Source organism: Punica granatum, chromosome 5, assembly GCF_007655135.1.
Source record: "Punica granatum isolate Tunisia-2019 chromosome 5, ASM765513v2, whole genome shotgun sequence".
Classification (NCBI taxonomy): domain Eukaryota; kingdom Viridiplantae; phylum Streptophyta; class Magnoliopsida; order Myrtales; family Lythraceae; genus Punica; species Punica granatum.
In genome coordinates this window covers 91352-152299 of record NC_045131.1, presented here as the reverse complement: position 1 = coordinate 152299, position 60948 = coordinate 91352, and the positions used below count along the sequence as shown (strand labels likewise).

Sequence of the window (60948 nt, the reverse complement as noted above, 5' to 3'; positions counted from 1 at the left end):
CACTAGCTCGCTCACCTTTTCCGGTAAAAGGGGCCTTAGTCATTTTCCCCATTAAGCAAGGTTCGCATGTCTCGATCGATTCTAAATCAAACGAGTCCAGTAATCCATCCTTATGGAGTCTAGAGATGCGATTCTCGCTAATATGGCCTAAACGACAATGCCAGAGGTAAGTCGGGTTCGAATCATTAGATTTGAGCCGTTTGGTTTCCACATTATAAATAGGCGTATCTAGATCAAGAACATACAGACCATTACTTAAATGTGCACTGCCATAATATACATCATTCATGTACATAGAACAACACTTGTTCTTGATAGTGAAACAAAATCCCTTCTTGTCCAAACAAGAAACAGATATTATGTTTCTACTAATAGCAGGTACATAATAACAGTCGTTAAGATCTAATACAAGCCCAGTAGGCAAAACTAGGTGATAAGTCCCTACAGTTAATGTAGCAACTCTTGCTCCATTTCCAACTCGTAGGTCCACCTCGCCCTTTGTCAACGATCTACTGTCCTTTAGGTCCTGCATATTTCCACAAATATGAGCACCACATCCGGTATCTAATACCCAAGATGTAGAAGTAGTAGATACATTAATCTCTATAACATGGATACCTGAAGTGGAAGTCTCACTTCCCTTCTTCTTCTTCAACTCTTCTAGGTATATCTTACAATTCCGCTTCCAATGTCCAGTGTTGCCACAATGGAAGCAGTAATCATTCTTCGCCACCTTGGCTTTAGGCTTCAACGCACCCAAGTCAAAATTGGATGCACCTTTAGCCTTCTTGCCTTTACTCTTGCTCTTGCCCTTTCTTTTGGTCCCTTGGACCATTAGAACGGACGTCCCCTTGCTGATATCATGCTCAGCTGTTCTCAACATGCTAAGCAGTTCAGGCAATGGTTTATTGTAGTCATTCATATTATAGCTCATAATGAACTGACTATAACTGCTGGGCAGCGACTGTAGGACTAAATCTGTGGCCAACTCTTGACCAAGAGGAAATCCCAGTCTTCCCAGAGTCTCAACGTACCCAATCATCTTGAGTACATGAAGACCCACCGGGCTACCCTCAATCAACCTTGCCTGAAAAAGTGCTTTAGAGATCTCGAATCTCTCATGTCGGGCCTGCTCTTGATAGAGCTGCCTGAGATGCACGATCATATCGTACGCCTTCATGTTCTCGTGTTGCTTCTGAAGCTCCGAGTCCATGGTGACTAACATGAGACATCCAACGTTTACGGCATCATCATGATGCTTACTATAAGCATCTTTCTCAGCTTGGGGGGCATCGTCAGGCGGTGGCGCAAGAAGAGATTGCTCTAAGACATATAGTTTCTTTTCTTGGGTGAGAACAATTCTCAAGTTTTGATACCAACCAAGGAAATTATTCCCTGACAGTTTGTCCTTATCAAGGACGGATCGCAAACAGAAAGTACTAGAAGTGCTCCCTGCCATGGTAACTACCATAGAAATATACAAAATAAGTATTATGACACAACAACATTTAATGAGGACTTTATAAATATTGCTCCCACTATTTATATCAAATCAATGACCCTCAACATTGATTCAGAGAATATCATTCTCATAGTAGCTCAAGATCCATATCTCACCAAGCTCTGAGTCAGCAAGGGCTGATTCACCCAGAACTGGCTATTTAGGTAGGGAACTCACTTTCCCAATTGCATCACATGCAACTCTTGATTAGTTGGGTGAATAACTCCTTATTCAAATCTATCTTATAGATCGATGCCCAACTACATGCCTCTGAACTCCTAATCCTATTAGGCTTGCTCAGTTAAGTCCGACCCACTGGTAAACACAACGTCTTACTAGGATAGATAAGGGCATCCTGCGAAGGCAAGGTCTACACACTCATCGATCTTGGTCTTGACGAGCGTTACACGGTGGAAGGATATGGACTTAATATTTTGAGGGATTTGATTAACATTTAATCGATCTCACTATACACTATTATGTAACTATTACATAATAGTCCACACGTATAACTATTATACTAACACAACTAGGACATAGTCCATGTCTAACAGTCATGCACCGCAAATATCAAACATAATCATACCAGTACCAAGCATAAAATCATATTTTATGCTATTATCTACTCAGATTCTAACTAGCTAGGCTCTGATACCAATTGCTAGTTCCACGGGGCGCAACGGAAGCGAAAAGGAACAGAAATTCAAAATTTCATACCCGTGAAACTAATTCCAAGACCTACTAGAAGAGTAAGAGTAAATAAAAGCGTACCTGGAATATTTAAAGTTGTCGACCGAGCGTCCCACGCGTGACGCCTCTACTGGTATCCACACCGACTTTGTCGACGAGTTTTCGAGATCGGCGGTGCTAGCGACCAACACTCGAAAGAAACACCCCGATGCGACACCCGAAATTTATTAGACTAGTAGGATTAATTCAAATTGAACAATTCAACTTGAATTTCCTTACACTTATACACGTACACCCATATACATGTATATATATCTCTTATATCTAAACATGCATGCTGCCCCTTTTATAAGCAATATGGGGAAGACAAATTCAAAGCCCCACCGATGTGGGATTAAGAAGAATCAAGGCTCCAAGTGACATGTGTAAGTCTAGGTGACATCATTTAATTAGTCCATGTGTATAGCTAAGTGTTATCATACAATTGGCCCATGTTTCTTTCTATAATTGGCTCCAAGTGGTTCCATAAAAATAACCACTTAGCACACCATTAAATCTAATAAATCGGGTCTAATTAATCGGCAAATTTAATCTCATTAAATATCCGATTAATCGGTCGCACCATAAATCATCTAATCTTTATTAGACAATTTTGTTGTTTCAAAATATCTCGTCAAGTTAGTCGTAGTGTGTGACCCTGTAGGTTCCCAATTACGTTGATAGTAATATCGAAATCTCTATTTTAATATTACAAACAGTGAGCGGCATCTAGCAATGCATCACTGTTACTCAAGTAATCGGAAAGTCAATTTCTCGACGAACCTCGTGACCTATATTACCGTGTAATATAATCCATTGTCCCCTATATCTCTATTGAGCCCAAGGCATGGTCGATGACATCCTTGTATGGCTCAATATTTCTCTTTCTTGGTTTACCGGTTAAGTTTATCAGAACAAATGAGCTCGATATCGTTATATCGACTCATTTGGGTATGCATACACTTTTAGACTTAACCACCAAGTGGCCGTGAGATATCGCTCCCGTTTTGTAGGAGGGACAAATCCTATCTTGGTCACTCACATTCTTTTCCATGCTTTGTGGCATACCCAATAACTATCTTTATAACCAGCCAGTTACGGTGGCGTTTGACAGTATCAAAATATACGACATTACACGTAGGAATCCATGGTGACCTCAAGTCAAAGGACCATTACACTATAGTCACTTTGAGATATACTAATGACAGTCACGTAACAACCCATGTAGCAATCTCATGGCGGGTCAGTCCAATACACATTACTCTTAATGTATACATGTGGTGTGATTTGATATCTCCATATCCATGACCTATGAGATTTGGTCATCAATCAACACTCACACTAGTCTAACCGTATTACCGTTGTCCTAATTAACGATAATACTTTGACTATGGACATTTAGGAATAATGTTCAGTAATTATAGGATCTCACAATCAAGTCACACTTGATGCCTATTGAACCTACTATTCCAAGGACATTATTGTGTAAAATCATATTTAGCGCAATCTACACAATAACAGATATGCCTCGTAATATAATGAAATAGATATCATATTACAGAATTGATTATAGATTGCCTCTAGGGCATACACCAATTCCCAACACCATTGTGGTCAGTGGATCCTCACATATCATAGTTTGAGATAACATGCCCACTATACTCTAAGTGTGCTGTTGATATGAGGGTGCATACTTGTTCTTGTAGACTGTAGGACTTGATTGGCATACCATACAAGCATGCCATTGCTGTCATGCTGTACAACAGCCAGAGGTCAGAGGAGTTTGTCAATCATCTCTCAAGGAAAGATGTCACGTAGAAAGCTTATGAACCATTCATACATCCTATCAATGGCCAAAGTTACTGAGAGATGACTCCTCATGACCCTGTCCTTCCTCCAAATATGAAGAGACAACCATGAAGACCTAAGAAGCAAAAGAAGAAGGCTCTGGAGGATAAGGCTGACCCTCACAAGTTAAAGAGGCAGTTGAATGATCCAAGGTGTGACAGGTGTGGAGAAATGCGAAACACCAAGAGAAAATGTACTGGACAACCAACTGCTAAGGGGAAAAATGACAGGCATGATGCTTCTACTTCAGGTGATGCTTCAAGTGGTTCTGGATTAGCTGAAGCAAAGAATGTGAATGGTCAAGAGGAAAAGAATGAGAGTATGGAAGCTACACTAGAAGAAATGAATATATCACAAGAATCTGCTCTACCCTAACCATCACTGCTATCTCAGTATGGTATATATGATGCACAGCCATCACAGGTACTTTTGCTTTCATTTGTACATTTGAATTTTTGTAAATGCTGCCAACTAATGAACTCTCCTTAATATCATGTATAGGTTATTCAGAAGGTCACATTTGCTAAGGTCTTCTTTTTCCAACCAATGACAGCTCTAGTAAGGCCCCTTCACACGCCCATCACAGGACACACCATGGAAACTGCAAGTTTTGGAACTGCTGCTAGGTTTGCAGTATATTTCCAACAAATGGGACCTCTACCTAATTGAACTGCAAATTGCATGAGCTCATCTATCATATTTTGGGAACAATCAGTCGAAACAAAGCTTGGTTTAGTGATGTTTGTTCCAGAATGATACTGACTGGCACCATTTTGGGTTGGATATATGGTAGATTGCCAAAGATATTGCCTCAGATATTTCCTTTGTCTGTACCTTTTGTATAGCTATTTTTGTCAAAATAATATGTACAATCTCTTGTAAAAACTTGTCTATAATATTAATATAATCATTTTTGTAATTCAATTTCATTTTGGCAAGTTTTTTCCTTCATTCCATCTGCTTTAATCCATCAAGTAGGCCAAGATGGTTTTGTTCCGTTGGGAGAAGGAGGAAGGAAAGCGGGAGTTAAGTTCACTTTGTTAAAAAATGGTGTATGAACTAAATTGATATAGCAAATGGGAGGGAGTTTAGTTAGATTTGTTTACAAATAGCGCATGGACTAATTTGATGTAGCACGATGACCAAATTGAGGTAACAATTTGCACCATTTAACCCCGTCAACATTACTACTTAACGGCAGGACCAAATTGATGTGGTAGGGGACCAAATTGATATTGTATTGGAACCTGATCAATGCAACCACCCCACAAAATGACCAAATTGATGCAATTGTAGCACTAACTGATGTAACTGTGCAAAGTCAGGGACTTAATTGATGTAACCGTGCAAAGTCGAGGATAAATTTGATGTAACCGAAAAGTTAGGGACTAAATTGATGCAAAAGTGCAAAGTCGGGAACAAAATTGATGCAAAGATAAAGTGAGGACGAAATTGATACAACTTGCGAAAGTTAAGGACGGAATTACCTATTTACTCTAATTAATATGAACCGAACCGAACCGAACATAACCCATGCATGCATCTGGTAATGGAATGGAATAGGGTATAATGATTGTACTATCGTATACGAGAGAGCTCTCCCCAGGCCCCGGCCCAGGCCCAGGTTTATGTTTGCTCTAAGCCGGTAGATTATACATCTCCTTCTCCGCTCGGAGAGAGCAAGCAAAAGCAAGGCCAGCGGGAACCTCCTACTTTCCCCCTCCTCTTGCCTCTCCTGCCTGCCCACCTCCTCCCCCACCCCCACTTCGTTCAACCCATATTATATATCATCATACTTACATACATAGATACATACAAAGAGTTGGGCGATATAGGATGGGACACTTTAGCGGTGCGGATGATGGTGGAGATGTCATAATTGCTTGGTAGGCGAGCTTTTTGTTCTTTGCCCTCTTCCTTCAAGCTGCCTTCACTTGCCTACAGTACATGATTTTCACAAATAGTTGCTGCTGCCCTGCTGCATAGATCAAATTTCGCAGCTGCTCCTGCTTTTGCTCTACTCTAATCTGTAGTGTGGATTAGAAACCATAAGAAAATCAGAGTAGACTAGGAGTCGGAGTAGCTAGCTTACATGAATAAGATCATCCTCAGGAACTCATTTCCTGCTGCTATGACTGACTGCATTCTACTTTATGAGGTGGGATGGAATGATTTCTTTTGTTTATAATTCAAATTCGAGTTCAGTGCTTCACACACTGCAGAGAACGAATTACCGCGAAGGTCCATAGTGTTCTATATTAATATCAGCAAGAAAGAAAATTAAGAGAGAAAAAATAAAAAGAGAGTGGATCAGTTCTACTATTTGAGAGATACACGCAGATGCTAAATTCGACGAACATGTCTCCTTTTTTACATTCTGATATAATATATATATAATTTGCCATTACTATGATTTTTAAAATTATTAATTATGCATTCGTGTTTATAGATTCCAAACTTGGTGGCAGTAAGTTTGTCAGATACAAGATGTTCGAGTTTATTTTTCAACTGTTTTGTATCTGTGGAGTGTTTATCCGTTCGCCTTTCTTAGATTAGATGGATGTAATTTCTCCTCGTTTCCTTGGTTTTTCAATGTATTCATAATTTAATGTTTTATGTTTTTGCTTTCCACGGAAATATGCTTGGATCTGCATCTGATTGCCTTTTTTTTTTTTGGCTAATGAGATATCTACGCTATGTTATTCTGTAGAATCGTATCTTGGAAAAGGGGGGGAACCCAGGAAAGCAAGAACTAGAAGGGTAGAGTAAGGGCATGAAAGAAGAAGAAGAAGAGAGAAGGATGGGGGAGACTTTGCAGGGCATGTTGAGGTGGGGGGCAGCCCTCGGAATATCAGACTCGTCTGCTCCGATGACAACATTAACACCACCACCTCATAATCTGTGTATTGGCCAAACTCTTGCTGTCGCTTATTTTCCTGAAGCAGGCGGGTGGGTACCATCACTTCCTTTAATCAACCTACAAATACCAGTGCAACAAATTCTCTCTGATTATGACAACTTTAAGTACTTTGCAGAAGGGGTTTGGCTTCTGCTCGTGATATTATAAAAGGAGAATCGATTCTCAGAGTCCCTAAATCAGCCCTGCTCACCACTCAACATCTTCTGCAGACTGATCACTCTCTCTCTCTTGCTGTCCATAAGCATCCTTATCTCTCCTCCTCTCAGGTATTAAGGACTCGTTTATAAACTTGTGCCGTTAAGTGCTTAAAGTTTATTAGCATTTTATTATCAGTTTGCTGCTGAAAAAGAATGAGCAAGAGCAGGGGAGGAAGAGAGTGATGAGGAGATAGTTTAGGAGATCTTGGAACACTAATTGAGTAAAATATAATTTATTCTATTGAGTCAATTTTCAGTTTACTTAATCGTTAACAGTGTTTTCACATTATTGCATTTGTAGATTTTCCCTCATCGTCTTTCTTCCCATTTTTCCCCTCCATTAACTAATTTCTAACTGTATTATGGCACTTAATGTTTAATCCAATGCAACTGTTTCATACAGTGCTTTAGCTTAAAGTCCTCAACTAATAGTTCGCAGTTGATGCCAAAATGCTAGCTACTATGTGTCTGCTTGCTCTATGAAATGGGAAAAAGGCAGGATTCATTGTGGCACCCGTACTTGAGTAACTTGCCTCGCTACTATGACACCCTTGCTACCTTCAATCAGTTTGAGATGCAGGCTTTCCAGGTTTGTTTTGTAGCTCGATCTTGTTATCTCTGCTTTGAAGTAGCTGTATTCTTTAGTGAAATCTCTACAAATGAATCACAGGTGGATGATGCAATTTGGGCAGCCGAAAGGGCCAAATCTTGCGCTGAATCTGAGTGGCAACAGGCTCAACTGCTCATGCAAGAACTTAAGTTCAAGTCAGTCCTCCTGACTTTCAAGGCTTGGCTTTGGGCTTCTGCAACTGTAAGATTGCCACTCTTTCTGATTTTTTGCTTAAGCAGCTCTGCAACCTTTATTGGTAGAATATATATATTTCTACCCTTTGCTGGTTTGCCTAACTTTCACAGTCAGGACCATTTTCTTTCTGATTCTGCTTTCATTAGCTCTAAGAGATGCCTCTGTTCTGAGGTGACTTTCGTGTTGGATAATTTGCCTCGTTTCGCTAACTCCATTTTAAGTCCTTGTCTCAGTATTCTTCTCTTCTCCCTTTTAATACATTTTAATGCCTCAAGACCTTTCAAATATGTTCTAGATATCCTCGAGGACGTTGCATGCGCCATGGGATGAAGCTGGGTGTTTATGTCCTGTGGGGGATTTATTCAACTATTCTGCACCTGGAGTAGAATTGCAAGATGGAGAGAACGCCACATCTGTAAGGTCCATGCAGTCTACCTCTTTGTGCAACTCAAGAACAGCAGATGAGGCGGGAGCTGAGCAATCAGCTACTTCTCTCCAGAGGCTAACTGATGGCGGATTCGAGGAAAATCTAAAAGCGTATTGCTTCTATGCTAGGAAAAACTATGAAAAAGGTGAACAGGTAATTAAATTTCTGTGGAACCACCTTTATCTTTATGGGTAATTGTGACACCGTATGCAGTATATCTGGATTTTGATCTGGTAGCTTCCTGCTGGACACCTTCATTAGCTTTTGTTGAAGGCGGCTAATTATCGCCTTTTCGTTTTCTATACAAATAACCTGCAAAATTTTGCCACTAATCTTCAGGGTTTGGATCCAGAATCTGTACTTTCTTCTTGCCAATTCACTATTTACTGACAATCTATCATCATGCTATTATTCAATAATCATTAAAGCGGTGTGCTATTTATGCTGACTTTTCGATTTGCCAAAGTTCAGATGCAGTATTTAGATTTCTCCTCTGTTTCATTTTCTTGTCTGCTATATTCTTGTTTTCCTTCTTATAAGGACATAATTATTCCTTGAATATGATGTTTACGCAATTTTGTTGCATTAGGCTTTTGGTCCCAGCTTTCATTGCTTTATTTCTAGCTCTCTACTGTCCGATGAGAAATGAGGGAAATACTGGATTTCAAATGTATTTCTTTGATTGCAGGTTCTTTTAAGCTATGGAACTTACACAAATCTGGAGCTCCTTGAGTATTATGGATTTCTTCTTAATGAAAATCCTAATGATAAAGTATACATTCCATTGGAAACTAGCATATATTCATCTAGTTCGTTTCCTAAAGAGTTAATGTACATTCATCAAAATGGGAAGCCTTCATTTGCTCTACTTTGCACATTGCGGCTATGGGCAACCCCTCCAAACGAGCGGAGGTCTATTGGACACCTTGCCTACGCAGGAGCTCAACTCTCTGCCAAAAATGAGATGAGTGTGATGGGTTTGATCCTAGAGAAGTCTAATGCTATTTTGAGGAAACTCCCCACATCCATCGAAGAAGACAACCATATTCTCTGCGGCATTGACAAAATTCATGACTTTCACACTCTCATGGAAGTCCACAAGTTGCTATCAGAACTTGGAGGTGATTCATGTGCTTTTCTTGAGAGCACTGGTCTACGAGAGAGTTTGGCCAATAATCAATTTTTGCCCTGCAAGATTAGGAGGTCCTGGTACAGGTGGAAACTTGCTGTTCAATGGAGGGTTAGGTACAAGAAAACCCTCCTAGATTGCATTTCTTACTGCACGAGAACAATCTACTTTCTCCAATCTAAAGGGACCAATTGAGTTGAAGGTTGCAGGCGTGCACTGAGGATTTTTGGCCCAACTGTTAGAAGTCTTTCAAATTCTATATGCAGATAATTGGTACAAAAGGAGAACAATCAACTTTCTCCAATTAATTTTTCATGCTGCTCTGCTGAAAGGACACGGTGATCTATGTTGGTAAACTAACATAATATATGCAGGTAGTTGGTGCAAAAAGGTACGAAAGAAATGTTTGTCTTTGAATTAATCCCGATTTAACCTAATTCATATTTCTAGTGGCTTCAGTCAAACTTGATTTATTTGTAAATAGCTCAAAGAGTAGAGACATATTTCACTTGCTGAGCACAAAAAATATGGTGTCCAAAACAAAGAGGGAAAAGAGAAAAGCTTTGCAATTTCTTGGCAACTTAAATGTGTGCTGTGACATTCTATGCTATTTATAACTCCTGCATTTACATCTATTCATTCATGTTTACTATATAATTCATGTTTTCTGGGATTCCATGGTAGCTAACTCTGGTGGGGCTTGTTAGATAGATTGGATAGTTCAACCATGCATATATTCAGCCAGAGATGTTATTAGGTTTCAGTCAGGAAATGAAATGCTTCAAGAAGTTGAGAAGAATTATTCATTTCATAAGAAAATCCCAGCAATAGCTGGAATAATCGTACTTATGTTCAAAATGTCAGCAGACTAAATGAATCAATTTCAGGAAATCAACCTAGTTAAAATAACTAGAATCAGAACCCCTTTCTGATAAAGCATCAATTAATTATTCACAAGGTATGATTGTCGGCTGCATCGCTGTAGAACTGTCCCTGTCACACATCTCAGGGTTAATGCGCACAACTCCTTCTTCCTGCAAGTTGAGTTAAGGTTCCCTCAATTAGCTAGGAAGTAGACCAGAGGCTTAATATTATAATTCATAATGAAGAGTTGGTCTTACCTTGGAGAGATTTCTCAAGTATGTCGTCGTGTAATTTCCAGTTGGAAATAGAGCTTCAATAAGATCAGCAAGGACCAATTGCGGTTGGGAGATTGCTCCATCCGACCAATCTGCTTCCCATGAAAAATGAATTATATATACAAATATTTATATGGTGAATATGTTATATATAAGGTATTTAAGTGAGTGACAGCGGTCAGGATTAACTGTGTATGAGTTGTGTAAAGGAACTCATACATTATATGTAGGAAGTCTAGTCTCTAGCAGCTTAGAAAGAGGGAGATGGTTGGTTGCATGCAATTCTTACCAAGAGCAAGAGCAGTGGTGTTTGCCAGCCTTTTGTCATATCTCCACAGGCTCTTATTTGTGAGGAAGGCAAAACAAGAGTTGTCCTCAACAGCTACATTTTTTATGAATGTTGATGCTGTATAGTTTATGGGATCTGATGCCTGAGTTTCGTCTATAACCACATCCACCGTCTGAATTGTTTTGGTGAAACAACAATTAAAGTTAAAGACCGACCTCAGAACTTTCTGTGGAAAGAAGAAAATATATGGCGTAATGATCATTCACTTACACATAAAATGGCATGCAACTCATCCAAATCATCTGAATTTGAGGTGTTGTAGGTGTTTTTGTTGATTGAATTATCTATATTCTCTCCACCTGCATCTTCAACGTACTGTTTCCAAACAATCAAATGCATTAACCGTGTTATATGATGGAAACTCTGCCTGGCATGGATGAGATAAAGATTTTTTAGAAATCAATGAAGCAGGCGCAGACATTGATGGATGTGGGTGGTATACCTCGCTAGTTCCCAAAAGATTGTGGAAGGGATAACTTACAGAAAATTCACTTAATTATCAGTTGTTATTTGATAACTAATCACTGTAAACTTACGGAAGATCAGGTTGTAAAGCTAATACTCCATACCTTAAGTTTGAATGCTTCTTTAGTGAAGGACCATATGCCCTGCCAACACAAATCAGGAGGCTCAGCTAGTCACCCATGGCATCTGTATTCTCTAGTTGTTCACCCTCCCCTCTTTATTACTCAGTTTTAGGGGAATACTGAAGATGGGAGATTTAGTATGATTCCTTTATATCTTGTCAGGCACGCGGTGATAACAGCGGATAAATAAGATGCAGTATAATCTTCTTTTCTTAGTGACCCGAATCCGCAGAGTTGGAAGGGTTTATATGTGCTTAAAACCCAGCTGATGTTTGAGTTGAATAGGGTTGTCTAGGACTGCAAATGCATTAATTAGTTACACGCATGATTGCAGGAGAGTTGGAAGGTTCGACATTGGCATACATTATTATACTCCATCCAAGCCACGGTTGGTTTCACTGGTGTAGCCTTGCTTACTGCTATCCTCGTCAGGCACATATAATTTTCTTTGATCTGCAAAGAAACAACAACAGGTATTAGTCCACCCTTCCGGTTGCCCCTCTACAAATGATGGTCTACGAGGCTTCAGACATACTTAGATTTGACTTAAAGCTCACAAAATACGAATCCTGGGAACTGTTCATGACATTACTTACTGCAGTGTACACTTGATTTGCTCTAGCTTCAAGATTAGTGAAGACTCCCAAGTACTTGATCCATTCTGCTCGCTGTCAATTTAATAGTCCACGCCACATAGAAGGGAAGCAGAGGGTTATGGAAGAAGGTGCTGCTCCAAACTTGTGAATGGAGGGGCAAGTGCGTGCATGATTGCTCACCTGCAGAGGGGCGCCTTCTCCCGAAGGAAGGAAAGCGGCAAAATTACAAGCCCATGCTTCATCAGTGGAGCTAATAAAATTGGCCGCAAACTGCTGAAATTGCTGGGGCTCAGTCCTGTTGATCATCTCAATTTCTCCTTCTTCACACAACTTGAGTACACATTGAGAAACTATGGAGCCATTGGTTGTGATGCCCTTGAAGCTTCCTAGCAAGCCCAGAAGCTGCAATAAAGGGAAGCAGTAACAAGAGTTTGCAATTACGAACGACATCAGTTTATTTGTGCTGGATGGTCCAATGGGTGTCCAAGGGCAAAAGCCTGCGTGCTAAAAGGGGTGGGTGTTGAGGAGAGAGCCAAGCCAGTGATCCTCACCTCGAAGAAGGAAACTGCAGTATTAAGTAGTGGGGTTGAGCAGATAGAAATGAAAACGAAAATGAAAGATAATCAGACGGAGGGATCGAAATAAGTTGCGAAATAGCTGTATATGTGGATAAGTTTTTGTAGTTTGCGGATCATATTACATTACAGACCCTTTCCTTACCTGGAAAGGAGTCTGTAGCCACTGAGTAGTTGGATAAGGGGATGATGAAGGATTTGATCCTGGACGTGCAGTATTTCGTCCGTGCAGCCATCCTCGAATTACTCTATATATCAAAGGAAACATGAGAAAAACGGCCATATATATATGTATATGTATATATTCCCGAGCTTCCCAAGCGTAAATGTGATATGGGAGTAGGTGCTGTGATGTGGCATAAATAAAATGATGCAAAGCCTATGAAGAGCAAAGAGAGAGGGGCAAGTGTTTGGAGAGGGGAGGACTGGGGAGAGAACCTGGATGAGAAGATAGCTCATGCTGTCCAAGGCATTCTTGATGACTTTGAAGGACTGCCCGTAGTAGATATGGAAGTTGAGTGCATCCTCGACCTTGGAGATGGCTGTGTTTGCTGGGGCGGCTGGAGAGGGTGATTTCGCGGTTACACCCTGACCCTGACCCTGAAGAGTGCAGAACAGTAGGCATGCCCAGGCTGCCACTCCCAGGAACTGCAACAGAGGATTGGAATATGAATTGGAATGCAGTGGTTGAGTAGTGGTCATCATCATCATAGACTGACTCTGATCCGAGAGAAGGTGCTGCTGCGGCTGTGGGGCAAAAAATAGACACCGGTCTTCTTAGTTATTTGTTGTGTATTGGGTACTCCTTTGTTTTCCTCGTGAACGTAGAGGTATTGAAGGAGGAGGAGGAGGAGGAGGAAGAGAAATGGGCATCTCTCTTATGGCCTCTTCCGTTGTTGCTGTTTGTAGTAAGTGGCGTGGTAATGGCTAAAGCACAATGGGAAAGGGCCGAGGACGGACCGGGCAGGGGATGTTAATGTTGTTTCTAAGGAAAAGCAAGACACAGTTGTTGTTTGGGTGCCGTGAGGTCCGTGACTGACTGATTGATTCGCCCATCCATGTTTCTTTTTGTCTTCTTCTTTTCACCTCTTTCTGCTAATCCCATCTATCTATCCATCAAACAAATCTGTTCTCTCTCTCCTCCTCCTCCCCTCTCTCTCTCTCTCTCTCATTCACGCGACTCTTCACTAATCATCAATCTATCTTATCAATCAAATGCCTTTGCCCTTTCCTCTCCACTTTCACCACAACGACAATTACACCATCACCATGTGCTGCCATGCTGTTGCCTGTTGCCTGTTGCCTGTTACATTACATATCTAGTCTACAGATGATGGGCTTATATAAATAGAAAGACTTGTTTTTTTGTTTTTTTTTTTTTGGTGTTGTGTGGACCACCTTGATTAGCTTGTTATTAATCACATAACTCGAGCATTTGCATTATGTTATAGATATTTGAAAAAGAAAAAATTTGAAACAAGTCTAAGTATATATTTATTTTTAGTTGATATTTTTAAATTTTTACTAATTTCATAATTTACAATACAAAAAGATAAGAAATAAAAAAAAATAGGAACGGTTTCATTAATTAATATTTCTTATAAATAAATAGTAAAAACCTTCTTTAAAGCATCCAATAAAATTTTAGATACATTATGCAAATATTTAAAAAATGAAAAAAAAATGTGTAAGTATATATTAACTGGGAGACTCGAAAAAACGGCATACCAAGAGTTGCAGATTATTGTTATTATTGTTATTGTTATTATTATTATTTCTTAATTAAAAATATTCTGATTTAAGGTGGACTTCGTTGGTCCACGGTGATAAGGTTTTAGAAAGCTGAACCATTTTGTTTACGAGCCCAATCTCTGGTTGATGGCCTCAATTCAAGGCCGGGCCAGAGCATAGCTCTTGTTGAGATCAAAGAAGAGAGGGTGGGGGTGTTCTTGCCAGCCACCCACTCCCCGAGGGAGGTCGCCAGTTGGGTCAAACTATGCCAGCGACCTCCGTCGGGAGTGGGTAGCCGGCGAGTATGCCTTTACTTCGATTCAATCCAAATAAGTTTACAAATAAAAAGAACAGAGCAGAAGAGGAAGAAAGAGGTCCCGACAAGCTTCCAATGGCCACAATTTTTCGACAATCGGCAAATACCTCCACAGTCCGACCATGGGGAGAGAGGGTTTGGACTGAGGAGACGGGAGAGGTCGGGACAAAGGGGAGAGGGAGAATTTTTTCAGTTTCATTTCAATTTCATTTTATTTATTATTTTATCGTAATTAAAATTTAAAAAATGAACTTTTTATCGTATTGCTTTTTTCATATCAGATGCCGTTATGACAAGTCGTCTGTCACGTCAGCGTTTAGTTGACAAAATGCAATTAATTACAACAAATTGAACACTCTAATTGATTTGTGAGTTATGTTTTTAAAATTTTAATTTTTAACTTTATTCACTATACAATAAAAATCAACAACACAATTATTATTATTTTTTTTCAATTTTTTTAATCATTCAATTTAATTTTTAATACTAAATTTTCTCAACTATTCATTACTTTTTTGACAATTTAACTACACAATCATTACTTTCTATCAATTATTTATTAATTTTTCATATTTTTTTCATAATTTAATAATACAACCATTACAAACCAATTAAAATTAAAACTCAACTCTACTTAACTCTAAAATCAAATACACCTGAAAGGTTTTGTAACAAACTATTTCACTTCAAAAAGGTTTTGTATGGTGGTGCAATTTTTCCCCTAGTAAACTTTCTACTAATATTTATAAAAGGAAAAAGTACAAAAATTTCCTTGTGTTTTGAGCTTTAGACAAATTGGATCTTGTGATTCTTTTAGGGACAAATAACACTATGTGGTTCATTTCGTAAGACATAATGGATCTTACCATTAATCTTTTCCATCACTTTTGGTCATCAAACTTTTCTTTTTACCATTATTACCCTAAAACTTTTAACTTTTTTTTTCAATTTGATCCTAAAATTCGAAAAAATAAAAAAAGGAAGGGGAAGGGGCTGGGGCCAGGCCCGTCGGTCGGCAACCGTGACCTCACCATCGAGGTCGCATGCACCCACAGAGGATGCCAGCTACCATGGAGGTGGGGGTCGGTATCACAAATTGGCGGCCCCCACTCCCGGATCGATCAGGATCTCAAACTCGAGATTCCAATCGATTCTGGGGCTAGGGTCCCTAATCGGCGACCCCAACTAGACCCTTGTGATTTCTGGCGTCCTCTGTGGGTGTCAGCGACCTCAGTGGTGGAGTCAGGGTCGCCGACCGGCGGCCCAAGCCCCTTCCTCCATTTTTTTTTTCGAATTTTAGGATCAAATTGCAAAAAAGTTGAAAGTTTGAGGGTAATAATGACAAAAAGAAAAGTTTTATGATCAAAAGTGATGAAAAAACTAATGTTGAGGTCCATTATATCTCACGAAGTGAAACACATGGTGTTATTTATCCTTAGAAAAATCGCATGGTCCAATTTATCTCAAACTCAAACCACAATGAGGTTTTTGTACTTTTTCCTATAAATAATCAATATATATTAAAAATTATGAATGGTTATATTTTTACAAAATATTTAGAATAACAAAAAAATAAAGTTATGTTAGGCCACGCGTAGTGCGGATCTGTCTCTTATATATTGTATGTATCTTGTTTTGCAAATAAGAATTATTACTGAATAGTTTTTTCTCCCATTTTTGTTCTTTTTCTTTTTTCTCTTGATATCAACCAATATGTGATAGCAGTGTTATCAGAACCGGACCGGATCGGCCGGTTCGACCGGTCGAACCGGAAACCGGACCTATGGCCGGTCCGGTTCTCTTAAAAACCGAAAATGCATAAAAAATCGGTGGATTTAAAAAACCGGCCGGTTTTTCTATAAACCCATAGAACCCATTCGAACCGACCGGTTGGATGGGTTCTGGATTTTAAAAGAAAACCCGACCCGAACCTCTTGACCCGAATTGGAAATCAGCCTAATTTTGGATCTGCAAAGTAGAAACCCTAGTTCAGTCTTCACCTTCGACTTCGAGGCTTCGACTTCCAGCTCGGTGACTCAGTCAATCTTCATCTTCGAGCTCCTTCCCACCCCTTCGAGGCTTCGATTTCCAGCTTGGTGACTCGCAATCGGACGACCGGTGCTCCACCCACAAGGTCGTGAAGTCGCAGTGCAAGACCGCGGAGGTCGAGCCCGGGAAATTCATCAGGAAGTGCGAGAGGACGGAGGAGATCTTCCAGAGCTGCATCGGAAAGTAATTCCTCCCTCCTTCTCACTCTGACAGCTCCAATTCCATTGCTATTATTTCAAAATTAGCTTTTTTTTTCCCAGCTCTTGCATAATGATGGGCATATCAGAAAGATGTTGATTCCATTCGTTTGGATGAAAAGTTTAGTTCTTTAGGTGCTGCGAGGCTATCTGTGTATCAGTTCTATGAGCTCCAGCTATCCGTGTATCAGTTCCGAGTGGAGATGCAGTGTGGCTGTGGGGAATGTCTGTGGTGTGCGAGGTGTGGTTCGCGTTCTCGTGGATCCTGGATCAGGTCCCAGAGATCTGCCCAGTTAATCGAGCAACTGACCTTCAGGCCCTCCATGACAAGTTTTACTGTATAGCCTTGACTATGTTTATTCGAGACATACTGGGTGGTACATGATATTTAATTTTGAGTACTCAGGAGGCAGTTCAGCTTCTTAAGGATGGGATTGACCTAATAACGGATTCAGATAAAGCGCTCACAAACTTTACTGTCATATCCATTGCATGCCACGCTGACCAAGTAATTCCAGAAGCTTAAGATAAATCCTCTCACTTAAGATGCTGAGGCATACCAGCCAATGAAAAAAAGATGTCCCAAGCCCTGCCCCCCCTCTATTTTTTCTGGATTGTGGAGCATATGGTCTTTTGCTTTCTTGACTGCCTCCTTTTTCTTGATAGTCGCTCAAATGGTCCAATAGGAGGTGGTGGCTATTGTAAGAGAAGACTTCGTAACACAATGTTTAGACCCTCTTCAGTGTCTTGTTAGTTCTAACCAATTTTACCTTTGTTATATCAATTCTTTGTTGTCATCAGCTTTGAAGGTAAAAGTATGTTAGAAGACAAGTTTTCTGAGGTTTCAGCTAGCCTCTTATCTGCATACGACAGTGGTGAGCTACTCGGTGCACTTGATGAAGGCCACTCTGGGTGGCAGAAGTGGGTGAAGGGCTTTAGCAAATCGCTTAAACGCAAGGTGAACCTAAACATGACCAGTGCCAATAGACAGTTGGATTTTCTTTCCCTCGTGCGGAAGGATCTATAAATTTCGCTTCTGTGCACCACACAAACAAAAGACAAATCGCAAAGTTCATCAGTTCCCAAAGGAGTCTCTCTGCGTTTTCATTGGGACTGTTAATGTTCAATAGTTTTCTTAACTTCCACTGCAGGGAAAATCGCTTTTCATGCCTTTGCGGGTGTTGCTAATGGGAAAGCTTCACGGTCCAGGCATGGGGCCGAGCATTCTTCTGCTCTATAAAGCAGGAAAATCCGGTGTAGCTGCTGCTGAAGTCGGGTTTATTACCCTAGATGAACGATTCAACATGCTGAGACAACTCGACTGGGACTCTTTAAACCAAGACCAGCCTCAGCCGGAGCCCGCTGCTTCCTTATCGAGCTGAGATTTTTAACAGTTTTGATCGGCTACTCCTTAGCGAACCATTTCCATTCATAGCGGTTTTATTATTTTGATTGTGCAATGAGTTCTGTTTGTTAATCGAGTTTTATCAGATGTAAATAACTTTTTCTTATATTTTTTTGGACACATATTAATTATTATCTAATATATATTACCATTTTTTTGTATTTTATATTATTTTATTAAAATAATATTTATTTATTTATTTTAAAAATAAACAAGCGGTCCGACCCATCGAACCCCCGGTTGAACTCATGAACCCATGAACCCATGCCTCGGCTGGTTCGATGTCCGATCCGGTTCTGATAACACTGTGTGATAGTTCATTATAATATGATTTTTATTGTCAGAATTAAAGAGAAGCGTAACAATATTCTTCGAGATCCTCTTCTCCTTCTTTTTCTTTTTTCTTTTTGGTGTATGCACATTTATGGGCTCCTGATAAATTTAGTCCAAGTCGGGTCAGCCTATTAAGGGGTGAAATTCTCTCAATGTGAATTTTTTTCATTTACAATACTCGAAACGGAAATTTTGCTTAAAAAAACTAGTATCAAACCACCAGAACCAATTCAGTTTGGTAGAAATCCCACGTTTTACTGTTAGTAATAATGAATAAAAGATAGCTCACTAAAAAAAAAGAATAAACATACATATATAAATGAAAGAGGGTGTAGCGTAGCATGCTTTCGTCTGATAATTGAGAGATTTCAAATTCGATACTGATAATAGAACTACTCGTACTCATTTATTAATTATTAAAAATTTATTTTATTATATTAGATTTGTGATTTTTTTTATATTTGAAAAAATTCTTTTCATGTATTATTACAAAGAAAAGGCCACTCCCAACATTTCCCTCCTTCCCTCTCGCAAGCATTGGAGAGCCCTCTCTGTTTCCATCCAAACATGATGCACGTTAAGGTTAATTAATATTCATTAGCTACTAATAATAATAATAATAATATATTTATAGAGATGATGATGCTTAAAACAGAAGCATGGGCAGTAGTTTGAATGACATTGGAGGATGGGGAGATGGATTAATCACGTAGCCACTGTCATTTACATTTCGACAAAAGATGGCATATACATAATATATGCCTGCCTTTGGTTATCGATGATAAACATATTAACCCATGCAAAGCCAGAGTTATTAATTAATTAATTAAATTAGTGGCGCCATAGTGAAGTGAACTGATTATTTTTCCGTGTATATATATATATACACATACATACTATAATCTGGAAGTCTAATGGATCCCGACTAATTCGGTCAAGCCGGGTCGATTCAGTAAGAGGTGAAACTCTAAAATATTATGAATTTTTTCCATCCACAAGACTCGAACTCGAGACCTTGAAGGAATAAACGTCAAATCACTTGAATCAATCTAGATTGGTAAATGAAATGATTGATATTTTGTGGGTTAAATATCACATTCCCATATTGGTATCGGTTAGATAACGGCTTCCGCAAGGAATTCATATATATATTGGAAATGAAGATAGAAAAAGAAAGAAAGAACTAAAACAAAACAAAACATGGAAAGCTTAACTACCACACCCCACAAAATAAAGAAAAGGACCTCAATTCACTTCACTTCACTTCACTAATTCACTTCCCTTCAATGTAACACCACCAATCTAATCTTCTTTTCTTTTCTTTACAGTTTCGTCGTGTCCTTCCATGACATATATAGGTCGGGCTTGGGATATATCCCAATCGTCATATATGAATTGCCTTCCCGATCAACTACTTTTTTCTGGTTAACGCATGCACAAATGCTCGAGCATATATGTAATAGCTGCAACGGGGGCTGCAAAATATAATGTTCTGACAAAGTTTTAATATCCTATAGAATGCAACAAATTTACTCAAAAGTTTCTAATTAGTTAATAAGTCTGCCTGTGTCTGAGTGAAAGAAAAATGTTGACAAAACGACTAACCAGAGAGGGAGATCTAATCAGAAAGTTTGGTATGAGTATTACCTCAGGGACAGCATTTGCAGGGTAGCTGTTTTCCGCCTGCCTGCCTGCAACAATGTCAAATGCTGCTGATGTGGTAACAGACATGATGAACCCTCTCAAGATGGTTACCAGTCTCCAAACTTTTCCATGACACCTCTCTGCCTTTGATGATGCCTCCCTCCAGTAGTTTGTATGCCTCTCTAATTAATTCCATTCTACAACTGCTGCTGCATGCATGCGCTCAACCCCCAACGTGTATATATATATACACCACGCATGCTTCCAATTCTCCTCACTTCTCTCCTGACCATCATCAGACTTTAATAAAGACATGGAGAAGCCACTTGCAAAATCTGCTCTAAAGGTGGCCTAGCTAGCTTGCTACTTCTAGAAACTTCTTATATTTATATGCGCGTGTGTGTTTCTTTTTGTTGGATAATACACACACACACACACACATTAGTCAAAGAGGTGGCGCGAAGTTATTGATGGATCGTTTTTTTTTTGCTTTTTTGTGCCTTATTATTAGAAGGTTGTCAAAGCCAGTCCACAGCCTGCTATGTCGTGGGGCTCCACATCTTCCGGCAGTGCCAGAGGAATGGTGAGTTGAGGGATCAGCTTGCTGATCTCTTTCCTTTTGGCGTCGTATCTGGAACGATTCATCCCTTTTGCCCCTAGTTTTGTACGTGCCAGGACTAGGGGAAAAAGGGGCAAAACTGAGAACCCTGGAGAAAGTTATGGTCCGGCGGAGGATAAATAATTTGGGTGAAACCATACACATATATTATCACATATGAATATGTGTGTGTGCGCGTGTGCGTGTGTGTTATGTGTCAGCATCCCCTTCAAATTAATTATGAGATAGCCAGAATTGGAGCCCCCGCACAAGAAGTGGGATTGATATATAATTTCTCTTAGGCTTGGGATATATATTGATCAGATAGCTCTGTGGTTTCTCCTGTTCTGGAATTTTGGTATATAATTAACATGCAATATAGTACTCAAAATGACTCGGATATTTAAAGAATCAACTCTATCACTTGATATATATATATATATATATACTGTTGCTTGGACAGGCGGCCTCCCAAAAGCCTCAAACCAGAGAAAGTACCAAGCCCCTGGATATCAAACTCCATACTCAACAAAGGGCCATCAGACGGGCCATGTTCAATTACACTGTGAGTTGATACGTATATAATTAAAAGCTTTAATTCAACCAAGCTACATTTTCTAACAATCTGCCTTATATGAGAAAATATTCATTAAGTATTACTTATTCACTTTGAATGTGTAAAAACCAATCAAAATACTTGTAAGTGAGAATCTGTGTGCCATTGTGGGGCCAATTTTTCACTTTCAAGTATTTTTATTGGGTGTTACACATTCAAGTGAATGAATAATACTCACCCAATATTTACACGTCTTATATATCTTATTGTCCTGGCGTACCCCTTTCCATTAACGGTTTTCTATATATTATTTGTCTTCTGTTTACATATATATATATATACAGGTTGCCACAAAGCTTTACATGATGGAGCAACAGCGAAAACAGCAAGAGAAACTACAAAAGGTAAATAAATAAATAAATATATATATATATAGCTCGCTGTATGCATGCATATGTTGATTATATGTAAGAAAAGGCACAGTAATAAACAAGAAGGGAATCCTCTCTCTCTCTCTCTCTCTCTCTCTCTCTCTCTCTCTCTCTCTCTCTCTCTCGGCTTAAAATTGCAGATGGTGGAGGAGGAAGAGATAAGGCTGCTGAGGAAGGAGATGATTCCTAGAGCCCAGCTTATGCCTCTCTTTGACAGGCCCTTCTATCCCCAGAGGTAACTTGAAACTTACTATATATATATATATATATATATATTATATTATATAGATAGATAGATAGAGAGATGGATAGTTCATTCATCACGAGTTTCTTATAACTTTTTTTTAATCATAAAGGAGGCTTAATATCTAATACAATGAAAGAAAATTCTTAAATAATTAATAAAAGGACACGTGTAATTCTACTAGATATCGAACCTGTGACTTCTAAATCATTAGACGACACTGCGCCACATCCTTTTTGATGAGTTTCTTATAACTTAATTCCTCCGCTCCCCTTGGTGTCTCTCTTATTATTATAATATATGTACTACTGGCACAGATCGAGCAGGCCATTGACAGTTCCAAGAGAGCCAAGCTTCAACATATTAAACAGCGGCAAGTGTTGGACGTGCAGTCAACTCTACAGTTTCCCACACTGCCGCACCATGAACACAATCAAATAATAGAGAGAGATGTAGCGTCATCATTGCGTGATATGTGTGTGTGTGTGTGTGTGCCGCTACTTCTACTACTAGTAGGAGTAGTATGTACTTATACGTAGGAGAAGCACTGTAACAATAAGAGAGAATAATGGCGGACCGACGACAATTAATTGATGGTTTTGTCATACGGGTAAAGAGTGTGTGTGGTATGCTGCTCAGTGTCGTATCATAGCCTATTAATTAGAAGATCCTATCCCTTACCCAATATATATATATATATATATCAGAAGATCCTATCTTCAGTCCAACAGGAGCATCTTTGCTCACCCCTTCTTTGGTTTTCTCTTGCTGTTAATCAGAGAGAGAGCCTTTCTTCTTCTTCTTCTTCTTCTTCTTCTTCTTTTTCCTGTCTTTCTTTCTTTCTTTCTTGTTCGTTTTTCATTTCATTTGGTCCTGACGATGTCTAGTTACCATCTCAATCTGTTAGTCAAAAAGAAGTAAGAATGTAGAATGTACTCTCATGACCTTGTCCAATGAAAATATTGTTGTCTCACCGTTTTTTTTGGGGCTTCCTTTTGTCTTTTACCTGTTGATCAATTAGTTGGTCCGTGTAATTTCTACTCAATCATGAGTTTATAAGGCCGTTAACAGTTCAAAGAAAGGATATAAGAAGCACCGGATGAAATGACCTATACATACTCTTTAATTATAACAAAAAAAAAAAAGGAAAACAAAAGGGAATCGGTGTGCATCTTCGTGTTCGAAAGTCCAGAAAGTCCTAACTAATTCAGTTCGGGTAAAACTCTTAAAATCATGGATTTTCAATTCAAAATTTTGTTTATGGGGATATGAGTATCAAATTGCTCGAAGTAAAAGAATCACTGCACTAAACTTCTCATTAGTTGCATATATAATATAAGGCGCCCTGAGAAGCCTGCAGCAAGCTGCGCATGCATGCATGACAAAGGAAAAAAAAAAATTGCTCTGAATTGTCCGCTGATAAAAAGAAGGAAAAAGATTTTTTTTTAATAAGAGAGGTTCATGAACCTAATATAATGAAAATAGAAGTATTAATAGCTAATAAATGGGTATGAGTAGTTAGTCCCACAAAGAGTATCGAATTTGAAATATCTTGATTATCAGGTGAAGGCGTGCATTATTACGATATATTCTCTCTGATTTTTTTTTTTAAAAGAGAGAGAGAGATTTTTTTTTTGCAATGATAAAAGCATGGCAAATGTGGATACAATACTCAGATTGGCTTGGGAGGTGGGCCGGAATATGAGGCTTTTGATTAATAAAATTTAGTCTATGATCGATATAAGATGAGTATATAGCAGTCAGAAACACAAAACAATATACATAGAGAGAGGCATAATATATATAAAATGATAAAAATCAATGCGATGCATTGGAATGTGTCACGTATAAGTATACATATCTCTAGTTACGAAACCTTTCGAGTCACTACAACAAGGACGTGATAATTCGTGTAGTATGACGTTGTCATGTTAACCCTAAAAGCAGAAAGGACTTGGACTCAGGGAAGGTTATATAATTATGATTGCATTTATAATAGATTGAATTTGATTATTTAATGGAGTGTCATGTTCGAGAGAAAGAATCCATTTCTCGACTCTACGGTCTTTGACATAGGAAAATTTGAGTAGGAAGGTTCTTCATGAATTGTCTTTAATAGAAACTGCGTAAGTATGGTGTTGGAATCATAAGGCTTCTCCTCATATTGAGATAAGTAAATTATATTATATAAGGATTGGATTAAAGGTAGATGATTTTATATTAATTAGAGACCAAAATTTTTGTTCAGACAATTCATAAACTATCTCTATTTTTTTAGAGAAGATGCAATTATGTAATATATGCAATTTGGTATACTTTGTCATTGTTTTGTTGGATGAATGAAATAAAATAAATTCAATGAGGATTTTTTAAATCAGGGAGAATTGATATATCTTCTTGTTTTTACAGTGAATTGCTTGTTGGAATCGCTCGATATCCCAAGGGAAGAGATTGCATACATAATATGCTATTAGATAAGTAAGAGAGTAAACAAAAATTATTTTTATAGAGGTCATAATGAAAAACTTATAATAATAATTTACTAATTATCGCCACAATTCTAATCCACATATATCATATATTTGAGCAGCCCAACCCGCAGTTATAATTTCGATTACATGGGATGCCTCTGGGCCTAGCCCACAGTTATAATTATGTGACAATTATAATACTTTTTCTTTTTTTTTTCTTCGATTACAGAGGAGGTTATAAGCCTAGTACAATGAAATGAAAATGCTAAATATATAATAAAAGGGCACGAGTAGTGTCGAACATGTGACCTATTGATTATCAGGCGATGGTATGTAATCAAAAGTAGGAAATCAACGGAAAGGAAGAAATAAAAAAGGAAAGGAAAGAACCATAAATAATTGATTTAATCGATTTGACACTTGTTAATAAAGTCTCAAATTCTAGTCTTGTGAATGGAGAATTTTTTTCGATGTGCACCTTAGTGTCCAGAAGCCCAATAGGCTCCGATTGGTCCAATGTTCATGTAGGCATTTCGTATAGAAGTTATTATGTCAGTAATGGTGTCCCTACCCATAATAAACTAAAATTATCCTTTCCTCCCATTTTTGATATAATCAGCATGCTTTAATTTAAATTTATTTAAATAGTATTTAAAAATTATTTAATTATGTTAAAATAAAGATATATGCTTGAGATACAATCTAATTTCACGCAAATACTATGTATAATATAATAAGAGTCGGATCGACCCACTAACAGATAAACCTCTCTCAACATGGATTTTCTCCATTCATAATACTTGAACTCGAGACATTATTTAAGGGGAATAAATGCCGAACCGCTTGAACTAACTCACGTTGGTGAATGAAAAATGTTTTTGATTAGGAGAGTTTTATCTCTTCCTAAGTCAACTCGACTTGAACTGAATTAATCGAGACTCGTTGAACTTTCAAATACCAAGATACATACTAAAAAAGGTAGTGATCAATTTATATATAAAGTAAGTAAATAGGTAGCATTTGGTATCGGAATATAATTCTACTCCGCTCTATTTCATTACATTCTTCCCTCAATTCAATTATATAATCACTATTTTTTTTAATCTTTCTCTTCAATTTAATAAAAGTTCCCATATTTACATTTTCATAATCATTATCACAATCAATTTTTAATAATAAATTATCAATATACTTTTACATCTATATATACAAACATTTTGTCTTTTTCTTCAATTTAAAAATAAATTTTCACATCAAATTTTTCTTAACTATTATTACAATCAATTTTTTAATAACAAATTCTCTCATATGCTATTACCTATTTTTGTCTTTAGCGGCTGAAGTAGAGTGAAATTGAATTCCAACTCCAAAATCAAAAGTCACACCGATCGATCATTTCTCTCATTTAATTCCTCATGGGTCATCCACAATTAATTTTGATTTACATCCACATCCACCAGTGGATTGCTCAACAATACACCCACCCATGAGCTGTTGCCCTGAGCATGAGGAATGTCTATGGTGGAATCACTTTAAAGTAGTGACATCATACAATCGAAGTAAATTACTTTAAAATTAAACTAAATTACTTAGGTTTTTAGTAAAGTACTAACAAATAAAGTAAATTACACTTATTTCAAAGTAAATTACACATATTTTAAGGCAAATTACACAAATTTTAAAGTCATTTACATAATTTTCAAAGAGTTTTAATTAACCTTTTAATAAAGTATCTACTTTTTACTTAGCTTTTTGATAATTTTCTCGAGTATATAGTGCAACCAATTTGATTGATCCCCCATTGAATAGCAATATATATAGCCTAACCAAGCCAGTGGTTTTAGTAAATATACAAAATTAATCAAAAATATTGTTGGCGGTTTAATTAGTCACTATAGAAAATTTAATTTTTGTCGACGTTTTAGTTCCAACGCAATTACAAATGTCAGGAAAAATTAGCCGAAATTGTTTTATCCCGACGTTTTGAAAAACGTCGAGATTGACCACCTTCTAGTCAACACTTTGGAAAACTCTGGGTTTTGTTAACCATATGCCGACGTTTTTAAGTTTAGCCAACACAAAAATAAAAAGGGCAAATTACAAAAAAAAACCCAAGTTTTGTAAAATATCTCAGTTTTGTCCTAAATTTTGTTTTGTAACAAAAAAAACCATAAGTTTTCTAAAATGTCTCAAAAATGACCTCCGTTATAACTTCCGTCAATTTTTGCCTACGTGTGACCTACGTGGACTGTTAAAGGGACCCACTAGCCTACGTTTGACCTACGTTGACTATTAAAGGGACCCACCATCAGCAGCAAAAATTGATGGAAGTTATAACGGAGGTCATTTTTGAGACATTTTAGAAAACTTATGGTTTTTTTGTTACAAAACAAAATTTAGGACAAAATTGAGACATTTTACAAAACTTGGGTTTTTTTATAATTTACCCAAATAAAAAACAAGTTGCCTTTTGTTTAGTCTACTTTGACGCTTGTAGAACTTCTCCTAATGTTTCAAACGTCGACCTTTATCATGGATGTTATATTCTATCAACAAATTGTCATTTCAGCTCTGGATGTTGTCAAAGTGTAAAGGTGTAAGAAGAAACGCATTGTCACCTTATTATGCAATCTATTGTCAATGGTATTCATGACTAATAATTGAAAGGGTAATGTGCTATTTTCTTATAAAAACACTAGGTTATTGAACCCGTGAGTTACACTAATTTTGTTAAAAAAATTTCATAAATCAGAGAGTTTGAATATGATAAATTTTATATCACAATGAAAAGTTGGTACTTGTCTTCTTTGACCGAAATAATTCAAGACATAACTCAACACCTTGATGCTCTTTCATGTTTAATTACATAAAAGAATATCATTAATTCACATGAATTTGGAAATTATGAAGTTAATTAAAACTCAATTGTCAATGATGAAATTGAGCTGTAAGAGACTTCTTTCTTCCAAACTTGACCATATCACACCCAAAGTTAAAACACACTAAGGTGATTGGCCGTATTCCGATTATACAACACTTTTGAATTCCTCATTGTATAAATTCCCAAAAAATCAAAAAGAAAAACATACCCGAGAAGCATGATCACATATTACAGAGCTTAGACAATCTTTATTGTAGTCTCCATAGCCTTTAATAAGGGCTGGTCAAAATTTGGATTGAGAGCAATGCTTTGCCGTGTGTCGAAGCAATCACTAACCCCCAAAATTAAAGTCTCCTTGGGAAGTTAGATCTCTTGTTTTGGATAATTCTCGTTTTCTTTCTCATTTTTCGAATTGTAATTGTTCTTGGATTTTAAGAAAATATAATCTTCATGCCCACGACTTGAGCCACTTTATTTCATGTCAAATTTTGATGCCCTCTGCATGTATCGAGGTTATCCATGTACTTCGAACTCTTAGTTGCTTATTAAGGCATGAACTTTTGTTTACTTATAAAAAAATAGAAACGCATAACTATAGGTTTATAAAAGCGACTAAAACCTATCGAACTTATTACTTTTAAGTAGCACAAATCCAAAAAAATATTAGTTAATGTTATGTTAATAAATTTAAACTTCAACGATAACCTCAAGAAAAATAAGTTGATATTAAATTTATGAGGTGTAATAGTGTGTTATAATGGTATTGAGCAATACGTTGTCACCTCACGCAATCTGTTACCATTGTTATTCGTGCATCATAGTAGATGAGGCAACATGTTGTCCCCTTAGAAGACAACACATTGTCACTTGAGATCGACAAGGGCTGACATTTAAAGCGTCAACCCAAGGCTATTTGGGCCGACATTTTTTGAGATGTCGACTAAAACTGTTAAATCTGACATTTCATAAACATTGAATATTGTATTTAAAAAAAAATCAAAGGTTAAGCAGGAAAGTTCCCACCCAACTCTTGAAATTTGATCACCTCATTCCCTCACTTCCTCTCCATCTTTATGTAAAGCTTCTCTCCATCCCATCTCACCCCCAATTACCCGTCTGATCTCCCTCCCTCCCTTTCTCCCCTTTCCTTCAATCTTCTCCTCAACATCATAGCCTGACTAGACCTTTACCTCCTGAAACCCTCGAAGCTGTTGCTTGTGGTGATGGCTCTTCCTCGACCTCCTGAAATTGTCGTTGCTGGTGGTGGTGCCTCTTCGACTTCCTTGACCTCTCGAAGTTGTTGTTGCTGCTGCCTCTTCCTTCACCTCCCAGAGTTATTGCTGGTAGACATCTCCTCGATCTCCTGAAGCTATTGCAATTTTTCTTCCCTTCTCAAAGCCGTTGGTAGTGGTGGTGGTAGCTCTTCCTCGATCTCCCGAAGATGTTGCTGCTGGTGGTGGCTTTTCCTCAACCTACCGAAGCTAATGCTACTAGTGGACACCCCTTCTCGATCTCCCAAAGTTGTCTTCTTGCCCTTCCTTGATCTCCCGAAATTAATTAGTTATTTCTTGCTTAAATTGTACTTCTATATACATGTTATATATGATCGAGAAATTGCTTTTAGAATAATCATGAATTTTCTTATCTTGATGCTATATTACTAATGTTTGATTGAGATTTCTAGGGTTTGACAACAGATTGTCTATAAATTTACAACTTGTTGTCACTACCTTACCAGTGATAACAATTTATAAATTTGTAGAAATATGTTGTCTATTTTCTAAATTAAATTGACTTAAGTCAACGCTTTAAGAGTCTTCTCAAACCCTTTGTTTTTTTGTTTAAAAAAAGGCCAACGTTTTTTGCATTGCCCTAGACATGGTTTGTGTCGACGCAATAAAGGTTGGCTTAGGGACAACTTTAGTCGACGCAAAAAAAGTCTGCATAGGCATGGATTGGGCCAATGTGGTAAATGTCGACCTGGGCTCGGTTTTTGCCGACGTTTGAAACATTAGCCTAAACTTAATTTTCAACATACATTTCTCAAACGTCGGCCTAGGGGATGTTTTCCCGACATTTTTTGATGAACATCGGGAAACTTATACCAACTATGTCAATCCCGACATTTTTTGAAACGTCGGGAGGGTCCAGGCCGACGTTTTTCACATCGACAAAAGTCAAAGAAAATCGGCCTATCCCCTTTTTCTGTAGTGAGTTTCCTTTAAATTTCTAACTAGGCTTCCATGCATGGATTGAATTGATTCCTACCTAAAGAATGACGTACAAAGGAAAGCAATCTCCACTCCACTGCCTTCCCTTCCCTTCCCTTCCCTTCCATCCCACTCCCATGATTTATTCCCATTTTTTCTTTGCTTAATTTTTTTTAATTATCCTATAGAATTAGTACAATGAAATAAAAATTTTAATAACTAAATAAAATGGTACGGATAGTCTCACCACGAGCAACGAACCTATAACTTTTTAGTTGACGAGCGAAAGCGTGCCCCACTGTACTATACACTCTTCAATCTTTCCTTACTTAAGTTATTCTCCTCTTGTATATATCTGTCCATCTTTATGTTTGTTCTATCCTATATGTGCATATATACATATATAAAATGGAAATTTGGGCTGTAGCATCCCATCCATGTTACTAGAGACTTCAGGAATCTCCTCTCCCCGCTGCCTGTAGCTGGCCATATTTATAATATATATACATCTACAGGGCACAGCATCCTTTAATATATATAAAAGAGAGAGAGAGAGAGAGAGAGGGGCAAACTAAAAGGAGGAGACAAGGAGGAATTATTGGTTTCCCTTGTAGGTTGCGGAGCGGGCGCCGGTGAGCTAAGCTGAAGCTGAAGGCTTGAAGCTGAGTTGAAGGCTGATCTCTCTCTCTCTCTCTCCCCCTGCAATTACCTTCTTAATTTCCTTGGTGTCATCAATTAAATTGAACCTGCAAGCAGCTGCACGTAGGATCGAGAGATATATATGGGAAAGGCAAGGAGCATAGGGATAGGGATGGACTACTCTGCCACGAGTAAAGCAGCGCTCAGGTGGGCGGCAGAGAATCTGGTGGATGCAGATCAGGACAGTCTCATCTTGATCCATGTTCAACCCCCCAAATCCGATCATTCCCGCAAGCTCCTCTTCGAAGACACCGGCTCCCGTATGATTACTAGCTAGCTAGCTATAACAACCCCGTATAAAATACATACTTACATGCGCATACTGTACATACATACATACATACACACAGGCTTGGCAGGCAGTGACTAGTTACTTGGACCATCCATGTGTTGTCTCCTTTCGTGGCTGCAGCCATGTATATCTCCAATATATATGGGTAACAGCAAGTTCACTTACATGCTAACTTATAGAATTCATCTCTCTGTCTTTTGTTGGATGGACAGCTTTGATACCATTGGAGGAATTCAGAGAGATCAACTTGTCCAAACAGTATGGCCTAACCTATGATCCTGAGGTCCTTGATATCCTAGATACCCTCTCCCGGTCCAAAGGGGTATGTTGTATATTTTCCATGCATTCATATATATATATGTAAATGTTTATGTGTTGCTTGCTCTTTGCTCTTTCATGACTAGTTTAATTAATTATTTCCCAATTGTTTGATTCGTTTTATTGCACTCCATCTCAATCTTGTTTCTTCTCTGTATATATTAAATTGCCTATCCTCCACTGCATGCGCTGCCCACAGACTAAGGTGGTGGCAAAAGTCTATTGGGGGGACCCAAGAGAGAAGCTGAGTGATGCCATTGAAGATCTCAGACTCGACTCGCTTGTCGTGGGGAGCAGGGGATTAGGCCCTCTTAAAAGGTATATACATCGCTTCGCTATTCTGCGACTCTGGCTAGTTATAATATGCCTTGCACTGACTCTTATCAGTAACAAACCCTTTATAATAGGATACGAGATAATTTCAGTATCCAAAATAAATAAATAAATAAAATAAAATAAAGTTTATTGTCTTCATAATATCCCTGCCTATTGCTTAAACCAGTTGGATAAATTTTTAAATAAAATGGGCCTAATTCAGATTTAAGCTCATATGCAACTCAAAAGCTTAAGTCAATGGGTTACTGGGCTTTTATCTTTTATAAACTTTTCTCATATTTTACTTTCAACCGATGTGGGACATTTTGTCCGCTCACACTCCCCAATTTTTCTCCAACATCCCGCCCTCACGTGGTATCGTGTCGTCTTACACGAGTCACGTGACCTTAATCAATCGACGAGACCACACGACTTAATCACACCCGCCCTCACTTCGATGTCCTGATATCGGACACAACGGGTGCCTGCTCGAGACGCACGTTACGCTTACACTCGAACCTACGGGTCACACGGACCCGCGCATACATGCGCGTTATGCGCACCTCACGGCACGAAACCGCCTTACACACTCAGGATTATAACCATGGGCTTTGATACCAGTTAGATAAATTTTTAAATAAAATTGGCCTAATTCGGACTTGAGCCCATATACAATCCAAAAGCTTAAGCCAATAGGTTACTGGGTCTTTGTCTTTTATAAACTTTTTTCATATTTTCCTTTCAACCGGCGTGGGACATTTTATATGCATATGGACTTAAATCCGAATTAGGCCCATTTTATTTAAAAATTTATCCAACAAAACCACCCCAAAAATTCATGGGTCTGAAACTGCATCTTACTTTCTATTCCCTCTTGCTCTCTCGATAGCTGCAAGTTTGCATATATAGAATAGAATGCTTTCATCTTCCGGATCATTAGGACATTTTTATGAATATAATGTGTATATATATGAATTTGGTTGGATTGATTGACCAAAGGAGGAACCACACGCATAAACGCAGGGTGTTGCTGGGGAGTGTAAGCAACTATGTGGTGACGAATGCCTCATGTCCAGTCACAGTGGTGAAGGGTGCCAAGCCTTAATAATGATAATCATAACTAAAATGAGCGAGCAAGCTAGTATGCATACCTACATTGACCTGCCATTGTGTGTGAGTAATGCTCGATCGTCTTTCTCAGTGTTATCATTATTATCATTATTATTACATTTTGGATTGATTGATATGTCGACTGAACAGTAATAAAACTAGTGCAGTCCGCACTGCAGCGCAGCGTCTGCTCTTAACTCTCATATCATGCGGAAAATGCATTGAGATGTCAGCCTCTGTAATTTTGTTTCCTTGCTTGTCCATCTGTACAATACATACGTACATACATGTGTATTCATTATGTGTAATATGTCAATGGACTTATTGCGTATGATTTGGCTTTGCCAATCCATCCTGCTATTTAGTGGTTCATAAACAGAATTTGAGGCATTCAAGAACATTTCAGTCGACTCCCCTAAGGATGTCTTGTGGATTGTCATTACCCTGACCAATTAAAACCGTGCATCTATCCTCTGTGGCTGATCAAATTATCTGGAAGAGTATATATCTATATTTATATATATATACATATATATATACACATATATATATATATATATATATGAAAGCAGTAATATCTTATGGTCTCAGAATGATCAATTTCTGAATGGAATTTTTTCGATTTTTTAGTTTTTAAAATTTTAAACTATCTTTTATTATAAAATTCGCAACAATATCTTTCGAAATTATTTTCGATTATAATATTTCATTTTAAAAAGTTTGAAAATATCATAAAATTTTTTGGATATTGTAGCAATCTTCAATTGAAGGCTACATAAATTTTTTGAATGGAATTTTTTAGTTTTTATATTTTTAATTTCGGAATTAGTTTTTAATAAAAGATATTTTTTTAAAGATATCTCATAATAAAATTTGATTTCTTGATTTCTTTAATTTTTATAGGGGTTTTAAGCACTATTTGGGAAGAACCTCTGGGTTCATGAGAGTTTGGGCAGTTCCAATATTCAGGAATGTAATAACCTTGATTGGTTAACATAATATATTTAAAATAAATGAGAAGATTTTATTATATGTATAGATGTATAGATAGATATTATTTAACAATCTTGAATTTTTTAAAAATAAAATTTATTTTTTCACCACATAAATATTAACATCAAAATAAATATATATTTATACAATATATATATATATATGGTTTCAGAACACTTGGTTTTTTAGTGAAATTTAATAAGTACATTAGTATATATTTTCTAAAGGAATTTTTTAGGTTCTTATTTATTTATTTTCGGAATTATTTTTAATAAAAAATATTTTTTTAAGATATCTCATCATAAAATCAAATTTATTGATTTCTTTAATTTTTTAATTTTTTAAAAATTTATATAACAATATATTTAAAATAATAAATAAGACGATTTTATTATATGTATAGTGTTATTTTATAATCTTGAATTATTTAAAATAAAAATTAATATTTCATCATGTAAATATTAACATTAAATTAAGTATATATTATTATATATTCATACATAATTTATATAAATATATGACCTTAGAACACTTGATTTCTGAATGGAATTTAATAAGTACATATTAATATATATTTTCTAAAAGGAATTTTCTACGTTCTTATTTATTTCTTTTAACTTTTGGAATTAATTTTAATAAAAAATGTTTTTAAGATATCATATATTTGATTTCTTGATTTCTTTAATTTTTTTTTAAAATTATATAACATAATGTATTTGAAATAAATGAGAAGGTTTTATTATATGTATATTATTATTTACTAATCTTGAATTATTTAAAATAAAATTAATATTTTATCACATCAATATTAACATAAAAATAAGTATATATTAATAAATATATTTATACATAATATAAATATAGGGAAAATAGTACTGTACTACACGTTTTTTGAGTTTTCTCGCGCTACAGTACAAATTCAAATCATTTCCTTATACAAGACAAAATAATTTTTTTTCACCGCACAATATGCCTTTCATATTCCTTCAAGAAAATGGCGAGAATGCTGACGGACAACTTATTTGGGGGCGGTTTTGCAAAAAATAAGAATTTAGGGGTATAAAGAAAGAAAATAAAATTTTAAAATAAAAAAGGGGAAAATCCGAGGTGGATTGGAGGAGGGGGCCGTGGAGTCCCTCAAATCGGGTGGTTGGGGATGCCCCCGTCGGCCGCCCCCATCGCCTCCTCCAGTGGCCGGATTTTTTTAAAAATTTTAAAAAAATTTTCTTTATTTTTGTCACCAAGTTCTTATTTGTTACGAAATTCCTCCAAGACAAACTTCCACGTCAGCATTCTATCCATTCCTGCCATTTTTTTTGACGAAATTAGGACGTAATGTTAAAAAAAAATTCTTGCTATATAGAGAAATTATTGGAATTTATGCTGTAGCATGAAAAAAGAAAAAAAAATATGTTGTACTGTGATATTTTTCCTATAAATATATTAATATATGGGTACATGGACAACCTTCGGTATGTAGGAAGAAAAATTATATATTTTTATAGAAATCTAGTTTTAAAAAATAGGTTAGATAATATTTTATAGATATATAAGAATTATATTTTCTTTTCAAAAAACAAATCAAATTATATTTTATGTAGATTATGTATGATAGTTATACATAGGAATTATCGCATGCACATGGGCCTATTCAGCTCTCAAACAATACGTCACAACTAGACACGAACTCTCGAAACATATGTCTATTCCTAGGTGCAAGTGAGATTGGTGATGTGAGTTTCAATTTTTGAAAAGACTATCTATGTACGCAAATTCTCAAAAAGTAAGATCGTTTAGTTATTTGTTTATTTTATTATTTTTTATTTCACTTTTGATTCTTAAGGAATTTTTATTTTTAATTTTTAATTATAATTTCTTCTTAGGTTAGTTTATTATCCGGTGAGATGCACGGACTTCCGTGTGTGTGTGTGTGTATATATATATATATATATATATAAGCAGAGAGACTCACAGAGCCCTGCTAGTGCTGATTGTCGCTCCCACCAGCCAGCCAACTCACACACCATCTGATTCAAGGCTAACTCACAATTCTCGAGCACATACACAACGCAAAACTTTCAGAATAGAACAGCACACAAGCAAACCCAAATCAAAGACGCACAGATTGTCAGCTATATATATATATGCCCACCACTCCCGCGGTGTTTACTCCCCAGCCGACCAATTCCCTCGTACACGATCAAACACTCGAATACAATGATACTTTTTCTTGTGTAACTGGAAAAACGCTACCAGTTTGATTTTACAACACAATCTTAACTCTACTCCACTTAACTTTACTTATCTTCAATTCAATTGCACAATTATTACTTTTCCATTTTCTTCATTTTTTTAACCAATCAATTTTTAACTATTCATTACTTTTTTCACAATTCGATAACATAATCATTTTTTTCTCTTAACTATTTATTATTTTTTCACACTTTTTCTGATAATTTAATAACACAATCATTACAATCCAATTAAAATCAAAATTCAATTCTACTCAACTTTAAAACCAAACACAACATTAGTGCATAGTGCAGTCAGATGGGTAGTCTCAGTATAATCTGCTTCATACTGTCTGCAAAAGGAATGAAATGGAAACATTTTTTAAAAATATAAGAAGCAGCAGCAGCAAACATAATAATGGGTGGATGAAATGAATGCATAAAATTACATGACATTGCCACCACAACAAACACAATCTCCTGATCAATTCAAGAGGGCGAAGGTGCTCAACAGCTCAGGCACAGGTGATCGATTTAAAAATAGAATCCATCCATCCCATCCATGCGCATAAGTGCTTTCAAAGAAATATATATATATATATAGCTCCCATCCCCAATCCAAAGTAATCAATTGGAAAAAAAAAGAAAAAAAAGAAAAGAAAGGCAATTGGAATTTTTTTAAAGGAGAGAAGAAATGCCCTCCCAAACAACAAACCCTTTTACCTTTTATTTCATCCATCCGACCCCTCCCTACACTCTGTCTTCAACTCCTCTCTCCCCCCCCCCCCCCCCCCCCCCCCCCCCCCCCCCCCCCCCCCCTCCCTTTTATCTTCTGTGTAGCCAAGTAAATCCAGTAGGAAATCACTAAAATTAGAAGCTTTTAGCATGTAAGCCTTGGCTGTAGCTCAGCTGCCACAGCATCTATGGAACTCTTCTGTGTTAAGGTACTGCTCCCTCATAACCCTGCAAAATATGAGAAAAACACGTACACTTTACCAGCTAAGTCGATCAACATGACCCCTAGGTGGTCACAATGAGAGCTTTATGGGCAGACCGAGGCGTGTTTTCTGCCAGTACATGCATTGACAGAAATCTATGGTCAGTTTCGAAGTGCACCCTGGTAATTGGTATCCGAAAGCCCAATGAGCTCCGACCCAGGAAGATCCTTGGATGATGAGTGCAAGATCCTTGGTCACCTTTCCGGACTCTACAGCTCCAATGCAAACTGCCTCTAATTTCTCAGCAAAATCTAGGGTGTGTTTGTATTTTAAAAAATTTTCAACTCAACTCAATTTATCTTCAATTCAACAACACAATCATTACTTATTTTTATTTTTAAAAGTTTTTTAATCATTCAATTCAATTTTTAATAAAAAATTCTCTCAACTATCTATTACTTTTTCACAATTCAACAATACAATCATTACTTAATCATTTCTTTTTCTCAACTATTCATTACTTTTTCACACATTTTCTCATAATTCAACAATACAATTATTACAAACCAATTAAAACCAAAATTCAACTCAACTTAACTCTAAATCCAAACGCACTCTAGAGTCTAGCATTGTCATCCAACTGGCCCTGTCAACATGATCATATCTTAATTTCTATTTTATGATTGTCCAAGGGAAAGCAAATCAATTACTTGAGACCATGGATTCATTTCTGCACGTACCTATCAACATCATCTCTCAACCAAGCAAAAGTAGAGGCTATGCTATTTGTGCTAGTTTCACCTCCCTTCCGGTGAGCCCTGTAATGGCAGGTCACGATACCATGAGCTGCCTCTGCTTCTTTTGTCCTCCCATCGGGGCAAACCTGAGATAAGTGGAACTCTAGTTCCAATCAATCAAGAATGAGAACGCTTCAGTAAGATGATAGGAGAAAGAGAGCTAGAGATGGAGAATAAGGAGGGACAGGAACTTTAAAGAGGACAGGACCAGCACATCCTTCTGCTTTAAGTTTTTCCTCAACTCAGTTGTGGTTTTCTCCCCCTTTCATTTATCCTTATCCAGGGACTTGTACATGCATTAACCACACATTTTATTCAAGGTCTTTTCTGCCCGTTCTCTTAAATATCGGTGAGGCTTCATCTCATCGCTCTAGCGTCAGCTCTTAAAGTCAAGAAACACATGCCAAATCATTTTCCAAATCAAGATGATTGCAACTTGTATAACAAATCACCTCTTCCTTCAAGAAAAAATAGCGACTTTTCATTTTGTATAGTTGACCATAAGACAAAAGCAACAGGATTATGCCAAATAAAATTTTCTGTAGACGGTGCATGATCACACCTCTCCTGTCAATAATTTAAAACAGAATTCATAAAAGCTAAGGGCCCTTTTGGCTCATAGAAATGAAATGGCATGGATCTCCCATCCTTCCACTCCACTCTATTATATAGTGTTACTTTTATGAATTAGAAAGAGCATTCCATTTTGACGTTCAACTTGATGGAATGATCTTTCCTTCAAAACACTTAAGTGACTGTCATTCCACCATTTCTACTAAGTTTGTATAAGTATCATATATTTTCTTTTAATTTCTTATATCTAAAAAAATCTATAGAATAATATACTGGTAAGTAAGTCTGTTTAATTTCTCATTTATATTCTCAAGTTAAACTAAAAAATAAATACTGTTCTCTTATTACAATTGTATTATACTATATGAGATCCGTTCAATTCATTTTCATTCAATTCCCATGTACCAAACCTAACCTGACAGGGAAGAGAGAGCAATGCCTAAATATGACAAAAGAAAGATGATGCTCAACACGATTTTCATGGAAAAAATGCAAAGGAAATGAATGAACTTCTGGACATGATAGACTCTATAATTCCTGAGAATATCTTCCACACAATTTGCCAATTTGGGTTTTCTAGTGAAGTCCTTATATTAAATATTTCACAAAGACAACAATGCCACCTAGGAGTAAATATCTACACAGCAGAAGAGGCGAGTAAAAGTGATCTACCAGCACAGATGTCATCAGCCCAAGAGATCCAAGGCCTTCAGTCAAACACCATTATTGTGCAATCAGAAGGCTTTTCTGATACAGGATGCAAAGAATTCAAAACCAATGATGCAAGTGGTGAGATGATGAGGTCCTTATAGATGCAAGACAACCAAATGAAGCTCTAACCTTGAGCTAAGAAGTCACTCTGGACATCCCCATCATTGTTCTTGCATGCCCATAAGTATCCACCATAAGTCCGAAGGCCATAAGCCATCATATCATCAATAAGACAATGTTCATACCTTTCCATTTTCCCTGTAAAAAAGCGATAGAAATACAAACTTGTCCCAGTCAACTTTTTAAGTGACACACTAGAACATCTCACCATATCCCAGCAGCCTCAAACTTTGATTTCCATACAGCCGCATACACTTCTTGGAACATGTCTTTGAATCTTCAAGGGTGCAATAACAGATGGCCGGATGGTATGAAGAGAAAAAGGCAGTAAGTATGGAGCATAATACTGAAAAGCATAATGCTGACATAATACATATCATATTTCTTGAGAATAGTGTTTTTGGCGCTAAGATAAAGAGGCCATTTCTTCTGATAACCAGAGCTCATTGAAGAGAAAGCAAATGCACGTATGGACTGCATCATAGCACAGATATACTTGGATCCAGGTTACACAGATAGATGCAAGTCCAAGAGCTTCTTCTTGGCCCCTAATAACAAGTTTAATAGGTGCATTCAAAATAAAGTCCTAAGAGCAAAACCTCATCTGTATTATACATTGAAAGCGCAATTCCACAGGCACCAGTAAAGTTCAAAACTTCCAACTCAGTTTTCTCATCTTTTCCTTCTGTTACTACAGATATGCATGTCGTAGTCTATATAAGTATCAAGTATCAACTATAAGTATCCAATCTCATGCAATAGCATATTACCACAAAAAACAGAGGATCATGTGAGCCATACGCCCAACTCTTACTAAAGACAAGTTTGAGTTTCCCAGCTCCTCTAATGACAGTGTCAGTAGCCCGATATTGATCACCAAAAGCATGCCTTCAAATGCATATTTGACTTCGTCCAACCTGAATAACCGGAACAGTTACGATAGCCATCTCTATTGGAAAGAGATGAGCAAAACCAACAACAATTGGTACCTGGGACGAACTGAGGAACATTCTTGCACAGGATTGGCTCTCTAAATACAGTACCTGAAGAACCCAGTCATGAGACAACAAACTTATTTCAGTAAAATTTCATAAATCGTAAAAATACTCAGCATCTCAAACCATTCAAGATATTCGAATAGTTCCATTTGGGGCTCTTTTCACACATGCTTCATCTGCGAAATGGATCCATACTAACACATATGACCCAGTCAAAACATAATTTATCATGCTTTTTTAATGAATAAATAGTATATAACATATCATGGTATCAGGACAATCAAAGTTGAAAGTTATATTACTTAATAAGGGAGACAAAAGTTCTTCCCAAGTCAAAGTCTTATATTTATACCTGGAGTGATAGTTGCCCATTTGATTGCCACATTGTACCTACACAGGGGAAAAAGGGAAGAACAATATTAAAAGCAAAAGAGAAAAAAGAAGGAAAAATTATTGGGGGAAAAAAAATCTTCAACTACACCACTGCTATGAATAAAATCTGTCACCCCAACACAGATATTTAGATGATTTAAAATTTATAAATGATAATAGTAAGTAAGGAGCATCGTAAATTTTAACTGACATTGCCATAGAGTTAAGTTAAGGGGCGAGAAAAGCCAACATAAATAGGAAAATATAAGAAAAAACAGAAGAATGAAGCAGACCCAAAAGAGATAAAATTCACCATTGGCGAGTATGATTAAAATTTTCCTCAGAAATGTTCTCCCAAAAGCATGGCCATAGCTGATATTAATATAAGATGTTTCCTCAAGGAAAAAAAAAATTGTTAGACCACGTACCCAGGATTAGGAAGATCAAGGTCAAAATACTTTGATTTCCAACTCCAGGAAGGGGAAAATGAGAGCTGCCAACACATGAAAGAATGCAATAAAACTAGGAGTACAATATGATATGCTCAATCTCAATATCAAGACACGTGTTTACGATTAGGGTTGGTCAAAACTTGATATCAACTGCTCCTACGCATTTCCACAAGCTACCGGTAACAGTACAGCTGCCTCTTCTAAAAAACTGTACCTTTGGCGTTTCCTACCAATCGAGCTTCCACTGTCCCTCTATGGTCCAGCATGAAGAACAAAGCAGAAACCTCATTCAATCACTCGGCGTCGAAAAAAAGGAAAGGAAGAGCGATGAAGCTGAGAAGGCAGGCGCAATTCAAGGTGAAGAGAAAAATGGGCAAAAGGAAATTGGTGGCAATGATCCATGTGCCGGAGATGTACATTTATCCCAAATTGAAAGGGAGATGGGCCAAAAAAGGAGGGATTGAATCATGACAGGATTTGAAGAAACGAACAGACGAGCTGCAGACCTCCAACAGCTAAGATGAAGTGCAAAAGGAAAGGAGGGAAAGAGAAAAAGTACGTGTCTGACTGACCGTCCATCTTAACGAAGCGATGCTCGAAGCCCATTGCTTCTCTTTCTTCTAGTTTGGCGGACAGATCCCAACGATATGGAGAAGAGGAGCAATCCAATTCCAATCCGTCAGTAGGAAGAGAGAGCGCTCTAAATTTCATCTAAGGAAACGAAACGAAACGAAACGAAACGAAACGCAACGCAGACGCAGGAGAGAGAACAAGACGAGAGAGCAGAGCCCCAAGCAGTTGCCAGTCAGCGGGAGCTTTTACTTTTCTTGACATACCGTTTCAGTACAGTACATTATGGGCCTCCATCTTTCCCAAATAAAATTGACTTAAAACATCCGCATTTGCATTGAATAAGCACGACATTGCTCGTAATTAAAAGATTTTAAGTTCGATACTCAGTAAAATTAATTAGATATGATAATATTTATTTTATTGTATTAGGTCCATAAAACTGTATTGTAATAAAATTATATATATTTGTTTGCCAAAAAAATTACGTAAAACTAACTCAAAAGGCAAAATTGATGTTTTTCTAATTCAATAGCTCCTTTATTTTTTTTTCTTGAAATTTTCTTATTTTTCTAATTTTTTATTTTATTCTTTTTTTCTGAATTTCTTAAAAAAAATTTGTAAAATTTTCTTAGTTTCCATAAAAATTTCCTTAATTTTATATTTTTAAATTTTGTCTAGATTTGTTTTTATATTTTATATTTTTTTATTTTTATGTAATTTTTCTAAAGTTTTTTCTTTTTTCCTAAGTTTTTTATTTCTATATTTGATCTAAAATATTTTGGAAATTAAATAAATTTTCTGAAACTTTTTTTCATTTTTCCTGAATTTTTTAGATTTTCTTTTTGGGAAAAGTGGTAATCTTCATTCAAACTCAAGGAAGAGATCGTGGGAAAGTGGGTTTTTGATCCGATAAAAAATCAAACCTATTTAAATATTCTCGGTATTATATATTTTCTTGAAAAAGGCACTCAACCTACAAAAATTGTTTATGATATTTTAAAGAAGGCGGGGGTTTTTATAGAATTTCATTTTAATCAAACGAAAGTCAATTAATGAAATAAATATAAAAAATAAAAAAGAGAGAGAAGAGGAATCATATATAGTTTTTATTATCCTTTCGTTGTAGTACTATAACGGATGATTGAGTAAAAAAAAATAAGTGGATGGTTAGGAACACCAAAATACATAAAGGATTAGTAATGGAGATTTTTTATGTAAATTATCCAAAAGGGTATTTTTCATAGCATAAAAAGAATACTAATTGGGGCTTTCAGTTTCGGTCATGTACAACACCACTATCCAAAGTAAAAGGCAAACAGATGGCAAAAACCACACCTATACATCAGTTCCTATGAAACTCAAAGTGCTGAACCAAAATCTTCATTCAAACCCAAAAAATTTTAGATTTTTTTTGTAACATTTTGTATATTTTATATTATTTTTGAATTTTTTAATGTCATGTCAGCATTCTGTTTGCCACCTCAGTGAAAATAAACAGAAACGGATGCTAGATTTGGGATGGAACTAAAAGTTGATCTATTTTTATGAGAAAAATATAATTCATGCTGGATTTAGAAAAACATGCAATATTTATGATTTTATCGCAATTAACTTCAAGAAGATTATTTTTCTTAACTTTCATCTAGAAAAATAAGAAGGATTTTATCATTGAAAAGGCTAATTAAATATAGAATTTAAGATATATGAAATTTTGTCTCAAACTTTAAATTACGAGTGAGGAATCTTTTCTCAGTCTTGGATTTTTTTTTCTTTATATAATTTCCATAATTTTCAAATTCTCTCTTTTGTTTTGTCCAATGTTTTTTGACCTGTTCCGACAAAGTTACCGTAACTTGACAGAGTATCTGGTCAGACCTCTGTTTCGGGGGAAGGTCCCCTTCGGCGAGCCATCAGCCGCCCTCCCCTCCTTCAACGGTTTATTTCTTTTTTTGTTTAATTTTTTAGTTTTTTTTTTATTTTTAAAAATTAATAGAAAAGCCATATTTGTAGGTAATGTGAACGTGACAACATATAAGCCGCCATTTCTTCGAAGCTAGGGGTCTATTATCTTATTTTCAAAGAGGGGCATTTACTAGTAGGGAGTGTGTGCGGATTTACCCTTTCGAAATTGATCAAATCTCCGAGGATACTTGTAAAACTCAATCAATTATACTGGTATCACAATTTAATTTTATATTTTTCAACCATACTACTTTATTATTTTCAGATTTCTTTTAAAAAATAACCTATAGTTGAAAGATTTTATTTCCTCAGAAAGCGCGGGTCTCCATCTATTGTCCGTGCGGTTTTTATCTAACAACAGTCGAATGCCATAGTTTTTCAATAAACTATCGTTGAATTTCCAAAATAATTATTTTTTGCCCCATTTTTCATAATGATAAGTGAGGGTGGTTCTCTCATACAGTCAGCCGCTCTAGCTAGAGATGAATGAAGTTTCCAAAAGCAGAATTACCTTAGGGGTTATACCAGACTGAGAGCATGGTTCCTAGTTTTGACAGAATAGAGATTAGGAAGTTTATTGAAGTTCTTACCCTGTAAATCCCAAATGAAAAAAAAAAAAAACAGCCACCAGTAGAGCAGATCTAATAATTCAGAATTCCAAGTAAAGTTCTAATCAATCAATCCATTAAAAATTACAAAGTTTCGTTCTACCAACTTTCCGGAATACGCTCCTACTGCCAGGCATATATTTCCAGATGTTGGCCAGTGAAATGCATTATTCACCTGACAAATTTGATCTTGAAAAGTGGGACCTAGGAATGCGAAAATGCGTGAACTTGAAACACGCCTGATACAGCAGAAAGGAAAATAAGATGTTGGTGTCTGTCTAAGTTTATTGGAGAAAACCGTGTGCATGCAGTTACTACTGAAGCAATGCGAGCTACACATGGGGGATCGGGTTAGGACAGGAGGTCTGATGTGTTTTTCCACCCTCTTATTAGCTAGATTTGGTAACAAAGCATGGAAAATCTCAGATTCCTCCGCGATATTCGCAGATTGCAGCTGTGATGAGCATGCAGCGTATTGGTCCTTTTTCGCTATAATCTGAAACTTCCATAAATACCACCATCCTTAAATGGCTTCCCTTTGCTGCACGCTCCTGCTATATTGATTGAGTAGTTGATCGTGTTAAAAAGCTGCCTCGTCGTGATATAAAGTATGTATATATATATATCTGAAAGAAACATATAGCTCTTGGCCAACCTTCTGACTGAGGCTAGCAAGCAGGCAAAACCAGGAAGGTAATATTATAGCTAGGGATGAATTCTGGGTCGGGAAGTGGATGTTCAGGTGATGAACAAGAGTCCACCAGTTCAGCTGGGAAGGGGAAGAAGAGCTACCACCGCCACAATTCCCACCAGATACAGCAGCTTGAAGCGTAAGCCCCACCTTTTTTCTGGCACCTGTATAGATTGATCGCTCCAGACCAATACCATCTTAGATTTTTATTTTTTGGTAGTTAATATACTATCTCAGATTTGTCCATTTGAACTTATGCACTCTGTCATCTTTAATGCCTGTGTAGCTCCCGGCTGGCTGTGACCTGTTAAGCCGGAATTCACATTCTATCTAGGAATTTCTTGATCGAGACTTTTTTTCCTCTTCTCTGATGTCCTTATCTTTTTTCTCCGTATATTGCTGTCAATCATGACGATATCTAACAGATAGGCCGATATTGACTATCCTTCCAAGAACCTATATAGATTCAGTTTTCCCACCCTCAGTTTTCACCTAGCCCTGGTCATTGGTTTAGCTCCAAGTTGCCTGGCTGCAAAATAAGGTCCACGTGCATCTGACTACCACTGTTTCAAGGTAGGTTTCACTTATGATTGCATGCTCGTATTCGTAGATTTTTCAAGGAGTGTCCACACCCAGATGAAAACCAGCGACGCCAGTTGAGCAGGGACTTGGGGCTTGAACCTAAACAGATCAAGTTCTGGTTCCAGAACAAGAGGACTCAAACTAAGGTGCTTTTGCTTTTTCCATTTCATCATGATATAAAATAACAGGTACATCCTATTTTCTTTCCAGTAAATTCCTGTATTTATTATTACTATCGTTCAGGCTCAGAGCGAGAGAGCAGATAACAGCACCCTCCGGGCTGAGAATGAGAGGATATACTCGGAGAACCTTGCAATTAAAGAGGCTCTGAAGAATGTGATTTGTCCGGCTTGTGGTGGTCCACCGTTTGGGGAGGAAGAGAGGCTGCGTAGCTTGCAGAAACTTCAGATGGAAAATGCACAGCTCAAAGACGAGGCCAGTTTATTTTAAATCTCCGTACTTAACAATGATCTCCTCTGTATTGATTTGGAACTTCATAGAGTAAGTTGTGCTTTACAAAATTTCACTCACTGAATTCATGTTTTTCATGGTTCCTGTGCAGTATGAGAAGGTCTCAAATCTTCTAACCAGGTACATTGGGAGACCGATATCACAGATTGAGTCATTGATGCCTGTCCGTGGATCTTCTCTGGATTGTCCATCAGCAACTTTCTCAAACCAAGGGGTGGGAAATCCGTCCTCGGACCTCAATGTAGCTCCAGCTAAAACCTCTGCACTGCCCTTGTACCAAGCAAAGGGAATTCCAGAGATGGAGAAGGCCCTGATGGTGGAGACTGCTGCAGGTGCCCTCGATGAATTGACCAAGCTCCTCCGACTCAATGAACCCTTGTGGACCAAATCATCCGCTGATGGGCGATACCTCCTCTTGCGTGACAGCTATGACAAGATATTCCCTCGGTCTAATCATTTCAAAAGCTCCAGCGCTCGGTTTGAGTCATCTAAGGATTCAGTTCTCGTCGCCATGAATTCAGTGAACTTGGTTGATACATTCTTAGATGCAGTCAGTGTCGAAAGTTAACTCTGTCTGTTATCTTCATGACGTAGAACCTTCACTAAAAAGAACCGTTGTGTTTAGCAGGATAAATGGGCAGACATGTTTCCCACAATCATTACTCAAGCAAGGACAATTCAGGTGATCGAACCTGGGATATCAGGAAGTCGGAGTGGTTCCCTGCAGCTGGTATTATTATTGTTCTTTTCCTTGTCTCAGCCATTTTTTGGCGAGAAGAACTTCTTGTTTAATCAGCCATATCCTCTCCTAGAAGAGGGATCCGTCTTTCTTTCACACTGTTATATTACTGTGTAAACAAGGAAGTCTCTGCAGATGTATGAACAGCTACATGTTCTCTCCCCTCTGGTGCCACCACGGGAGTTCTACTTCCTTCGCTACTGTCAGCAAATCGAGGTAGGTCTCTGGGTGATAGCGGATGTCTCTTACGAGAGCGTGAGCCAGAGCATCTTACCTTCTCGTTCTTGGAGGCTTCCCTCAGGCTGCATGATACAGGACATGCCCCATGGTTGTTCAAAGGTTAGTGCTGCTTGCAAGGTCGCTTTGCAACGCCTCTATTCATCAGCTGCTTGTTACATTTCCTAGTGCCATTTGCACTTCACAGCCATCAAATCTGAGCTTGTCCAGGTGACGACATTGATGATGTACGGCAATTGACAGGTGACTTGGGTCGAACATGTGGAGGTCGATGATAAGACCCAAACTCATCGCCTCTATAGGGATATTGTGTGTAGTGGGTTGGCGTACGGAGCAGAAAGATGGGTTGCTGCACTCCAAAGAACGTGTGAGAGATTAACCTACTCCATGGGCGATGATGCAGTGGCTCGCGATCTCGGAGGAGGTTGCCCTCTGATTTTATGTCCTCCTCTGTTATGCTTAGAATAATTAATGTTTAGCAAACGATGGATCGATTGGCATTAATAATGCTTTTGTTGGGGGCGTGTGTGTGTCCTGGTGTGGCCAGTTATCAGTCTGTGCGAAGGTAGGAGGAGCATAATGAAGCTAGCATGGAGGATGGTCAAGAACTTCTGTGCAACCTTGAGCATGTCTGGCAAGCTGGACTTCCCTCAGCTGTCAGAAGTGAACAACAGTGGCGTTCGCATCTCCATCCGTAAAAGCACCAGCCTGGGAGAGCCCGGCGGAACCATTGTTGGCGCTGCCACTTCTCTCTGGCTTCCTGTTCCTCCTCAAAGACTCTTCAATTTCTTCAGGGACGAGAAAATGCGAGTTCAGGTTCCACTCCTCCCTTCTTTTCTCCTCCTTTTCTCTTTTTCCTCCTACTTGCCTGTTTGGATCGCAGATTTGGAAAGATTTTATGGTATGAAAGTAAAGATGTCATGAAAGCTTAATGCCATTTGTTTCATCTTTGATGTCCTGTCCCAGTGGGATGTCTTAGCCAACGGGAATCCCGTGCACGAGGTGGCGCACATCTCAAATGGACCACATCCTGGAAACTCAATATCTATAATCCGGGTAAGGTGGCAGCTTTTCATCATTCACAATCTGAAATTGGTTTTGGAAGAAGGGTATATGCATCTAGCGAGCTACCTAGCTATGAGTTTGTTCTCAGCTAAGTAGGGGATAAGAAGGAAGTAGAACCATGTAAAACTGTATCCGCTTCATTACTTACGTGGTTTACATTACACTGCATTCTGGATAAATATTGCATGTTATGGAAACGCGGGGAGCAGCCTTACATCCCGACGGAGAACATGCTGATGCTGCAAGAGAGCTGCATAGACCACTTGGGGTCGCTAATAGTGTCTGCTCCAGTGGATGTGCCCTCCATCAATGAAGCAGTGAGCGGCGGGGACTCTTCCATCATTCCCATACTCCCATCAGGATTCATAATCTGCGGGGACAGCCGTCCAGGTCCTGGTTCCGATACGAAGGGAGGCTGCCTCCTTACAGTGGCCTTCCAGGTACTAGTGGCTGCTCCGTCCTCTGAGAATCACTTGAACCTGGACTCCATAGCGACCATCAATACACTCATTAGCTCCACCGTTCAGAGAATAAAGGCAGCCTTGAACAGCTCTCGTCTGGATTGAAGAACCAGAGAACTGCGACTACCTCCTGCTGCTGCTGCTGTCGTCCAGTCCAGTCCAGTCCCGTACTTTTTGTGTCCTCTCCGTCTCATAGCTTCAACTATCACCTTTCTTTTCCTTTGGTAATAACGTACCGTCACACATGCTCCGACTGAACATCTTCTCTTTGCTAGGCTGAATTCCTTTTGGTGCAAACCGAGTATTACCCTTACATTTTGCATATACATATATATACACATATGTATATACTGTTATTTCTTTCTTTTCTTGGTCATCTTCATTCTTAAAGCTTCGTTTGATTTCTCAATTTGATTTTAAGATTTTAACTTTAAATTTTAACTCTATTCACTGCACAATAAAAGTCAACAATACAATTTTTTTTTCATTTTTCTTTAATTTTTTAACCATTCAATTCAATTTTTAATAATAAATTCTTTCAATTATTCATTACTTTTTTCACAATTCAATAATACAATCATTACTTTTTTTCAACTATTCATTACTTTTTTATTTATTTTTTTTAAAATTCAACAACACAATCATTACAAACAAATTTAAATCAAAATCTAACTCCAAAATCAAACACATAGTTATGGTGCGTTTGATTTCAAAGTTAAAGTAATTTTGATTTTGATTGTAAAAAATGACAAATGATTATGTAATGTATTGAACTAAAAGTTAACTTTTTTGTGATTTTAACTGCGAAACCAAACGGAACATTAATATTCTGGAGTCAAGCTCTTGGAGGTTGAATTTTGTATTGGCTGAACCAAGTCCATAGTCAATTTGCTTGCAGCGCAGCGGAACAATATGAGGAACGAATAGGATGGCTTGTGTTGTGCCTACCAGAGGGTACACTACTGGGAGCTACATATATCAACTCTCTTTGGCACATTTGCCTTGCATCAAAGAGCCTACCCACGAGCAGCACTGCAAATTCTGCACCAATTTATATTCAATTGCATGTATCTCCTCCACAAACCAAGTAGCCAACACAAATCCTCGTGTAACCGATCAAATTCCTAAAGTTGGATTCACATTCAGGATTGCACACCAGAGCTTAGAAACGCTACACCTTCCAAAGCAACCACTCTTTTTTTTTTGCTCCATTCCAAAGCAACCACTCAACCTTTGGGGATTGACTTCTATCTCTATCCTAGCTAGGCATCCAAAACGAAACAAAAAAATTTGATATGGGCATCTTTTACATCAAACTGTTTTTTATATGGGACCAAAAGGCTCAAGCATTGATTGCCAATCTCATGTACCATGGAAGGTAATCCTCAACACACTGTCCAACAAAAGTAAAAGTAGCACTCCTCCTTCCACAAGGAAGGCAAATTACAAGAAAGGACAAAATAGTAAATTTTGGTTTATTGGGAAGGCTCCAGACTGCTTTGCACCAGCTGGCAAAAGCGCTTCTCTTATTTATCTACCAAAGCACCTTTATTAACACTGCTAACAGGATCATATACAACTCCCTAGCTCCACATGGGAAAGAGATGCATTTCCTTAAAGGTCCTTCGGGCCATTGATTTCCTGAACATTACGAAAAGCAAAACCTGAGTCCGCCAAACTTGACATTAATATAACAAAAAGTGGTTCTGTCTCCTCTTCATGGAAGCTCGTAAGGAGGCACCCTTTTGTTGAACCAAATGAAAAATTGCAAAGTGAGCCAGAAATAGAAGGGAAGTAAACTTGCTAAAGAGTAAGAGGGAATGTGCTTTGAACATCTTCTGCCATCTGGTCTTACACAGTGTTGATGCCCCCACGTTAAGACCATACCAATACAAACTTAGGTGCATACCTTGTTTTCAAGTACAGAGCCATCTGGTATTTCCAGTTTAACCCCAGGCTTTGCAGATATGGTCACTTTTCCCTAACAAGAGGGAGAGTTTAAATTGATAAGAAAAATTCTCACTTGCCTTCAAGCATGTTCATGGAAGTAAAAACACAGAGTGACCAGAGGAGATAAATAAAATAATAGAAACAAAACAAATCCATGGGTAGACATCAATTATTCCAAGAGCAAGTTCAACATCATCAACAGAAAATCCCTATAGAGGAGGTAAAAGATCCAGAGTCGTGAGATTGTAGAATTGTGTTCATATCTCATACCTTGAGAGTGATGCCAGCACCAAACCATACATCGCCAGACACTTTAAGGCTATCAAGTTCAATGATGCTAGGAATTGACTTGAATCGACTCAAGAAATTGCCAACCTGCCAACATCATAATCCGGGCATTATCTCTGAACAAACAAAAGTTACAGCAGGGGACATCATCAAAGTGCAAAGCTCAAGGAAAATAACAGACTAATATAGCAGCTCACCTTCTTAAATTCAGGCCCCAATTCTATCGAAGGATTTGCAGGATTCACTCTTGCTTTATTTTGAACAACAAATCCATCAACTAGATTGTACAGATCCGACTGTCATATAATGAAGGTCCCATCAGAGAAAACTTCGTTTTCTGAGACAACATTCAGGAAAAGAAATTCATGCGGGATTTCATCAACTAACTCAGAAGATATATCTACCTGCACAAGAAGCAAATCTGAAGTTGCCTTCACTGGCAAAAATCTGGATCGGGGTACATTAATTCCAATGGCGTTATCAAAGAACTGATCAATACGACAAGGCCAAATCAGATGTCAAGGTTGCAAGGAAATCCAATATCAATTTTTTGCAATGCAAGTACCCTAATTGCTGCACCAGCTGCAGTCTCCAGCTGAAGGACTTTGACTCCATCCACTTCCTATAATATTGTATAAGTATCATCTGTCTCACCAGTGCAAGCACTTAACACAAAGTGGAAAGATAAATCAAAATTATTACCATACCTTTGGGTTGGGAATGATCTCCATCTTAAGTGCTTCGGCTTCCACAAGTCTTTTAATTGCTTTCAAGTTCACCCACCTGTATAGCATGTTAGCATTCTGTCTGGTGTCTGAGAAAACTAATTAAATCACAAGAGGCAGCATAACTCACAAATTGTTTGTGTTGAAAATTTTGAATTTCTCTATTGACTTGAATTCACTTACCTGAATTAAGTGAAAGATATATCACATGCCAGTATAAGAAATGTAAATTGTCTTCATATATATAGCAGAAGAAAAGGAGCCTCTTCACTATTTGAGAAAAAGGGTGGCAGCACTCTATGCAATGAAGTACTGCAACAGTCACCTGTACTCCTTGCAGCATTCACATTATGAGGATAAACCCAGAATAAAAAAGATAAGAAATACTCAAAAGATCCTATGTGAACACCACACACCAACAGTCACCAGTACTCCTTGCAGCATTCACGTTATGAGGATAAACCCAGAATAAAAAGATAAGAAATACTCAAAAGATCCTATGTGAACACCACACACCAACCACCCCCACCCCAAAACACCCAAAAAAAAAATTTGTTAATAGTTTTCCTTTAATTGGCAGAGATGCTAACTAAAAAGTCCCTTACAGCTACCAAGCTCGTATACAAGCGGAATGGAAGAACGATTAACTCACATGTTCATCAGGGACTTGTGCAATTTCCAGTAGCTGCATCATGTAATCAAAGAGGATATGTCAGCTAATACTAGTAAATTAACTATCCAACTTGTGCGGAGGGGTGAATCTGGTTCCCTTTCTAAGTCCCAGTAAATTGATTACGAGTTTTGATTCTATAGAACCAGTTTCCCAGAGAGGAAATTGTGAATAATACGAACAGGTTGCTAAGCAACAGACAAGAGACCATGATATGACATATTATTGCTTAATAAAATATATACCTGAACCTTCCCTTCATAGGAGATGAGGGTACCACCCTTCACATCAGCTAGGGTCTTTGGTGTAACCTGCAAGATTAGACAAACATACAACACTCAATTTGGACTTCAGCGGGACCTCTTATCAGTAAAAGATGCTGATAATCCTCCAATACCTCCATACAGTACTCGTTCCTGTTTGAGACCAAATGGTTTAATATCTCTGCATAATTCAGTCAAGGACATTTGCAACTTTCATGATTTTGGTCCAAAGGCACATCTGCTCCTAAAAACATGGAAAAATATACAGAAAGAATAAAGTATAATTGCAGAGCAAGATTCCAAAAGAAGCCCAAACAGAAAAGGATACTCAGGTCAACAACGGCGCCCAAGTTGTCAGAGTTGGCAATAAACACATATTCCTTGCCCTGGAACAGATACATCAGAAAGAAGAGAGGAGAAGAAGCAAGAGCTTGAATGTAATGTTGTGTGGAAGTATGAAACCTGCGAGAGCAATGCATCAAGTTTCCCGCTGTTCATCAGGGATAGGAATATATCGCCATGACCAGGAGGATACCTTCAATTATACAAAGTTCTTGTTAGCTAAATCAAGTACAGGTTTATGGCACACTAAGTGCATAATGATAGAATCACTAATAGTATGCAATATATATCTGCTCTTGGCTAATAAAGTTTTCGGAGGTTAACTTATGAGAAAGCTTAAATTTCTTTGCAATTAGTGCACCCCTTGAATCAATGAGATCATTTTAGCACCATAAAACATCACCAACATATGTAAAACTTAACAGCATTTGAAAATGTTGTGAGGCATGATTATAATTGTTGACAATATACTTAGAAGTATGAAACTGTGCAGGATAATGGTAAAAGGGAGAAGCTGGAGGAGATAGGTATATATGATGATGCACGAGCGGATCAATGATAGCTAAAGTATATAAAGCTACAACTAATGTTAAAGGTAGAGATCACACATAGTCAGTAACTATTGATCAAACATGGGAAAGAACGTCAAAACAGGAATCTAAGGAAAGACACATATGCAGCCATCAAATCCTCTATGATAAAGCAGGCAAAAGTTTTACCATCCATCTTTACCAGTATGCCCTTTGCATGGCAAAGGCATAAAATCATCAACAACCAAGCGGGGATATTGGCTCTGCATCAATTCAGAAAAGTGTTGAAAGTACATTAAATTCACATATATGTAGTAATTTCAAAAGCAAATACCGAAATCACCGAAACAGAGATCTCATAGTTGCAAACCTGATTAAAAGTATGAATCTCGACATTTGAGTTGGAGTATTTCTCAACTATCTGCTTTTCACGGGAAGAAGTCATTTCCAAGATGTCTTAAATAAAATTGGTAAAATCAGAGCGGAAAGTTGTGTACCTTCATCGTGTCGTCATGAGTGTTAAATGAATTCATCAGTAGGAGGGGAACATTGCATTTATATGTATTATTCAGATTCTACAAAGAGAGAGAGGGCATAAGCTACCAGACAGAAAGAATGAGGAGTCCTGCAGAGAGGATAGAAAATGATAAAAGCTGACCTCAATCTGGATGACAATAAGGTCAAGAAATGTCAACCCGTTACGCACTTCGATAACAGATCTGCATTAAAGAAAGATTAGGAAAAGAATGTGTAGATGATAGGTCAACTAGAATTAGCAGACCATGCAGAAATGATAGGAAGCAAGACATCATGTACACAGCTTTGAAAAGCTAGAATGGCAGGTGCCAAAAGCATAGATAACATCCCCGCTCAGTTTTGCCCAGGTAATCTAATCAACATCATTCCTCAAACACATAGCTAGTCACTAATAGCAACCTGAAGTTGGATGTCAAGATCCAAGAAAGTGATGGCTAAACGAGCAGCGTGATAGCTATCAGGACAGCAACGATGATGATGATGATGAGGTTACAAATGAAAATAGCTGTATAGAACAATTGAGCTAATACAGGGACTAACTCCAGGCAATCGGATCTGAAGGATGGATGAAGAAGAATGTAAAACCAAAGATCAGACAGAACGGACATACTTGGGACCGGTGCAACCCATTGTCGTTCCTAGGCCTCCATTGAGTTTCAAGACGACCAGTTTGTCCAAAAGTTTCTTGGTCTCAGAGGCGTCTGCTCAGAATAGGAAATCAAAGATTACTTTTTTTTATTTTTTCAAGTGTAAAAAGAGAATCGTTATAGCGAGCAAAGATTACCATCAGGAGCGGGAGCCAAGCGGTCATAAGGAACAACCACTTCATCGGTGGGCGTCTTGATCTTGCTCCACTCGATGTGCTGTGCTTCGCCGCTGTGAAAGCGTGCATTTAAATTTGCAAAAGAAGAAAAAAAGATCAGCTGCTGCCAGGAAAGAAAGAATCATGGAAAGGGAAGGGAAGACTAGGCGATCCCATTATATGCGAAGGTTGTTTAACCTGAGATAGCGGGCGACGAGGTTGATGAAACCATTCTTCTCGTTGTCACTGGAGAGACAGAGAGAGGGAGAGAGAGGCAGAATCCAACCCAGTTTAAGCAAAGTCGTCAGATTCGAGAAGGATCATATGCTCAGAATTAAGGAAGAGAGTATGAGAAAGAGGGATGAATATATCAGGGATGAGAGGAAGGGAAGAGAGACCTGATCTGGTGAAGGCCTGCAACAGCAGCTTTCAGCTTGGACAGCTTCTCGGCGTCGGGAGCGCTCAAGGTGGCAGCAGCCATTAGCAGCTAGCTAGGGTGGTCGGACTGGGAGAGGAGGGAGGAATCCCACTTCTTCTTTACTAGAAGATGTCCAGAAGAAAATAGAAGACGGGGGGGTGAGGAAGGATGAGAGATGATGACGATGCTCCTCTTCTATGATTCTGCTGCTTTCTATGATTCTGCTTACTTGCTTATACAGTACAGACATATATACAATAGAAATAGAATACAGTACATACGACCGCCGTAAATAAATAAATGAGTAAACCAACAATTTGTCCCCCAATATATTGACGGTATATCAAATTAGATCTCAAAATTTTTTTATATTAAATTAGATCTTGACAAATTAAATATATATCAGATAATCATTTTTGTTTATTTACTGTTTAATAGTGTACGAAAATATCTGATGTGACATTATTTGTACATCATATTATATCTTCTATCGGAAAGTTTCATCTAATTTTTAAGAATAGACGGACGAAAATAACAATATGATATATATTTAATAGGTCAAGATTAAAATTGATGTAAATTTTTTTTTAAAAGTTAGACTGACAGAGACCCCGGGGGGAGGGGGAGAGGACAATGGGCGTCGAGCGTGCGGTAAAAATAACTCACAATAGTTCCCACTTGCTCGGTCAAGTGGCTGTGTATGTAGATGATAGACATAACTTACTGCTGATTCAAGTCCAGTTACAGGACTTTACTGTAAAGAAAAAACAAAAAGGAACAAATAAATACTGTAGTAAAGGAGAGAAAAATAGACTTACCGAAAAGCAGGGGGGGGGGGGGGGGGGGGGGGGGGGGTAGAGTAAGAGTAACGGTTGGTTGTATGTAGCGTAAAATACACGACCCCATCCCCTTCCTGGATAGGTTATATTCCTTCCCCATCCAAAGCCAGCTAGCGAGAATAAGAATATGCGGCCTGATCCGAATATGTCATGAAATTGACATGACGCCCCGCCCCCACCCCGCCCGATTCCTTTCACCCTTCCCTCTTTATTCTTTACTTTTTATTTTTTATTTTGTTCCTCCTCTCTCTCTCTCTCTCTATATATATATATATATATATACATATATATACAAATATTTTTTTTTCATTTATTTGTTGTGCCCTTGCCTTCTATGCCTCGCCTTGTTGCCTTCTCGTTTTACAATAAAAGCCCAATCCAATGGGCGGCCCAGTAATATGAGTGATGAAAAACAAGAATCCCGTCCCTTCTTTTCAACTTTCGACTAACGACAACGAAAGATAGACGGGTAAACAGACGGACGGAAAATGGGGCCCAATTATTTAACCAACTAAATTCGACCCAATTTGGACTTAAGACTAGACTAGACTGTACGTAGCCCAATGCTGCTGGTGTCATGCAACAAAAGCCTAAGGCCCGAGACGAGAGGCCAACACTGCCCAATGGACATTACATCAGACTGACTATGGACACGATCCGGGGAAGGAAAGCAAGGAGCAGCCTCACTCCCTTTTCATTTTCCTTCCAACTTTTACATTTCATTTTAGATTTTCTTTGTTACATCCATCCAAATTGTCGGTCTTCACGCTCACACGGACCGGACGCTTTCCGACCAAAGTCTTTCTTCTTCTTTTTTTTTAAAGAAAAGAAAAAGAAAAATCACTAAGACCGATCTGGTTTAGAAAAAGAGAGTCGTTAGTAACATTAGAAAAATTCGATTATTATTGAGAAAAAAATGAATAGAGAAAAGGCAAATAATATAAAAGACTAAAAAGCAGCCCGGTCTTATCCTAGAAGGATAAATTCACGAGTAAATTCACAATTTCATCCATGAAAAATATCTCGCTAGTGGAAATAGTCCATGGAAGATTTTAGGGTTGATTACCTAAAAATGTACAAATTTTATACATTTTTTCAATTATAATACGAACTTATTTCCTTAATCTAAATATACAAAATTATCTATTTGATATAAATTCTATCACGAAGTCAAATTTTCCGTTAATTTGAACGGAAATTGCGGACGTATATTATCGACGACACGTGACTGAGAATGATAGGTTGAGTGGGACCTACAGACATTTCTTAATAAATTTTTTCCTAAAAAAGAAAAAAAATTAAAAAGGAAAATTAAAGGAGGGGCAGCTGCCTATAGTGGGGGCCTCGATCGCGGCATCACCTTACGATTGGGGTCGCTGATGACCACAGAGGGTGCCACTCGACCTATCATTTTCAGCCACATGTCATATGTAACATACGTCGGCAATTTCCATTTAAATTAAACGAATTAGATCAATCAAAAAGATTCGTGTTAAAATTGAAAAGAATGTATAAAATTTGTGTAGTTTTAGGTAATTAACCCAAGATTTTAAGGTAATATTTAGTTTTAGAATTAAATTTTACTCCACTCCAGTATATCATATTATTCATTCAATTCAATAGCATACTTATTAGTTTTTTATCTTTTTTTTCTAATTTAATATTAAATTCTCATGCATGTTTTCCTCATAATCATCATTACAACTATTTTTTTAAAATAAATTCTATTATCTGCTTTTATATCTATATATATATGCATAAAACTTTTTTGTCTTTTTTGCCCGTTTGATAATAAATTGTCAAATGTACTTTTTCCTAATTATTATTATAACTAAGTTTTAAATAATAAATTCCACCCATTTGCTATTACCTATTTTGTCAAGAAGTGGTGGAATGGAGTAGCATTGAAATCCTACTCCAAAACCAAACAAAGCCTAAGTAACAAATTGGTCTCGCCGTTTGAAACGTTTGGAAAACTAAGTACTTCCGTCAAAATTTTCATCTAGTCCCTAATGAAAAATGATGACATGGCCCATTATTTGTCGATTTGGCCCGTTTAAAGCCACACGATCTTAAAAGAACCCAAAAGAGATATCATTTTTAACCTTATTTATTTATTTTTCGAATTGGGACTGGGGCCCGATCTGCCCCCACCTCCCTCTCTCTACTGGTTGTAGATGAGAGAAAGTTGATGAGAAGGGCCCTCGATCTACCCCACCCTCTCTCTCTTCTAATTCAGCCCAGCAACCTCCCCTCGGGCAACATTGGCTGCGAGGAAGATGGTTGGCAGGAGACCCCGTTGCTGATCTGTCTTCTTCCCACAAAAGAAAATTGAAAATAAATTAATTAGGGAAAAGGGGGAGGAGCTTGCAATCTGCCGCGAGTGAGACAAAAAGGAGCTCGTGGTGTAGGGTTTGTGGTCGAGCTCGGAGCTTAGGTGGTCGGATGGAGGAAGATGATCATGATGATTGGTCAAGCTGCTGGTCCATTCTCTTTTGTTTCGATTTGCAGCTGCTGCAGGTTGTCGAAAGGTAGAAGAGGTTGCAGGAGTGTATTCGAGGACTAGAGATCAGCGACTGATATGCTGTTGCTGCCTCCTTCTCCCTTTCTCCATTCTCTTTCACACCTGTTGCTCATCCTTCTTGTCCAACTAGGTCACAGCTTCATTGAGCTTCCCAGCAGTACCGGGTCGCTCAGATCTGCCCCTCTCCACAAAAAAGATTATTTTATTTTTTAATTGAAAAGAAAATTTTAAGGTTGTGTTTGGTTTTAAAGTTAAGTAGAGTTGAGTTTTGATTTTAATTTGATTGTAATGATGGTGTTGTTGAATTATGATAAAAAAGTATGAAAAAGTAATGAATAGTTAAAAGAAAGTGATGATTGTGTAATGATTGTGCTGTTGAATTGTTAAAAAAATAATGAATAGTTGAGAGAATTTAGTATTTTAAATTGAATTGAGTATAATGGAGTTGTATGTGAGTTTATATATAAGGCACACCTTTTTTAATTGGAATAGTTTATTTTTGTTGTGTAATGAGTAGAGTTAAAATGTTAAAATCAAATTGCAAAACCAAACGGGAGTTAAGTTAAATGTTTTGAGAGGAATAATTGCTAGCGTAGCTCGTAACGGGCCAACTCATAGAGTAACGAGTCGCATCGGCATTTTATGTGCAGGAACCTGTTGAAAACATGGATGGAAGGGCTTGTTTGTACGAAACGTGAAACTAATTTGTATACTTAAAATTAGGTTGGCATTTTTCTGACACAATATGATAACACGATATAGATACAACGTGGAATTAAACGGGTTCGGGTTTGGCCATATGTGTTTTTCGGTCTAAACGAGTCGAATCCGCGTAATCCGTATAAATAATTGTGTTTTAACAGGTTAAACTCGTATAAACACGACTATACCCATTTAGTTAAACGTGTTTTCTCATGTAACTGAACCCATTAACCTATTTACCTATTTATGAAGATATTAGTCTTCAACTTATGAACTTAATCACGTATGCTGTGATATTTTCTTAGGATAATGATTGTGGTTCTGTTTATTAGTACTTTACTATGCTGATTTTGTATAATTAATAATGTGTTTATAATTTAGTTGGATTATTTGTGTTTAACGTTTTTAATTGTGTAAATATTGTAGGAATGGATTCTTTTTAGGTATTTGTATTGTATCGTGTATGTAAATATACATTTACACAATTAAACTCGCTTAATTAAACAGGTTGAGTGATTAGATTCGTGTCAATTCTAGAATAACGGATTGTGGGTTTTCAGTTTTTCGCACATTTAGTAAATGTGCCGTGTTCGAATTTTCAATTTTTGACACGTTTAATAAACGTGTCGTGTTCGAGTTTATACATTTTTTACACGAATCCGTTTAGATCCAATCTGTATAGACATGATGAGATACAAATTGTTAGGTTTACTTAAAATCTTTCAGGGACTAATTCCTCTAGAGACATATATTTCAGGATCAAATTGTGAATTTACTCGATAATAAACCAATAATTAATTACTATATAACTATTATTATAAAATAAATAGACACTCGATTCGGCCATCATCATCAATTCAGGAGAGCAAAGTAAAAAAGAGTAAATAAAGTTAGTTTCCTCTTTTTTGTAGTTATAATAATATCACTACTGCTGCTTCTAGTGCCGGGGATTGCGTGCGAGGTTTCCTTTCCCACAGACAGAAGGCATCTCTCTCTCTCTCGCTCGCTCTCTCTCTCTCTCTCACGATGAGAAGAAGGGGAATGCAGCAGCAGCAGATACTGTTGCTTCGCCTCCTTTTAGTGTTTGTCCTCCTCTGGGCACTGGCCTCCCCAATAATTTCTCACACCCCAACCATGACTTCATCTCTACCACCAACTGCAGCAGTTTCTTCTCTGTCGGAGTGGAGATCGGCACGCGCCACCTACTATGCGGCCGCGGACCCCAGAGACGCGGTGGGGGGAGCCTGCGGCTACGGGGATCTAGTGAAGGCAGGCTACGGGATGGCCACCGTGGGGCTGAGTGAGTCTCTGTTCCAGAGAGGACAGGTATGCGGGGCCTGCTTCGAGCTTCGCTGCGTCGAGGACCTGCGCTGGTGCATCCCCGGCACCTCCATCATCCTCACTGCCACCAACTTCTGCGCCCCTAACTACGGCTTCCCCGCTGACGGCGGTGGCCACTGCAATCCCCCCAACCAGCACTTTGTGCTTCCAATTGAGGCCTTCGAGAAGATCGCCATCTGGAAGGCCGGCAACATGCCCGTTCAGTACCGCAGGTAGGTTCCTCCTCTCTTCTCCTTCCTTGCTTTGCCTTCCACAAAGATTTGATATTTTTCCTTAGCTCTCCTCCTACTATACTACTTACCAGCTAGCTATCTGCTGTTAAGAAATATACCAATTTTTTTTTCTTTTTAATTAAAAAAAAAGAAAGAAAGGAAGCAAGGAAGAAAACAATAGTTGTTTTTCAAGTCAAGGGTCCTTGTGCCGTTTGATATCGGGTCCAAATCCATTCATTTGATCAAAGAAAACCTGAATCTTGTTATGTTTCTCGCCTTCTTTTCCCTTTTTTTTTTTTTTTTTTTCCTGACGGACGTCTTCTTCTGGGGCTGTTGGCGTTGCCCTCAGCGGTATACTGCATGCAAGGGCAATTAACTAAGCTGAGCTAGGGATAAGTTGCTTTTCGGACTTGATTTGTCATCTTGCTATACATTTTGGACCTTTTTTTTTTTTTTTTGCTGAGAGGCAATTCATGCTGTACATTTTGGACTTGGTCGTGCTTCTTGTTGCGGATTAAATGAGCCTAGGTTAAGGTAAGCTGGGTGTGGGCGTTGCTGCTTCTGGTACGTACTGTCACGATCACTCTCTATAAAACACCAAGTCTATTTCAGTTGGGTTGGGACTGTGA

General features: G+C 37.7%; 9 protein-coding genes across 33 annotated transcripts in view; 6 read left to right on the top strand and 3 right to left on the bottom strand.

The window, feature by feature from the left end:
* Positions 1-5751: 5751 nt before the first annotated feature.
* On the top strand, positions 5752-10210 carry LOC116207986 (protein SET DOMAIN GROUP 40). Of its 2 annotated transcripts, none has more exons than XM_031541139.1 (7): positions 5752-5964; positions 6789-7027; positions 7114-7264; positions 7653-7784; positions 7866-8006; positions 8296-8580; positions 9116-10210. In XM_031541139.1, the coding sequence occupies exons 2-7, from the start codon at positions 6852-6854 to the stop codon at positions 9749-9751; spliced, it is 1521 nt and encodes a 506-aa protein (XP_031396999.1). In that variant the 5' UTR covers positions 5752-5964; positions 6789-6851; the 3' UTR covers positions 9752-10210. The 2 variants fall into 2 exon arrangements, with proteins under 2 accessions (XP_031396999.1, XP_031397001.1); XM_031541141.1 differs by lacking the exon at positions 5752-5964 and adding an exon at positions 5993-6236.
* Positions 10211-10330: 120 nt separating this feature from the next.
* Positions 10331-14076, bottom strand: LOC116207987. Of its 2 annotated transcripts, XM_031541142.1 has the most exons (11): positions 13241-14075; positions 12948-13050; positions 12779-12792; positions 12408-12629; positions 12228-12299; positions 11995-12084; positions 11614-11652; positions 11255-11359; positions 10985-11156; positions 10678-10787; positions 10331-10590 (listed from the first exon to the last, which is right to left on the bottom strand). In XM_031541142.1, exons 1-11 carry the CDS (start codon positions 13511-13513, stop codon positions 10504-10506), a joined length of 1287 nt encoding a protein of 428 aa, XP_031397002.1. In that variant the 5' UTR covers positions 13514-14075; the 3' UTR covers positions 10331-10503. The 2 variants fall into 2 exon arrangements, with proteins under 2 accessions (XP_031397002.1, XP_031397003.1); XM_031541143.1 differs by lacking the exon at positions 11614-11652 and having other exon boundaries at positions 13241-14076.
* A 2750-nt stretch (positions 14077-16826) lies between these two features.
* On the top strand, positions 16827-18661 carry LOC116209690 (glutamate--tRNA ligase, chloroplastic/mitochondrial-like). Of its 4 annotated transcripts, none has more exons than XM_031543425.1 (3): positions 16827-17081; positions 17223-18053; positions 18247-18661. In XM_031543425.1, exons 2-3 carry the CDS (start codon positions 17913-17915, stop codon positions 18475-18477), a joined length of 372 nt encoding a protein of 123 aa, XP_031399285.1. In that variant the 5' UTR covers positions 16827-17081; positions 17223-17912; the 3' UTR covers positions 18478-18661. The 4 variants fall into 4 exon arrangements, with proteins under 4 accessions (XP_031399285.1, XP_031399284.1, XP_031399282.1 ...); XM_031543424.1 differs by having other exon boundaries at positions 17218-18053; XM_031543422.1 differs by having other exon boundaries at positions 17159-18053.
* A 2006-nt stretch (positions 18662-20667) lies between these two features.
* On the top strand, positions 20668-23279 carry LOC116207190 (protein TPX2). 2 transcript variants are annotated; one of them, XM_031540073.1, is made up of 6 exons: positions 20668-20823; positions 20989-21060; positions 21539-21640; positions 21976-22035; positions 22203-22297; positions 22624-23279. In XM_031540073.1, the coding sequence occupies exons 1-6, from the start codon at positions 20791-20793 to the stop codon at positions 22745-22747; spliced, it is 486 nt and encodes a 161-aa protein (XP_031395933.1). In that variant the 5' UTR covers positions 20668-20790; the 3' UTR covers positions 22748-23279. The 2 variants fall into 2 exon arrangements, with proteins under 2 accessions (XP_031395933.1, XP_031395934.1); XM_031540074.1 differs by having other exon boundaries at positions 20670-20823; positions 20992-21060.
* Positions 23280-30399: 7120 nt separating this feature from the next.
* Positions 30400-32950, top strand: LOC116206583 (universal stress protein A-like protein). Its single transcript, XM_031539347.1, has 5 exons — positions 30400-30541; positions 30625-30827; positions 31072-31181; positions 31377-31495; positions 32516-32950. The coding sequence occupies exons 2-5, from the start codon at positions 30650-30652 to the stop codon at positions 32595-32597; spliced, it is 489 nt and encodes a 162-aa protein (XP_031395207.1). The 5' UTR covers positions 30400-30541; positions 30625-30649; the 3' UTR covers positions 32598-32950.
* A 3265-nt stretch (positions 32951-36215) lies between these two features.
* LOC116208362 (isocitrate dehydrogenase [NADP]-like) lies at positions 36216-41632 on the bottom strand. 18 transcript variants are annotated; one of them, XR_004157043.1, is made up of 9 exons: positions 41360-41620; positions 41002-41120; positions 40764-40828; positions 40316-40353; positions 39955-40008; positions 38975-39882; positions 38807-38881; positions 37505-37664; positions 36216-36789 (listed from the first exon to the last, which is right to left on the bottom strand). XR_004157043.1 is itself a non-coding variant. In XM_031541743.1 (6 exons), exons 4-6 carry the CDS (start codon positions 39174-39176, stop codon positions 36732-36734), a joined length of 420 nt encoding a protein of 139 aa, XP_031397603.1. In that variant the 5' UTR covers positions 39177-39242; positions 40316-40353; positions 40764-40828; positions 41360-41610; the 3' UTR covers positions 36216-36731. The 18 variants fall into 18 exon arrangements, 6 of the variants coding, with proteins under 6 accessions (XP_031397603.1, XP_031397604.1, XP_031397605.1 ...); XR_004157044.1 differs by having other exon boundaries at positions 41002-41039; positions 41347-41619; XR_004157042.1 differs by having other exon boundaries at positions 41002-41039; positions 41360-41619.
* Positions 41633-44190: 2558 nt separating this feature from the next.
* LOC116207023 (homeobox-leucine zipper protein ROC8-like) lies at positions 44191-48540 on the top strand. The gene is made up of 10 exons (XM_031539872.1): positions 44191-44760; positions 45232-45349; positions 45447-45638; positions 45766-46224; positions 46303-46404; positions 46549-46752; positions 46894-47074; positions 47198-47466; positions 47617-47706; positions 47925-48540. Exons 1-10 carry the CDS (start codon positions 44642-44644, stop codon positions 48279-48281), a joined length of 2091 nt encoding a protein of 696 aa, XP_031395732.1. The 5' UTR covers positions 44191-44641; the 3' UTR covers positions 48282-48540.
* A 940-nt stretch (positions 48541-49480) lies between these two features.
* On the bottom strand, positions 49481-54931 carry LOC116208282 (UTP--glucose-1-phosphate uridylyltransferase-like). Of its 2 annotated transcripts, XM_031541627.1 has the most exons (22): positions 54682-54931; positions 54482-54529; positions 54266-54357; positions 54092-54182; positions 53603-53663; positions 53442-53519; positions 53315-53365; positions 53134-53207; positions 52535-52607; positions 52401-52458; positions 52207-52253; positions 52055-52120; positions 51792-51824; positions 51411-51464; positions 51270-51322; positions 51122-51197; positions 50980-51036; positions 50819-50902; positions 50612-50710; positions 50397-50501; positions 50086-50157; positions 49481-49817 (listed from the first exon to the last, which is right to left on the bottom strand). In XM_031541627.1, exons 1-22 carry the CDS (start codon positions 54762-54764, stop codon positions 49791-49793), a joined length of 1482 nt encoding a protein of 493 aa, XP_031397487.1. In that variant the 5' UTR covers positions 54765-54931; the 3' UTR covers positions 49481-49790. The 2 variants fall into 2 exon arrangements, with proteins under 2 accessions (XP_031397487.1, XP_031397488.1); XM_031541628.1 differs by lacking the exon at positions 51411-51464.
* A 4766-nt stretch (positions 54932-59697) lies between these two features.
* The window catches only part of LOC116208635 (expansin-A13), a 2738-nt gene continuing 1487 nt past the window's right edge, over positions 59698-60948 (top strand). Inside the window, exon 1 of the mRNA XM_031542168.1 lies at positions 59698-60319. Coding sequence (XP_031398028.1) covers positions 59793-60319 — 527 coding nt within the window. The 5' untranslated portion in view covers positions 59698-59792. The remainder of the gene's footprint in view (positions 60320-60948) is intronic.

Bases quoted from the DNA above. Each gene is read 5' to 3' on its own strand.
- LOC116207986 (XM_031541139.1), top strand. From the start codon at position 6,852: ATGAAAGAAGAAGAAGAAGAGAGAAGGATGGGGGAGACTTTGCAGGGC. The intron at 7,028-7,113 runs GTGGGTACCATC...AGTACTTTGCAG, and splicing joins TATTTTCCTGAAGCAGGCGG to AAGGGGTTTGGCTTCTGCTC. The intron at 8,581-9,115 runs GTAATTAAATTT...CTTTGATTGCAG, and splicing joins ACTATGAAAAAGGTGAACAG to GTTCTTTTAAGCTATGGAAC.
- LOC116207987 (XM_031541142.1), bottom strand. From the start codon at position 13,513: ATGATGATGATGACCACTACTCAACCACTGCATTCCAATTCATATTCC. The intron at 13,051-13,240 runs GTTCTCTCCCCA...TTTGATATATAG, and splicing joins TGAGCTATCTTCTCATCCAG to AGTAATTCGAGGATGGCTGC. The intron at 11,360-11,613 runs GTATGGAGTATT...GTTTGGAAACAG, and splicing joins AAGAAGCATTCAAACTTAAG to TACGTTGAAGATGCAGGTGG.
- LOC116209690 (XM_031543425.1), top strand. From the start codon at position 17,913: ATGTTAGAAGACAAGTTTTCTGAGGTTTCAGCTAGCCTCTTATCTGCA. The intron at 18,054-18,246 runs GTGAACCTAAAC...CTTCCACTGCAG, and splicing joins GCAAATCGCTTAAACGCAAG to GGAAAATCGCTTTTCATGCC.
- LOC116207190 (XM_031540073.1), top strand. From the start codon at position 20,791: ATGGAGAAGCCACTTGCAAAATCTGCTCTAAAG. The intron at 21,641-21,975 runs GTGAGTTGATAC...ATATATATACAG, and splicing joins GGGCCATGTTCAATTACACT to GTTGCCACAAAGCTTTACAT. The intron at 22,298-22,623 runs GTAACTTGAAAC...CTACTGGCACAG, and splicing joins AGGCCCTTCTATCCCCAGAG to ATCGAGCAGGCCATTGACAG.
- LOC116206583 (XM_031539347.1), top strand. From the start codon at position 30,650: ATGGGAAAGGCAAGGAGCATAGGGATAGGGATGGACTACTCTGCCACG. The intron at 30,828-31,071 runs GTATGATTACTA...TTGGATGGACAG, and splicing joins CTTCGAAGACACCGGCTCCC to CTTTGATACCATTGGAGGAA. The intron at 31,496-32,515 runs GTATATACATCG...GCATAAACGCAG, and splicing joins GGATTAGGCCCTCTTAAAAG to GGTGTTGCTGGGGAGTGTAA.
- LOC116208362 (XM_031541743.1), bottom strand. From the start codon at position 39,176: ATGGTGAGATGTTCTAGTGTGTCACTTAAAAAGTTGACTGGGACAAGT. The intron at 37,665-38,974 runs GTTAGAGCTTCA...GATTGGAACTAG, and splicing joins GAGTGACTTCTTAGCTCAAG to AGTTCCACTTATCTCAGGTT. The intron at 36,790-37,504 runs GTACGTGCAGAA...CATATTTTGCAG, and splicing joins TTGAGAGATGATGTTGATAG to GGTTATGAGGGAGCAGTACC.
- LOC116207023 (XM_031539872.1), top strand. From the start codon at position 44,642: ATGAATTCTGGGTCGGGAAGTGGATGTTCAGGTGATGAACAAGAGTCC. The intron at 45,639-45,765 runs GCCAGTTTATTT...GTTCCTGTGCAG, and splicing joins ATGCACAGCTCAAAGACGAG to TATGAGAAGGTCTCAAATCT. The intron at 47,075-47,197 runs GTTGCCCTCTGA...TGGTGTGGCCAG, and splicing joins GGCTCGCGATCTCGGAGGAG to TTATCAGTCTGTGCGAAGGT.
- LOC116208282 (XM_031541627.1), bottom strand. From the start codon at position 54,764: ATGGCTGCTGCCACCTTGAGCGCTCCCGACGCCGAGAAGCTGTCCAAG. The intron at 54,183-54,265 runs GTAATCTTTGCT...TATTCTGAGCAG, and splicing joins CTTGGCTCCCGCTCCTGATG to ACGCCTCTGAGACCAAGAAA. The intron at 51,198-51,269 runs GTGAGTTATGCT...CATGCTATACAG, and splicing joins ATTTTCAACACAAACAATTT to GTGGGTGAACTTGAAAGCAA.